Genomic DNA, 68,686 nt, shown 5'->3' with positions numbered 1-68,686 from the left:
CACCTGCCCCGGTATGCCACGCTAGCCTAATTGTTCACCATAAACCAGAATTCTGTACAGGCCATGGAACCCTTGCCTCCATCTCAACCAGAGGAAGGTAACGGCTCTAAGAAACCAATGGAGGACTGGTGTCAGCAACTGCATTTGGGTACTGACTCCACTCCCTCACACCAGAAACAGGGAGTCTATCGGGTGGTTCGAGAGTACGAGAGAGTGTTTAGTAAACACCCGCTAGACTTCGGGCGAGTAAAGGGGGTAGAACACCACATCCCCACGGGAGACCATCCTCCCATAAAGGAGAGATACCGACCCGTACCCCCGGCACACTACCAACACGCCAAGGGGATGCTTAGAGACATGAAGGAGGCTGGGGTAATCAGGGACAGCTGTAGCCCCTGGGCAGCTCCACTAGTCTTAGTGAAAAAGAAAGACAACACCATGAGAATGTGTGTAGACTACAGGAAGGTCAACCGTATCACACACAAAGATGCGTACCCGTTACCAAGGATAGAAGAGTCCTTAGCTGCATTAAAATCTGCTAACTTCTTCTCTACTTTGGATCTCACTAGCGGGTACTGGCAGGTTCCTGTAGCAGAGGTGGACCGGGAGAAGACCGCATTCGCCACCCCGATGGGTCTCAGTGAATTTAACTGTATGCCGTTCAGGCTCTGCAACGCACCAGGAACCTTCCAACGGTTGATGGAATGCTGTCTGGGACACCGGAACTTCGAGACGGTCCTGTTATACCTGGACGATGTCATCGTCTATTCCAAGACCTACGAGGACCACCTGAAACACCTGGCAGAAGTGTTCGAATCTCTGGCAAACTACGGCCTAAAGGTGAAACCCTCCAAGTGTCACCTCCTGAAACCAAAGGTGCAATACCTGGGACACGTGGTGAGTGCTGACGGAGTGGCTCCTGACCCTGATAAGATCACCGTAATTAAGGACTGGCCAAGACCCTCCAGCATAAAGGAAGTGCGGCAGTTCCTCGGGTTGGTAGGCTACTACCGAAGATTCATTCCCGGTTTCACCAAAATGGCAGCCCCTATGCAGGACCTCCTGATAGGTCAATCTCGGAAAGCCAAAAACCAGAAGCCGCCCTTCAGGTGGGAAAAGCTGGAAGAGGAGTCCTTTTGCCAGCTGAAGATGGCCCTCACGGGGGATGAAATCCTGGCATATCCAGACTACAGCCAGCCCTTTATCCTCCACACGGACGCAAGCAACATCGGGCTAGGAGCCGTACTTTCCCAGATCCAGCAAGGGAAAGAACGGGTAATCGCTTACACCAGCCGAAAGCTACGGCCCACGGAGAGGAACCCTGAGAATTATAGCTCATTCAAGCTGGAGTTCCTGGCAGTAGTGTGGGCAGTGACCGAACGTTTCAAGCATTACCTTGCCTCCTCCAAATTCACCGTGTACACGGATAACAACCCGTTGACACACCTGGACACTGCAAGGCTCGGTGCCCTGGAACAGAGATGGATGGCCCGCCTGTCCAACTTTGAATTCACCATCAAATACCGGGCAGGACGCTCAAATGCCAACGCGGATGCCCTGTCTAGAATGCCGAACTTACCGGACGTAGGGGAAGATCCAGAAGATCTGGAAGAAGTTGAGCTCCCTGCGTGCCACCGTCATGGGATTACCCTGTATTCCCACCGTGTGAAGGACAGGCGCTCCGTGACGTTCAATCCCTTGCCCCACTACAACTGGGCGGAGACGCAAGACAGTGATCCCGCAGTCCATTTGGTGAAGGAAATGCTGACCCAGGCTGATGCCCGTTTTGACCCAGATGCTCCGGAGGAGACCAAGCAACTGTGGAAGGAGAAAAGTAAGCTATTCCTCTACAGGGAGAAGCTGTGCCGGAGAATGGTTAACTCTCGAACACATGAGTTGACCTGGCAGGTAGTGGTCCCAAGACGAGACGCGGCTATGGTTCTGGAGGCATACCACAACGGAGCAGGGCATTTCAGATGGAAGAAGCTGGAGTTCTTGTTGCGTGAACGGTTCTACTGGGTAGGCATGAGAGGAGCCATCGAAAGGTGGTGCAGAGACTGTGGCCCGTGCCACCTGAGAAGAAAAGACCGAGCCAGCCAGAAGACTCCCCTGCAGCCCATCATCACCAGACAGCCACTGGAACTGGTAGCCCTGGACCATGTGAAACTGGCTCCAAGCAGATCTGGGTATGTCTACGCCCTCACAATCGTAGATCATTACTCCCTATTCCTAGTGGTGGTCCCGGTCAAGGACTTAACGGCTCAAACAGCAGCTAGAGCCTTCCAGCAGCACTTCTGCCGTCCACACAGGTACCCGGACCAAGTGTTGACAGACCAAGGACCAGCCTTCGAAGCGGAGGTCTTCCAGGAGTTCTGCAACCTGTATGGCTGCAAGAAGATAAAAACAACGCCCTATCACCCTCAAACCAATGGACTCTGCGAGAAGATGAACCAGGTGGTGATAGATCTGCTAAAAACATTGCCCCTGGAAGAACGCAGTCTGTGGCCTGAGAAACTGCCCGATCTGGTGGACCTGTATAACCACATCCCTGTAGGTTCCACCAACTGTACCCCGGCTTACCTAATGAGAGCAAGACCTGGTAAGCTGCCTATTGACCTGGATATGGGAGTCCTGACGCCTGAGGACACCTCGCCAGAGGCAGACTGGGATACAGAACGGCAGCAGCAGTATCGGAAAGTACAGGAGAGCGTCGAGCGAAGTCTGTCTCAAGCTAGGGAAAGGCAAGAGAAGGCTTATAACCAGTATGCTCCCACTGTTCCCCTGGTACCTGGAGAGCAGGTCTTGAAGAGGAAGAGGCGGCTCCACAAGTTGGACGACCAGTGGGAGAAGGACCCGTACACCGTGCTGCCATCAAGCCATGAGAACCCAAAAATCTGCGTAATCAGTAAGGATGGAGGAGAAACCACAGCCATTGTCTCCAGAGACCACCTGAAGAAGTGTCCTGAGCAGCTGCAAAGCCCTGAAGAAGATCAAGGAAACCCTCAACCCACAGAGGAAAGGGAAGAAATGATCAGTACCGTACTCGGAGACTTCCCCCGGTCTTGGACACAAGTAAACGGCGCTGTCGTGGTACCCGTCCTCACCTTTCTCCAGCCAGCCCCGCAAGTGCCTACAGAGGAACCGGTAGAGCTGGAAGAGCAGCCGGCCCAAGAGGTAGAAGAGTCCACACCAGCAGTACAGGAGGATCAACCCTCTGCTAGTAGTGAGTCTGCTGTGCCCCTAGTGAGCCAAAGAGTGCGCAGAAAGCTGCTCAGCTTGCCCATGACACCTCCTACACCCTGTAGTGCAGAACCAGTTAGTGAGCTCCGTAGGTCCACTAGAGTCACTAGAGGTCAGATGCCCGCTCGCTGGAGAATCTAAACCAATGCACTGTAAAGTTGACTGTTCATTGAAAAATGTTTATGGTTTATGTTTGTTGCCTGTTACTAATTATGTTTCTCAGTTACCCTGCAGATTTATTTGGACTAACAGGTTATGGACACTGGATAACCGGAACAGTTTTGTAGATAGTTGCACCTTGGTGCCTCTTGCGAAGACGGCCGCGGAAGAGAAAACCTGTCTGGCGTGGCCTCCTTGCGGCCCAAAGTAGTTAGTCTACCCTTGCAGCCACGCCCAAGGACAACGCAAGGGGTTTGCTTTGGACAGGTCCCCTATTCTGTGCCAAGACTTCGCCTTGTTGGGTGACATGGACACCCCCTTTGTTTTCATAAACTTCACCTTGGGTGATATGGACACCCGGTCACGGAAACGCCGTGACCTCTACAGACTAAAGTTTCTTGTGAATATGTTATTATATTATTGTTATACCTTGTATTTATGTTTCTTTAAAAAATGTGTTTAGTCCCGGAGTACTAAAATTTACTAGGGGGGAATGTGACACCCCAGGGGTCTGGTTGCCACAGTAATAGAGATATTATGTCTGAGAGCAAGTGGGAGGTTTCTCTGGTCAGGAGCCCTAAACATGCAACACGGCCCACCCAGACCTGGGAGGGGAGGAATCTGCCCTTATAAACTGGGTCTGGGGCGGGATTAAGTCAGTCAGAGTCTGGAGAGGGAAAGTGAGATCAGGAGCTCTGGAGGAGCAGTAGCTGAAGTCCAGGGGCTGGAGCTGAGCAGAGCTCGCCCTGGACGAAGACACTAAAACCGGACACAGGAGTCCAAGGCTGTGGGGACTGATATACACCCAGCAGCAGAAACCAGCCGGCAGGGGATTCCAGGTCCTCTGGCCATAGAAGCCCGGAGGCTCAGTCACAAAGAAGGGACCAGCACCGCCATCCAGGAGCGGAGGCTAACAGAAGGCCCCAAGTCACCAGCCATACGGGTGAGCACCACACGGTATACTCAGGGACGTGGGCTACTTGTAACCGCTGACAGCAAGGTAGCCAGGAAGAGTGCAGATAAACAGGGAGGCCTACAACTCCACCTGGCCAGGGGAACTCCTGCTTGCTCGCAGACTGACCAGGCCCCTTATACTAGCCAGTACTCCCGGGAGGGTCTGCCTTGTACCATCAGTAAAGACCCTGAACTGCACCTCACGTCTCTGTGATTCCTTGCCGCTCCTGCACCATTAGCACTGGGACCCTCACACCATCACTCCCATCATCTTCCACATTAGCTGCCCTGAGGCAATACTTCTCCCGTGGGGGGTCATCCCATACTCGGCTGCGCAAACAACATCAGCCTCAGCGGTCTGCAGCGCAGCGGCGGTCCCCACTGACCGCAATCCACGGGTAGCGTAGTCGGACACTTATTACAATACAAATAGACTGCCACTGGTTTGACCACCCTGGGCACGGACCGGGTCACCGCCACACGGAGACTACAACCCCCAGCATTCTACAACAGGCCCGGTTCCGGGTTTCCCTGCACAGCAGCACAGCATAGGCCCAGGGGGCGCGTCAGATGCATGTCAGAAATCTAGAAACCAGGTTGATTTTCAAATAATGCCTCCCTTGGGGTGAAAATAGCCATAAAAAGGAGACAGGTGAAAATGAAACAGCATGCGTGCAAACACACCACTCCTGAAGTCATATATTAACATGGAGAAAAAACAAAGGAGTTTAATTGGAAAAGTAAAAACATTTGTATTAATATATTTAAAATGGATTAAATATTAAAAACATTGATGGACCGGAATGGGTGGTTCATCAAAAATACACCAACAATAAAGACAGAAAAATGCAAATAACCCAGAAAAAAATACCAAAAAAACAAAGAAGAAAACAATTGCTTGGTATATAGAGGGTTAATCTCACTAAACAGGTAAGTAAAGATACACACATTAAAACATCCCCAAAGAGCTTGATTACATAAAGTGCAATCACATATCTGTTGATTCGACAAAATGCAACCTCTCAAAGTCAGCACATATTATCAATGGTCATAGCCAAGTGGCTAGTGTAATCTTACCCTTTTGGCATTGAGATCCTTCCTAAGTAAACAAGCGCAGCCTTCAGTGTATGTTTTGTATTCTTTTTCAAGGGGTAGTGATGAATAGTCACTACGAAAAGAATACGAAACGTATTCTTGACAAAGCTCCTGCAAGTGAAACGCGCGTCGAGGTGTGTGTCACCATCTACCCTCTGCGGCTCCCCTCGATATTTGTGTCCATCTTTGGTAAGCTCCTTTTCTATTTGGCATATCTGTACTTCTTATTTGGTACGCATTTTCTTGGCTCTCTTACATATGCATTAATATGCCTTCAGATGGGTAATCCACGATTTCTGTATGGACCTCAACACATTATACCCAGGTTCAGCATGTTCTTTCTTTGTGGGGCCGCGGTTTCCCCAGCATATTGCACTTTCTGTCACATTTATATACCTTTCATATATTTGTATATGTAAGTTTTTACATTTATGATCTTATAAAATTGATATTTTCTATGCCATTCTTACTCATGGTTCTCTTTGCTTGGTATTTGATACGAGTAGGCCTTTTTGGCTGGCCCCGGTTGTACCGGGGATCCAACCATTTGTTTGTATGGATTATATTGGTCGTTGTTTAAATACTGTAGAAATGCAATTGATAGAATAAGTGATCGAACAATTACAGGTTCAGGTCCCCTAAAGGAACTAAAAAGAAAGCAAAAATAACCCCTCACCGACATTCGCTGTACATGTATGGCGCAAGTCGGTAGCATGTGTATGGCGCGTGCTCTTGGGGTGAGCTCGCCCCATTCCCAGCAGGTAATGGTTGTGTGTTACAGTTAGAAACTATTGTACTTCTAACAGCCGCTGGTAGAGCGGAGCGCCACCAGCGACTGATATCCTATTAACTGTCTCTGTCAAACCCTAACAGCAGCAATAACAGCATGCCGGCATGGGGGTGCATTATTTGATGAACCCATCGGTACTCCCAGCCACCAGTGGGTTGCTATTACAGCCGAGGGTCTGTGGAAGCTTCCGTGCCTGTCATTACAGAGATCCCCCTGTACTGCCCCTCGTTAGTGCAAAGTGTGAGTTCTGCAAATTGAGTTTCTGGTTCTGACTTATATCCTAAGTCATGTGATAAGGCTCTTTAAAGGGTCACTATTGACTTTTAGGATTGCTAGTTCCTGTAGGTGGCACTAGAGTTCTGGTCCTCTTCCTCTCTGAAGAGACAATTTGCATATTTCCCAGAGGAGCATTGCGTCTTTAAAAGTCTCCTCACCGTGACATGCTTAACATGTCACTCTGTCTCCATGTTACCCCTTAGATACCGTAGTTTAAGTAACACAAAGGACATAAAACACTGTACCCCTTTTGGATGAACTATAACTCCCAGCATGTCATAGGAACTGCAGGACATGCTAGGAGTTATAGTTCTCCTCAAAGGCAACTGCTTCACATAAATGCTATCTATGGTCTCTTAAAGAGGACATACTGTACATGGCTGAAGTCATACAGCCAGTACATGATTCACACTGTCTTTGGATCGGGTAGCATGTATCAGGTACTGGCTGTATGACTTCAGCCATGTATGTTTTTGGCATTTCAAGGAAAAGTCAATGCCTGATACATTCTGCCTCATCCATGGGCAGCATGTATCAGCTGTCACATTCCCTTTACATTGTTTGTTCAGCGCTGCTTACTTCCGCATTGGGAGGTGAGCAGTATTGAGGACATCACATCTACAGATACCTGACGGGACAGATGCATGATTGGTAGCTATCATGCAGGTGTCTTGGTAGGCTTGCTGGCAAGATATCAGCACCACTCACTTCCCAATCTGGGAGCAAATGGTGCCAGAAAAAACTTTTAACCTTATCAAAAAATACAAGATTTTACCAATCCATGCACACCATTTTTTTTTGTTCATCCCGCCGCTCCAAAAAATTTCAAAAAAGAGATTTAAAAATCTTAAGTACCGCAACTTGGCACCAATAAAAACACCAGTTTGTTTCATTAAAAAAACTCTCACACAACTCTAAGCAGAAAAATTACAGTTACGATAGTGGTCAATTATTACCATATTTATTTTATTATGCATTGCTTACGGTAAATAGCGCTACCATATTCCACAGCGCTTTAAAGACATTATCACTGTCCCCATTGGGGCTCACAATCTGCGATACATTCCCTATCAGTATGTCTTTGGAGTGTGGGAAGAAACCGGAAAACCCAAAGGAAACCCACACAAATATGGGGAGAACATATAAACTCCTTGCAGATGTTGTCCTTGGTGGGAAATGAACCCAGGACTGCTGTCACCATACAAGAGGGCACAATCTGTGGCCCTCCAGCAGCAGATCTCCCCCATAAGTGTCAGCAGACCACCCCCATAACAGTGCATCAGCAGCAGATCCCCTATAACTATGAAGGACAAATTGCTAATAATTCTGTCATTACTGTGTTTTGTTGCAGAAAGATACGATAGTGTACTGCAGTCTCCTGCTGAATCTACCGTAATTGCGGAAAGATGTCAAAGCATATGAGGATTTCATATAAAATCCCTTTTAAACTGGAGGTAGTGAAGAAGTATGCCAAAGAACATAGGAACGGAGCAGGAGAGAAACTTTGAGCCACCTCCAACCAAAAAATTATACAAGAATGGAGGAAACAGGAGGATTAACTGCAAAACATGGACAAAACAAAACACTGTTTTCGTGGTCATGCTGCAAAATGGCCACAGTTAGAAGCAGAGGTGTACATAGAAATCATGGAGCCCCATAGCATAAGCTCTAATTGGGCCCCCCACAAAAAAGAAATAAATATTTGTCTGTGTCACAGAAGAGCATATCTCACAAATTTCCAGCCTTTACATAGCAATTTTCCTCCTGCTGAAGTCCTACATTCCTCTTTCATTGCCTCATAAAGTATGATGCCAATAAAAGTGCCCCCCAAACACAGTATGATATCCCCATGGTGAATTCCTTTACATTAGCCTCCACATGCACAGTATGATGACCATACTGTACCCCACCTCAACTCCCAAGGCAAAGTATGCTGACCGCAGCACAGTATTATCCCCCAACTATGACTCCCACACAGCCGTCCATACAGTATAATTGACCTACATACATTATAATGGCCCGCACTAGCCCTCCAAACAGTATAATGGCCCCACACAGCCCTCCAAGCAGTATGATGGACCCCACACAAACCTTCACACTTTATAATTGCTTTCATACAGTATAATGGCCTCACATAGCCTTCCATATAGTATAATGCACCCCATAGTCCTCCATATAGTATAATGCACTCCTCATAGTCCTCCATACAGTATAATGCACTTCCCATAGTCCTCCATAGAATATAATGCACTCCCCATAGTCCTGCATAGAATATAATGTACTCCCCATATTCCTCCATACAGTATAATGCATTCCACATAATCCTCCATACAGTATAATGCACTCCCCGTAGTCCTCCATAGAATATAATGCACTCCCCATAGTCCTCCATAGAATATAATGCACTCTCCATAGTCCTCCATAGAATATAATGCACTCCCCACAGTCCTGCATAAAGTATATTGTACACCCCATAGGGTAAAATGCAGCGCCCATATAGTATAATGCACTCCACAGTCTTGCAGTATTATGGGCACCACGTACTCACTGATTTTAAAATACTGTATATTTTAAATAAGCCGACCCAAGTATAAGCCGAGGTACCTAATTTTACCACAGAAAACTGGGAACACTTATGGACTCAAGTATAAGTCTAGGGTGGGAAATGCAGCAGCTACTGGTAAATTTCTCCATCCTGGTACGCATTGCTCCCTCATCCCCCAATCCTGGTATGCATGGCCTCCTCATCCCCCAATCCTGGTATGCATGGCCTCCTCATCCCCCAATCCTGGTATGCATGGCCCCCTCATCCCCAATCCTGGTAGGCATGACCTCCTCATCCCCCAATCTTGGTATGCATGGCCTCCTGATCCCCCAATCCTGGTTGCATGGCCTCCTCATCCCCCAATCCTGGTATGCATGGCCTCCTCATCCCCCATCCTGGTATGCATGGCCTCCTCATCCCCCAATCCTGGTATGCATGGCCTCCTCATCCCCCAATCCTGGTATGCATGGCCTCCTCATCCACCAATCCTGGCATGTATGGCACCCATAACCCCCAATCCTGGTATGCATGGCCTCCTCATCCCCCAATCCTGGTATGCATGGCCTCCTCATCCTCCAATCCTGGTATGCATGGTCTCTTCATCACCCAATCCTGGTATGCATGGCCTCCTCATCCCCTAATTCTGGTATGCATGGCCTCCTCATCCCCCAATCCTGGTATGTATGACACCCCTCATTACCCAATCCTGGCATGCATGGCCCCCTCATCCCCCAATCCTGGAATGCATGCCCCCCTCATCCCCCAAGCCTGGTATGCATGGCCTCCTCATCCTCCAATCCTGATATGTATGGCCTCCTCATCCCCCAAAACTGGTATGTATGGCAACCTCATCCCCCAATCCTGGTATGCATGGCCTCCTCATCTCCCAATCCTGTTATGCATGGCCTCCTCATCCCCCAATCCTGGTATGCATGGCCTCCTCATCCCCCAATCCTGGTATGTATGGCACCCATAACCCCCAATCCTGGTATGCATGGCCTCCTCATCCCCCAATCCTGGTATGTATGGCACCCATAACCCCCAATCCTGGTATGCATGGCCTCCTCATCCCCCAATCCTGGTATGCATGGCCTTCTCATCCCCCAATCCTGGTATGCATGACCTCCTCATCCCCAATCCGGGTATGCATGGCCTCCTCATCCCCCAATCCTGGTATGCATGGCACCCCTCATCCCCCAATCCTGGTATGCTTGGCCTCCTCATCCCCCGATCCTGGTATGCATGGCCCCCTCATCCTCCGATCCTGGTATGCATGGCCTCCTCATCCCCCAATCCTGGTATGCATGGCCTCCTCATCCCCCGATCCTGGTATGCAAGGCCTCCTCATCCCCCAATCCTGGTATGTATGATACCCATAACCCTCAATCCTGGTATGCATGGCCTCCTCATCCCCCAATCCTGGTATGTATGGCACCCATAACCCCCAATCCTGATATGCATTGCCTCCTCATCCCCCAATCCTGGTATGCATGGCCTCCTCATCCACCAATCCTGGTATGTATGGCACCCATAACCCCCAATCCTGGTATGCATGGCCTCCTCATCCCCCAATCCTGGTATGCATGGCACCCCTCATCCCCCAATCCTGGTATGCTTGGCCTCCTCATCCCCCGATCCTGCTATGCATGGCCTCCTCATCCCACGATCCTGGTATGCATAGCCTCCTCATCCCCCAATCCTGGTATGCATGGCCTCCTCATCCCCCAATCCTGGTATGCATGGCCTCCTCATCCCCCAATCCTGGTATGCATTGCCTCCTAATCCCCCAATCCTGATATGTATGGCCCCATCACTGCACACATAAAAATATAAACACTTATACTCACCTTTCTTCCTCCCCTCTGCTCCAGCGCTGCGTCCTGTTCTGCTGCAGCAGCTCATGTCAGCATTTGAGCAGTGCATGGCGTCACATCCATGCGCTCTCAGACGTTGATGTGAGCTGCCGGCATATTCACTCCTCTCCATGCCTGGACTATGAGCGTGGTATGCATGGCCTCCTCATCCCCCGATCCTGGTATGCATGGCCCCCTCATCCTCCGATCCTGGTATGCATGGCCTCCTCATCCCCCAAAACTGGTATGTATGGCAACCTCATCCCCCAATCCTGGTATGCATGGCCTCCTCATCTCCCAATCCTGTTATGCATGGCCTCCTCATCCCCCAATCCTGGTATGCATGGCCTCCTCATCCCCCAATCCTGGTATGTATGGCACCCATAACCCCCAATCCTGGTATGCATGGCCTCCTCATCCCCCAATCCTGGTATGTATGGCACCCATAACCCCCAATCCTGGTATGCATGGCCTCCTCATCCCCCAATCCTGGTATGCATGGCCTTCTCATCCCCCAATCCTGGTATGCATGACCTCCTCATCCCCAATCCGGGTATGCATGGCCTCCTCATCCCCCAATCCTGGTATGCATGGCACCCCTCATCCCCCAATCCTGGTATGCTTGGCCTCCTCATCCCCCGATCCTGGTATGCATGGCCCCCTCATCCTCCGATCCTGGTATGCATGGCCTCCTCATCCCCCAATCCTGGTATGCATGGCCTCCTCATCCCCCGATCCTGGTATGCAAGGCCTCCTCATCCCCCAATCCTGGTATGTATGATACCCATAACCCTCAATCCTGGTATGCATGGCCTCCTCATCCCCCAATCCTGGTATGTATGGCACCCATAACCCCCAATCCTGATATGCATTGCCTCCTCATCCCCCAATCCTGGTATGCATGGCCTCCTCATTCACCAATCCTGGTATGTATGGCACCCATAACCCCCAATCCTGGTATGCATGGCCTCCTCATCCCCCAATCCTGGTATGCATGGCACCCCTCATCCCCCAATCCTGGTATGCTTGGCCTCCTCATCCCCCGATCCTGCTATGCATGGCCTCCTCATCCCACGATCCTGGTATGCATAGCCTCCTCATCCCCCAATCCTGGTATGCATGGCCTCCTCATCCCCCAATCCTGGTATGCATGGCCTCCTCATCCCCCAATCCTGGTATGCATTGCCTCCTAATCCCCCAATCCTGATATGTATGGCCCCATCACTGCACACATAAAAATATAAACACTTATACTCACCTTTCTTCCTCCCCTCTGCTCCAGCGCTGCATCCTGTTCTGCTGCAGCAGCTCATGTCAGCATTTGAGCAGCGCATGGCGTCACATCCATGCGCTCTCAGACGTTGATGTGAGCTGCCGGCATATTCACTCCTCTCCATGCCTGGACTATGAGCGTGGAGAAGAGTGAATATTCATTCTCTTTAGTAGCGGGCGCTGTCAGCTGGAGCCGTGGCTCAGCGCTCCTCCGTGCCCGCTACTAAAGAGAATGAATATTCATTCTTCTCCACGCCCATGGGAGTGGAGAAGAGGGAATATTCATTCTCTTTAGCAGCGGGCACACGTAATCGCTGCAGCAGCCAGCTACTGCGTGTGCTCCGCTCCTCCGCCGCCGCAACCCCCCCTCCACTATCCACCAACGGAATTCCTATATACTCGAGTATATACCCGAGTATAAGCCAAGGGGGGCTTTTTCAGCACAAAAAATGTGCTGAAAAACCCAGCTTATACTCGAGTACATGTATGGTGCCCCAGCGAGGTAGTCATGGACGAGCTGTACCTCCTGCTCGCTCTGGTACCCTACAGACAATACGTGTCCTCCCTCTGATGTGTGGCTGTGTATGTGGTGCTCTCCACTTACTTCAGACCATCCGATCGCGGCTGTCTCCAGGCATTTCTCTTCTGGGACCAGGGCAGCAATAAATTCAGAGACACGACATTCTTAACCATAACTGGGACTTTACTTGGAGAAGAGGAATATATACAGTATTTACAGTCTGATATAATGGATAAGGCCCGACATGTTATCACCTCCCTCACAGGCGCTGGCAACATATTCAGTCTCTGTGACACTGTAATCTCTAGCCCATGAGAATCTTCCTCACAATCGACAGTGTGTCCGGATCCTATATCTCCCTCACGTCTTAGCCTGGAGTCCTATCTTCCTCTGCTGCCTGCAGACTGAAAGTGCCCCGGGTCCTCAATACCTCCGTTGAGTTTCTCCGGCCGGCTAACAGGACTTTTGCATAGGGAGATCTTCACACGGGCAATCCTACTGTATAAGGGTACGGAGTTCCCGTCTACCCTAGCAGCCACGATATAATAAGGCTGCCCGTACGGTTCACTGTCCCAACTCTCACTGACTCATCACTTCCTGCTTCTGGAAACTAAGCAGAGATTTTCCTAATGTGCCCACCCTCTGTGGGGTGTCATCACACACCATTAACCCCTTCACTGTCTGCAATACTGCTGGCAGACTCAACCTGGCATCTGCACCCGGGACAGTGGCATCTTGTGGCTGTTTACCAAAACTATAGCCCACAAGGAATTATATCAGAAACAAGCTTTATTCACACTCTATGCTTGATCATGGCACTAAGTTCCCCCTCTACTCTACGGACTGGACCACTGCAGCTAAACCCTTAGCTTGGCCTAACAACAGTTCAGAGAGGTCTAACTACGGAACATTTTCTTTAACTACTTCAGTGCCAAAGGAAGGTTACATCCTTTCTCACTATTACATACATATGGTAAATACAATACTCACCTATGCTCCTCGTTCCCCCGCTGCTTCGGGGCCACCCGGCTCATGGGCCTCACAGCAGTCGCGTGGCCTGCCGCCATTGGCGGTATGCCCCCAGTGAATATGAAAGAGTGGATCACACGTCACAGGAACAATGGCTTTTCAGTATCAACAAAAATGATTATATATTAAGCCAAACATCTTGCTACAGAAAGAAACATTGAGGACTTCCTGGGTCACCATCTTGGTGTCACAGATTTATGAAGAGATATGGCCTTGCTATGAGCACAAAAATTAACATTGCACAAAAAATGCCTATAGAATATGAATCAAAGATTGTGTCTTTTCACAAATTTGTATTGGATGCAAAAAAGAAAAATGGATTTGAAATAAGCCAGATTGGGAACATGGATGAAGTCCCATTAACCTTTGATGTTCCATCAAACAAGACTTTTGATGTGAAAGGTGCCAAAACCATAACCGTGAAAACCTCAGGGCATGAGAAAACTCATTACTCGGTTGTGTTGTCCTGCGAGAAAAAACATGCCAAAAGAGGCAATCCCAAGAGGAGTTATTGTTCATGTTCATGACAAAGGATGCATGGACGAAAATGGTATGAAAATATGAATAGAAAAAGTGTGGTTCAAACATCCTGGAGGGCTTCTGAAAACACCTACTTTATTAGTGCTTGACCAGCTTAGGGTCCATATCACTGAAGCTACAAAACAGAGATTTAAAGAAGAGTAATTTATCACAAAGGAGATTAGATTAGAAAGACAGCACTCACCAACAGTCGCTGACACAGAGTCCTTAATCCAGACTGGACAATCAGGAATAGCGGATGGCTAGAGGGTGCTGGGGTGACATGAGGACGACGTACGTTTCGCACACCAAACTGCGCTTCTATGGGTTCATTAAGGCGAGTGGCGCTGTACTCTTTTCCTTTATGTGTGAAAGGTAGGTGGTATCCGCCCCAACACACTTGAATGATAACAATAAAAATGTGCACAACATCCGAAATATACACAGACATTAAAATAGTGACATTAAAAACAAAATTACAAAAACACGGACATGTCGAGCTTATCATTTAAGCCTAAAGGGCCCTGGGCATTAGAATTAAGAATTAGTCTAGCTTCTTTTTGTAGTAACAGCCGATTATGATCGTCACCTCTAATAGGACATTTAACCTTTTCAACTGTAAACAAATTTGGATCGCCATTATGCATCTCACGCATATGTTTTATTAAAAGGGGGGCTCCTTTTCCAGTCGCTATTGATCTATGGTGCTCTCTAAAGGTCCCGTCACACTTAGCGACGCTGCAGCGATCCCGACAACGATATGACCTGTCAGGGATCGCTGCTGCGTCGCTATGTGGTCGCTGGTGAGCTGTCAAACAGGCAGGCTCACCAACGATCAGGGGAGCAGCGACATCGTGGAAAGAATCTTTCCACGATATCCTGCTCCTGGTTACCAGCCTGCTGCTGAAGCAGGCTGGTAACAATGGTAAACATCGGGTTACTAGGGGCACACGCGCACCTAGTAACCCGTTGTTTATTATGGTTACCACTCTGCTACAGTGAGCGGGAGGTTACCGCTCACTTTAGCAGGCTGGTAACCATGATAAACATTGGGTTACTAGGGGCACACGCGCACCTAGTAACCCGTTGTTTATCATGGTTACCACTCTGCTACAGTGAGCGGGAGGTTACCGCTCACTTTAGCAGGCTCGTGACCATGATAAACAACGGGTTACTAGGTGCGCGTGTGCCCTAGTAACCCGATGTTTATCATGGTTACCAGCCTGATCGCTGCTCCCGCTGGTCACACACAGTGATGTGTGCTGACCAGCGGGAGGGCAACGACCAAAAAATGGTCCAGGACACTTTGCAGCGATCAGCGACCTCACAGCAGGGGCCTGATCGCTGCAAAGTGTCACACATAGCGACATCGCTGGTGAGGTCGCTGTTGCGTCACCAAAACCGTGACACAGCAGCGATCTCGCTAGCGATCTCGCTATGTGAGACGGGTGCTTTAAGCATACAAACAATGGCCTTATTGTTTTCCCTATGTAAAAAAATCTACAGGGACAGAATAGGGCATACACTATAAATTTGGATTTACATGTGATGAAATCCTTCACCCTACATGTAACTTGACCTAGTTGGAAAAATGTATCAGTCAAATGTAAATGACAAAAAGAACATTGTCTGCATTTGAAATTTCCTAATGGAATGCCTCTTTCCAGCCAATTCTTATTATCTTTTTCTAATCTATTCTTTACCAAATTATCTTTTAAATAATTATTACTTCTTTCGCATGCAAAAAGCGGTTTTCTCATAGCCTTGTCTTGTAAATCCTTGTCTGATTCTATCTAGTGCCAGTTCCTTCTAATGGCTGTTTTTACAATTCAGTCCATGTTTGTGTGTTTAAAAGAAAAAGTGAATCTATCAGATTCACTTCTCTTTTTATTTGTTTTCAAAAGGTTCTTCTGGTGGAATCTGAGATACTCTTTATATTGCACCACCAAGAAGGGATGCAGGATAACATCGGAGCATGAAATTCTCCTTCATATCTACAGCTTGCTTTTGAAAACTAGATTCATTGCTATTAATCTTCCGTAATCTAAGGAATTGGCTATGTGGTAGACTCCTTTTAATATGGAAAGGGTGTGTACTTTCAAAGTTCAACATAGCATTTGACGCTGTGGGTTTCTTGGTTTGTAGTGTGGATTTCACCTTCAACAATAGAAATATTTACATTATGAATTCTAAAGAATTTCCTCCCCAATTAGCTGTGAATATCATATTTTCAACATTTGTCACATTTAAGAAATTTACAAATGCCAAAAACTCCTCCCTTTTCCCCGCCCATACAATAAACACGTCATCCACGTAACGAAAATACGCAGGGACGTGTCTAATGTATGGGTTTGAGGAGGAAGTAATATATTTATTTTCAAAAACGGCGAGGAACAAATTTGCAAAGGTACATGCGACAGGAGTACCCATCGCTGTGCCTGACCATTGACAAAACCATTTATCTTCAAACTTAAAAGCGTTATGGGACTGAATAAATTTTAACCCTTCACTGATGAACTCAACCAGATCCCGACTCTCATTCTGACTCTCTAATAACTCCTTTATAGCTTCCACTCAAACATCTTGCGGGATTCTAGTATAAAGGTTTACCACATCAATGGAAGTCAAATTACATTCCTCCTGCCATTCAATTTCATATAGGAACTTTAGAAAACTATGCGTGTCTTTTAAATATGATGGGATATTCTGTAGCATTGGTCTCAACATTCAATCTAAATATTTCGACAGCGGCTCTGTAAGCACTATTGCTTAAAGAAAACAGTTAAAAAGAATTGTGGAACCTCAAGGTATTTCTACACAGTTTTCTACCACAAGTTCCCATATTATCAGAAACACTAAATGCTCCATCACTGTGATGTTATGTCCTTAGTAAAAACTATTAATCTAATTTCACACCATCATATTGGTTAAAGAGATATTCACACAATCAGATTGGTATTCCAAATCAAAAATTAAGTTTTTGCAAATACTGTACACTTATTTTCTAAAAATGTGCTGTCTCTCACTAATTGCTCTAACCATCCTATTACTCTCTATTTACCTCTTGTTACCGGGGCTATCCTTCATTAGTTCTTTGCTTGTTGGTTGAGTAGGCACAGCTCTTTCTCCCTTTTGTCCAAACAAATTGATACATCACATGAGAGGGTTCCCAGTGTTCAGCCCAGAGTAACACCTCGGTCTCTGTCTATCTTTACTCTCCCTTAAGGGTGTTAAAACATGTTCTGGACTCAGCAGGTGATATATGTCAATACAAAGTAACAATGTATAATATAAAGCTGGATGTGTCCCTCTGTCCAAAGCCTCTGTAGACTGCGCCTGTGACTCGCCCCCAGGGGCCTTACTATTCGGGGTAGTATATCACGGTGGCTGGCCCAGGGCGGTCAGTGCACAAAGGGGTAGCAAATACTAATAACAGTTCAGAGAAATCGTGACGCCACCTGTGGTGTCTGGTGATGGCCACCAGCGCTGCAACAGTCCTCTGAGGCATGTGTCAAGACAGCTAAAGATGGTATAGCTCCCCACAAGTGGAGCGGGCCTCAGGGCAGTGTCGATAGATAGATGGTGGAAGGTGCGCTGGGCGTTGTAGTGCAGGGGAAGAACGATGGTACAGCTGGAGTAACGAACAGATACAGGGGGTTTCGCTACGTTACCTTTGCTGGTACAGCTGTTAGATACAGTCCAGGGTACTCCAGGTGAAGGGCGCACTTTTGGACTTCTCCCCAGGGAGCGGGTATAAGGCCTTCTGATCCGTGTCTAGCTCTGTGTAAGCTCCTGGCCAGCCTGCAACTGGGCCTAGCTTATGTGTCCTGCTTTTACTCCACCTGTTGCTCTGAAGTAGGACCTACGGTTGGTAACCACTTTCCCTGGACGTCGGGGCCTTCGTGGTTCCTAGTCCTGTATGTGTCTAGCTTCAGGTTTGCCAGGGACTTGTAGTCCTCCTGGGATTCCGGTTATCCCTACTGGGTGTAAAGGGTTCCTGTAGGCTCAGACCCGGTGTCTGGTATATATACTGGGGTGAGCCTGGTATGCTCCTCTGCCCCCTTTTTGTCACTCTTTCCTTCCTCTCGCCTTTGGCCATGCTCGGGGGCCCTCACTAGGCTTCAGTGCTGCTGGAGGCCTAGCTTGCTTCACACAGCAGCCTATGTGCTGCTCTCACTCTGTCTGAGCACACTGTCCTCTAGACTCCACTAGACTCAACTGAAAACTCAACTAAAAACACTCAGCTGCCTGGCTCCGCCTTCCCTTTATATATCCCTATCAGAGCTCCCTCTGCTGGTATGAGGTGGAAGGTGGAGGTGTTTGCATGTAGTGAGGGCCTCTTGTGCAGAAGAATATATAGGCCGTTACAGGTGACAGGTAAGAGGAGTGTGGCGCCAGAGATCGCGTTATACGTAGGCACTGAACGCATACCACATAACAGGATGGGGGAGCACAATAACAGGATGGGGGAGCACATAACAGGATGGGGGAGCAGGATAGAGAAGCACATAACAGCATGGGGGAGCAGGATGGGGGAGCACATAACATGTTGGGAAAGCAGGATGGGGAAGCACATAACAGAATGGGTGAGCACAAAATAGGATGGGGAAGGACAAAATGGGATGGGGAAGCACAAACAGGATGTGGGAGCACAAAACAGGATGGGGGAGCACAAAACAGGATGGGGCAAGCGCAAAATAGTATGGGGAAGCACAAAACAGCATGGGGGAGTACAAAACAGGATGGGGGAGCTCAAAACATGATGGGGGAGCACAAAACAGGATGGGGGAGCACAAAACAGGATGGGGGAGCAGTATGAGGCAGCACATAACAGGATGGGGGAGCACATAACAGGATGGGGGAGCACATAACAGGATGAAGGAGCAGGATAGGAAAGCACATAACAGAATGGGGGGAGCAGGATGGGGTAGCACATAGCAGGATGGGGGAGCACATAACAGGATGGGGGAGCACATAACAGGATGGGGGAGCACTATGGGGAAGCACATAACAGGATGGGGAAGCACATAACAGGATGGAGGTGCAGGATGGGGGAACACATAACAGGATGGGGAGCAGGATGGGGGAGCACATAGCAGGATGGGGGAGCACAAAACAGGATGGGGGAGCATATACCAGGATGGGGGAGCAGGATGGAGGAAGCACATAACAGGATGTGGGAGCAGGATGGGGGAGCACATAACAGGATAGGGGAGCACATAACAGGATGGGGGTGCACATAACAGGATGAGGGAGCAGGATGGGGGAGCACATAACAGGTTGGAGGAGCAGGATAGGGAAGCACATAACAGGATAGGGGTGCAGGATGGGGTAGCACATAGCAGGATGGGGGAGCACATAACAGAATAGGGGAGCACATAACAGGATGGGGAGCAGGATGGGGTCGCAGGATGGGGTAGCACATAGCAGGATGGGGGAGCACATAACAGAATGGGGGAGCACATAACAGGATGGGGGAGAACATAACAGGATGGGGGAGCAGGATGGGGGAGCACATAACAGGATGAAGGAGCACATAACAGGATGGAGGAGCAGGATAGGGAAGCACATAACAGGATGGGGGAGCACATAACAGGATGGGGGAGCAGGATGGGGGCGCAGGATGGGGTAGCACATAGCAGGATGAGTGAGCACATAACAGAATGGGGGAGCAGGACGGGGGAGAACTATGGTGAAGCACATAACAGGATGGGGGTGCAGGATGGGGGAGCACAAAACAGGATGGTGGAGCACATAGGATGGGGGAGCAGGATGGGGGAGCACAAAACAGGATGGGGGAGCATATACCAGGATGGGGGAAGCACATAACAGGATGCGAGAGCAGGATGGGGGAGCACATAACAGGATAGGGGAGCACATAACAGGATGGGGGAGCACATAACAGGATGGGGGTGCATATAACAGAATGGGGGAGCACATAACAGGATGGGGGAGCACATAACAGGATGGGGGCGCACATAACAGGATGGGGGAGCATATGCCAGGATGGGGGAGTATATAACAGGATAGGGGCACAGGATGGGGGATCATATGCTAGGATGGGGGAGCACATAACAGGATGGGGGTACAGGATGGGGGAGCATATACCAGGATAGGGGGAGCATGGACCAGGATAGGGGACCATATACCAATAAAAATGCTCGCCACTGGAGCATAGAATGGGTTCAATAGCTAGCAATATAAATAAGTGGAATAGTCCAAAATAATTCATTGACATACATCTGCAACGAACAAAGAATGGCAGACCATTCGGAGAATTTTGTACCCGAAGAAGAAAAGCCGAACTTGTGGTCATAAAATAGGTCAGAAAAAAAGTGATAGATTAAAATACCTTTACTGACAAACAATGGTTATGTGGTGGCACTACACAGAAACAGTGCACACACAGTAGTAAAAACAACAATGTTAGAATATGTATAAATCTCAATATAAAAAATACAAAATAGCCAATAATAATCCAGACCAACTAGAATACGAAAATTTAGAATATGTCACAAAACCACACTATGACAGATGTAGTAGATAGTTACAATGGTAGTAATAATAAATAAAGAAAACATTTTAGAGTTAGACATGAAGACCGGATATGAAATGGCTGTCTTGGCGGGACCATGTGATAAAGTAACCAAGGAAGGAGGAAAGTAAAGGCTCCTATAAATATTAGTATAAGATAATACTGTCACAATCCACTTGATGGAGCAGTGGTCCAAGAAGAGTAAGCAGTCTCAAGCTATAAGGTAAACTAAGTAAAAAATTCTGTGAAAAAACTTCCATAAGATTAGAAAACTATTAATGATCAAGCAGTAAGCGAGACAATGCTCTGGAGTAGGCAGCGTAGTGTCAAAACAGAACCAATGTGCAGAGTAATATATATGATATGGGAATATAGGTAATAATTTGAGGATATTGACAAATCACAAACAATAACCGGACAACACTCATGTACAAGTATATGTTATATAACAGTGAAACAGCCATATAGGAAAAAATACAGAATTCATAGTGAGTGACACAAAATCTGGCCTGCAAGTAAATGGCATCAAAAATAGCCGGTATGGAGGAAAGGTTAAAGGAGGTATAATACCTGGTAGTCCGGAAAACTGAGTGTGGTGCCCACCCCAACGCGCGTTTCAGATTGACCTTGGCCGTACACTCCATACAGGTGGCCTTTATGGAAGACTGGGCACAAAAAAGCCTTTACTTACACACAAAAAATTGTATGACTCATTTTGAGCTTGCCAAAAGACATGTGGGAGACTCCCCAAATGTATGGAGGAAGGTGCTGTGGTCAGATGAGACCAAAATTAAACTTTTTGGCTACGAAGGTAAACATTATGTCTGGCGCCAAACCAACACAGCTCATCAGCCTAAGAACACCATCCCCACAGCGAAACATGGTGGTTGCAGCATCATGCTGTGGGGATGTTTTTCGCAGTAGGGACAGGGAAAATGGTCAGAGTCAAGGGAAGATGGATGGTGTGAAATACAAGAATATTCTTGAGTAAAACCTGTTCCAGTCTGTCAGTAATTTGAGACTAGGCTGTAGGTTCACCTTCCACCAAGACAATGACCCAAAGCATGCTGCTAAAGCAACACTCAAGTGGTTTAAGGTGAAATGTGTAAATGTTTTGGAGTGGCCTAGTCAAAGCCCAGACATTAATCCAATTTGGAATCTGTGGTCAGACTTGAAGATTGTTGTTCACCAGAGGAAACCATCTAACTTGAAGGAGCTGGAGTAGTTTTGCCTTGAGGAATGGGCAAAAATCCCAGTAGCAAGTGTAATGCAGCGGCTTGCGGCATTACTGTAATGGTCCAGGGGGTGTGCTCTAGCTGACCATTTACCTCTCCCTCAGCTGACTGATCACATGACTGTGACATCATCGCAGGTCCTGTGCACTAAAGGATATATAAATCTTGGTGCTTTTGAAAGGCGTGAGGCCTGTTCCCTGTGTGTGGGACACCGTTAGCCTGGAGAGGCTTAATGAGGTCTAGAGAGGCCTGGTGAAGCCTGATGAAGCCTGATGAAGCCTAGTGAAGCCTGAAAGGCGGAGGCTGGATCCTTGTGTGTGTAAGAGATGCCAGTAGCCTTGGAAGGTACGAGGGCTGGAGACCCCATCTGGGAAGCCGTAAAGCCACAGCTGTGGCAGAACAAATCTGATGGAAACTGCTAGACCCGGCAAAAGGTAAAAGCGGTGTGTTATATGGATATTGATATAGTTACTTTGCTGAAGGCTGTAACTGGAGCCAAGTGGGCCTGTCTGCCACTTGAAAGGCTCTTGGATGCTATTTGTGTAAACATGCCGGTGAGCCACTGAGATGGACTATGTTATAAGCAGTTATGAAGTGTAATAAACTGCTGGGTTTCATGGTACTGGAAACGTTGCAGGTGTGCTTTAATTGACCCGGTGAAGCGAGTGTCCCCCAGCATGATGACTAGCGCTGCCTTACACAAGATGTGGAAAGCTCATAGACACTTATCCAAAGCGACTTGCAGCTGTAATTACCGCAAAAAGGAAGCTCTACAAAGTACTGACTTTAGGGGTGTGAATAGTTATGTGCACTGAATTTTTCAGTTATGTTGTACTGTTTGTTGTTTGCTTTGCAATAAAAAGAAAACCAAATGTTCACAGCTGTAGACATTTTCTTTACATGAACTGATGCAAACTCTCAAAAAAAACATTGAATTTCTAGGTTGTGAGGTAGCAAAATCACAAAAAATGCCAAGTGGGTGAATACTTTCGCAAGTCACTGTATGTCCCTGTTAGCTTTATTTAAATAAATGTTGTTGGGGACTTGATTTTGTGTACATTCACTATTATATAAGAAGGTTCCCTTCTAGCACTTATTAGTTACAGCTTTCCTCACAGACTGCATAGAGCTCCAGAAACTGAAAGAACTGACCAGCACTTCCAAAACAAAAAATAGGTGTGTAGAGGTGCTTACTAGGAGCAGCTACCTCCATATATAACTAACAAAGTAGCACACTGCAACACTAAGTATGCGAACATGAAATTAGAATAGCATTACTGCTCTAGAAAATGGAAATAAATGAGAAATCTTAGCGCATAAATTGGCCAATTCATGTGTACCTGGTAGCCACGATAAGGCGTTTCTCGTCATACCAGGAACCTACCAATGTGAACTCCTCTCTAAGAGACATAAGGCAGTGGGGGATCAGCGGGGCACAGGAGGGCTCTCCATGGGCGTGGAGAGCAATGAATATTCATTTTTCTTAATAGCCGACACACTGGAGCCGCAGCGCGGCTCCTGATGCCGCCCTGCGGTCTGTGTGCCTGCTATTAAAGCTCATGAATATTCCCTACAACCCACTGCCATGGGATGTAGTGAATATCCATGGTCTTTAATAGTAGGCACACTGACCACAGAGCAGCAGCAGGAGCCATGCTGCGGTACAGTGTGCCTGCTATTGAACAGATTGAATGGTCACTGCTCCCCACACACACAGAGTCCCGGCGTGGGGAGCAGTGACTATTCCAGCACAGTGTCTCACACTGTGTGAGGGCACATGGCAGGGACGCCATGCGCGCCCTGCCATGCGCGGCTCACACAGTGAGAGTGTCAGCAGCAGAGTGGGACAGCGCTGGAGGAGAGAGGAGGTGAGTATGATTGTTTATTTTTTTTGTAGGCAGCGTGATGGGGGCTCAGAGGGTGCTATGCATACCAGGATGGGGGCTCAAGGGGTGCCATGCATACCAGGATGGGGGCTCAAGGGGTCCCATACATACCAGGATGGGGTATCAAGGGGTGCCATGCATACCAGGATGGGGGCTCAAGGGGTGCCATGCATACCAAGATGGGGGCTCAAGGGGTGCCATGCATACCAGAATGGGGGATCAAGGGGTGCCATGCATACCAGGATGGGGGCTCAGAGCGTGCCATGCATACCAGGATGGGGGCTCAAGGGGTGCCATGCATAGCAGGATGGGGGATAAAGAAGTGTCATGAATGCCAAGATGGGGTATAAAGGGATGCAATGCATACCAGGATGGGGGATAAAGGGGTGCCATGCATACCAGGATGGGAGATCAAGGGGTATCATGCATACCAGGATGGGGGTGAGGGCCAGGTATACCAGGATGGGATGGGGGTCACTTATACCAGGAAGGAGAGGCCATACATACCAGGATGGAGGATATTAGCAGAATTGGGGGACATTACCCCAATACCAGTGTCAGCAGCAGACCCCCTCCCCCATAACAGGGCATCATGACCACATTTTTTGCTTCCATTTTTTTCCCCTATTTTCCTCCTTTAAAACCTAGGTGCGTCTTATGGTCCGGTGCGTCTTATAGTCCAAAAAATACGGTACTTAGCGTTGCAGTGTGCTACTTTGTTAGACGCATAGATCTCCAATTCACGGCTGCCGATAGAGGAGCAGGTGACCAGACCTCCTTCAATTAAAAAGCACCTTACATGGGAAAGCTATTTTTTGCATATTCCTATACAGTCAGTGATTGGACAGTGTCAGACTATGCAGGGAAATACCTCTCTGACAAGAGGAATGGTAGCATTTAGTTGTCAATTTATTCTTTCATTTACAGAAGGCAAGTTTTGTTATTTCATAAAGAATGCAAGTCACGAGAATTGATGGGTCCTTCTTATTTTCTTTGTCTTTTTTCAACCTTTTTTTTTCTTATTTAAAAAAATGTGACCAGCACGTTGGTCAAACTTAATAATGTCCTATGTTCTGGCCGACAATGTGTGAAAATGTCCCTAATCCTGACCTGTTTACAGTCTTGGCCGAAAGTGCCAATTTGACTTTTTTTCCTCTGATTTTTTTGTGTTGTTCCAACACACACAAAGGAAATAAATATGTGTATAAGAAAACATGTGTAATTGCAATGAATTTCTGGGAGAAATTCTTCATTTTCAGAAACAATTTCAAGGGTGCAAAACCTTTTGGCCATAATTGTATTTAATAATGTCCCCCTTCCTGGCCCATATCTTGTAATAATGTTCCCCATCCAGGCCCTCATCATGTAATAATGTACTCTGTCTTAGCCCCCTCTTGTAATAATATCCTCTGTCCCGGCCCCTATCCTTTGTGACAGAGTCACTGGTGTGATATACGAGGGGAGGTATGTGTCACTCAGGTTTCTCTCCTATGTGAACTGAGACCCAAAGAATTTCTGCCAGCATGTTATATGCTGGGGGTTAACTATTTTAAAGGGTGTGGTTTTATGTGAATGACATAGAGACGGGAGGGACGTCATTCACCATACCTCCCCACAGAGTGTGGCTGAGCATGGTTTAAATTTTCAGTCCTGTTTTTTTTTCTGTGTTGTGGTCTGGAGAGGCAAGGTCTCCAGACTGGGAAAGCTTCAGCTCAGAGAGGAGTTGAAGGCTGGGACTACAACCTGTGTGGGCAAATTCCATATACATATGGATTGTGCTATCATTTATCTTTTGTTTTGTTATTTTGTCAGTAAGGCCATGTTTACTCTTGCTGGAGTTGCAGGGCTTTATGCCATATAATAAAGCCTGCAGAGAAAACCCGGTCCCTGGGTCTCCTTCCGGAAGCGGCCAAGTGAGTCGTCTTACCACAGTTGGTGTGAGAGTGCGAGCACGATTCCAGGAACACGTGTACCTGCCACAGAGATCGGTGGATGTCCTGGGTAAAGGCCACCAGCCAGCCAGAGGTGTCCGGCAGCATGGAAGAGCTCCTCAAGCACTTGCTTCAGAGCCAACAACAGCAACATCAACTGCACTTGCAGAGCCAGCAGAGCCTATTACAGCAGCACCGGGAGCTTCTACAGTAGCAACAAGAGCAGCAGTTTAGAGCCAAAAAGCACAGCAAGAGACCAATAAACTCCTGATGCAGCAGATTCAGCAGCAACAAAGGCAGATGGAACTTCTAGCGGGGGAAGTTCGCAGCAGAGGTGCCATCCCTCCCCCAACTCCAGGTGATGTCTCTTATGTCCGAAAGGCGGTAAGGCATGCGTTGCAAAAGATGACCCCAGGGGATGATGTTGAGGTATTTCTGACTGTGTTCGAAAGGGTAGCAGAACAGGAAAAACTGCCACTGGAGCAGTGGGCAGACGTGCTGGCCCCCTGTTTAACGTGTGAACCCCAAAAGGCCTACTATGACCTGACCCTACACGATGCACAAGAGTATGCCAAGTTAAAGACAGAGATACTGGCATTCTCAGGAGTGACTATGTCTGTCAGAGCACAAAGGGTCTACCACTGGGCGTATGATGGCGACAAACCCCCTCGCTCGCAGATGTTTGACTTGTTACAGCTAGTTCAGAAATGGCTGCAGCCAGAGTCTTCCTCTCCTGCCCAGATGGTTGAATGAGTGGTGATGGACAGATTCATCCATTCCCTACCCAGGCCAGTGCAGATTTGGGCTGCCCAGGGCGACTCTCGGAACACGGACGGCCTCGTGGGCCTGGTAGAGAGGTAACAAGTGGTCGAAAAATCTCTTGGGAAACCGGACATAGTAAATTCCCCATACAGGAGTACCCAAAGAGGGACGGGATCACCACATAAGGGGTCTAGAGTCACAAACGGGGGTCATCCCAATCCCACTGAAGGCCCTGCAAAGACTGCTGTGAGGGAAATGTTGACAATGTCATAATCTTGGACACATAGCCGCCCGGTGTCATATGAGGAGAGAACTTTGGGTCTGCTCAAGTTCAGGACTTGATCTTGAAGGGGGCATGGGACAATGTTACAGTCTGTAATGGGGATGCTCAAGAGCCGGGGGCAGACACCAGGTACCCACACTTCGCAGTTCAGGGGGAGTTATTGTATCAGGTGACTAAACCAAGGGGTGATGAGATAGTGTAGCAGTTATTAGTTCCAGGGCCATACCGACAGAGGGTATTAGATATGGCCCATTCACATATTCTGGGGGGACACCTGGGGGTCGAGAAGACTCAGGAGAGGACATTGAGGAGGTTTTATTGGGTGTTAGCGGGAGATCCTGAACTATTGTAGGTCCTGCCCTACCTGCCAGATAACCGCCTCCTCTTCCCACTTTCGTAGTCCTTTAATCCCCCTACCTGTGATAGAAATCCCCTTTGAGAGGATTGCCATGGACCTAGTGGTGCCCTTAGTCAAATCGACCCGGGGTCACCAATACATCCTGGTGGTCATGGACTATGTGACCCGGTACCCGGAAGCAGTACCACTGAGGAACTCGTCGAGTAGGAGCATAGCCCGGGAACTTGTCCATATATTTGCCAGGACCGGACTGCCGAATGAGATATTAACGGACCAAGGAACCCCATTCATGAGCAAGGTAATGAAGGAGCTGTGTAAAGTGCTTCAGATTACCCAGCTGCGAACCTCCATTTTCCATCTGCAGACAGACGGCCTGGTGGAACGCTTTGATAAAACCTTAAAAGCAATACTCAAAAAGGTTGTAGAGAAGGATGTTCGTACCTGCTACCATTCCTGCTCATCTCGGCAAGAGAGGTCCCACAAGCCTCTAAGGGTTTCTCCCCGTTTGAACCATTGTATGGACGACATCCACGAGGGCTCCTGGATATTGCCAAGGAAACCTGGGAAGCCGAGGTTATTCCACACCAGAGCATCATAGAACATGTCACCCAGATGCAGGAGAGAATGGCGAAAGTGAAGCCTATTGTGAAGGTGCATCTCCTCCAGGCACAAGAGGCCCAGGCAAGGGTCTATAACCGGTCAGCGAGGCTGAGACAGTTCCAGCCTGGGGATCGTGTTCTGGTGCTTATTCCCACCATCAAGAGCAAGTTCTTGGCCAAGTGGCAAGGCCCGTATGAGGTGGTGGAGAAACTCAGCGAAGTGAACTACAAAGTCCACCAGCCAGGATGAAGAAAACCGCACCAGATATATCATGTAAACTTGCTCAAGCCATGACGAGATCGGGAAACGTTGGGGGCTCCTTGTTTGGGAGCCAGTCCCAAAGCTGGGGGCACCAGCCACCTTCCAGAGGGCCATGGGTCGGATCCTCGGCCCACATAAGAAGTATGTCGCAGCCTACGTTGATGACATTGTCGTCTTTAGCCCAGACTGGGCTAGTCATCTGCCAAAGGTACAGGCAATTCTGGATGCTCTAAGGAAGGTGGGATTTACGATAAATCTGAAAAAATGTACCATTGGAAAAGAGGAGGCCAAGTACTTAGGATACGTCGTCGGGAGAGGCAAAATTAAGCCACAGGTCTACAAGATCGAGGCAATTCAGAACTGGCCGCAACCACTCTCCAAGAAGCAGGTGAGAGCGTTTCTTGGAATCGTGGGATATTACCGGTGGTTTATCCCAAATTTTGCCATGATTGCCGCACCATTAACGGACCTCCTGAAAGGCATAAAATCAACGATGGTGAAATGGTCGGTTAAAACTGAGATGGCGTTCCAACAGCTGAAGCTAGCACTCTGCACGCAGCCGGTCCTGGTCACCCCAGACTTACTAAAGAGTTTGTGCTCCAGACAGACGTCTCAGAAGTTGGCCTAGGAGCTGTGGTGTCGCAGGAGATAAATGGGGAAGGGCATCCCATCTTGTATGTGAGCCAGAAGCTCTCATCCATAGAGAAAAATTATGCCATTGTGGAGAAAGAATGCTTAGCCATAAAAGACATGCTAAGATATTACCTACTTGGCCGAAAGTTTAAGTTGGGATCAGACCATGCCCCTTTGAGATGGCTGAGGGAAAAGAAGGGTAAGAAATTAAGAATGCCCGAGTAACTAGGTGGTTCTTAGGTCTCCAAGACTTTAATTTTCAAGTGGAGCATAGACCCAAGATGTTACACGCTAATGATGATGCCCTCTCCAGAATTCCCTGCTTGGTGTCTGAAGGTGCCCAAACCCCCAGCTTTGGGCAGGGGGGGGGGATATGTGACAGAATCACTGGTGTGATATACGAGGGGAGGTATGTGTCACTCAGGTTGCTCTCTTGTGTGAACTGAGACCTACTGAATTTCTGCCAGCATGTTATATGCTGGGGGTTAAATCTTTTAAAGGGTGTGGTTTTGTGTGCATGACATAGAGACGAGAGGGATGTCATTCATCATACCTCCCCTCAGGGTGTGGCTGAGCTTGGTTTAAATGTTCAGTCCTGTTTTTTCTGTGTTGTGGTCTGGAGAGGCAAGGTCTCCAGACTGGGAAAGCTTCACCTCAGAGAGGAGTTGAAGGCTGGGACTACAACCTGTGTGGGCGAATTCCACATACATATGGATTGTGCTATAGTTTATCTTTTGTTTTGTTGTTTTGCCAGTAAGGCCGTGTTATTTAAGCTGGAGTTGCAGGGCTTTATGCCATATAATAAAACCTGCAGAGAAAACCCGGTCCCTGAGTCTACTTCCGGAAGCGGCCGAGCGAGTAGTCTTACCACAACGATAATAATGTCCCCGTCATGTAATTATGTTCCCCATTCTATAATAATGTTCCCCGTCCTGGTCCCTATCCTATAACAATAGCTATCTATCTATATACTGGAAATGTAAGGGAACCAGTCATGTCCACAAACACTAAAAACCTACAAATATGGGATTAATCTGCAGGTTAATAGCATTTTAAAGCTGCCCATTGTCTGCACTGAAAGCACATTTACTGAAAGGAAATTATCTATATTCATCCTGGCAGCCTCCGGCTTTCAGTCATAGAGGCATGCTGGCGCAGCTTCAGTCAAGACTCAGTGTACAGTGAGTGGCAGCTGTAAGCATGCCCCAACACTGACTGACAGCCGACTCAGCAGTGCATCGGTGCAGAGGCGGCTGACAGTCAATGTCCCAAAACCTGCTTACAACCCCTGTTCACTGCGTACTGAGCTGTGACTGAAGCCGCACTGGTACGCCTCTATGACTGAAGGCCGGAGGCTGCCTGGAGGAATAAAGATCATATTTTCCTGGTAGCCAAGCTTTCAGTATGGCAGCTATACATCTTTACAACGATATTAACCTGTGGATTAACCTCATATCTGCAGGTTAGTAGCATTTTGGGACATAGAAGGTTCCCTTTAAATGTCGCTTCACACTGTACAACTTCTCACAGGCACAATCATAGAAGGAGAAACAGCAATGGTGGTCTCCTGTTGTAGTGATTGGTACAGTTACAAAACTATTTAAAAGTACATGTCCTCATAACTTTATATATTCTACATCTTCATTCAATAATTCAGAGTTTGTTATTTTGGAGCAGGTGTTGTGTGCTATCCATTCATCTCTTCAGTGTTTACAGATATTACTAGGACATACAGTACCTATAATATCTTAATTGTACTATTATGCTTGTTAACGTAATTGTCCTTTATTGCCATCAACTAGCTATTATTATTATATGTTCTCAAGTCTTGCTGATGTAATCTCCCATCATGCCTCTCTCTCTCTGTGACTCCTCGTATCTTTTTTCCTCACATTCTTTTTTTCTGGTCAGTGCCATCTTGGCAAAAAGTGCATCAGAGCTGGAGAGATGATTATCCTCTTACCTCTATCCTCCAACATCCATCTTCTATCTCATCCTCATCCCTTCATCGTCCCTAGACATCTCAACATCATCATTTTGTCAATGATAAACTACCTAAAAGGTCATCCACTCCAACTTCATTCCTGGATTGGCCATCAGAAGGTGAGTATAATGTATATTTTTTATTTTATTCTTTCTTTACAGGTACTATGGTACCCGGGTCTGGAGGAGAGTCTCCTCTTCTCCAGACCCGGGTACCATCCGCACATTGAACCGCATGTTATCCGCATGTGCACATGTAGTGATGTGGATATTATGCGATTCAATGCAAGTCAATGGCAGCGAAAACGCCGCGATTCCACAAAATAATTGGTAGTGCTGCGGATTTTTCCGCAATGATAATCCGCAGCGGAAATTTCCACAGCATGTGTACAGCACATGCGGATTATCATTGGGGAACATGGCAGACCTACTAACAAGCGTTTTTTAAGCGTTTCTGCAACGGAATTGCCACTGTGGAAATGCTTAAAAAACGTATAGTGGGCACACAGCCTAAAAGACACTTTCTTTTCTCTTTTAATGTGATCAAAAACAAATGTATAAAATTGTAGTATTTTAATGTGAAGTGTATCCCAAAAAATAGTTAAATAAATAAAAGTTTTGTATGAATAAATTGATGTAATAAGATTTAATTTGTCTTCTTAAAGGAAATTGATCACCTATATTTTTTCCTAATTAAAGGAAGTCTGTCACCCATAAAACATGATTTAAACTACTTATACAGTCCTAAAGGGGACTTATCCCATATAAAACTCATACCTGCAGTACAGATTTAATTCTTTAGTTGGATAGAAAACATTTTTTGTCATATTTAAATGAGGGCTCCTCTGTGCTCCCTTGGCATGGCCAATGGCTCAGTGCACCGTTCCGTACCCTGAACCAATATGCCAAGCGTCTAAGGCCTCATTCACACGTCCGTGTTTAAACGCATACGTAAAACATTGTACTGGTGTCCTCAATTATTTGGATCAGTGTGTTATCTGTGTGTCCATTTTTACCATCAGTGTGTCATGAGGTTTTTTTTACGGATGGATAAATAAATTACAAAGCTTTTCCTAAACTTTGCAATGTTAAATGCTGTATGTACAGCACACAGATAGCACAAGGATGCTATCCATGCACTGTACGTGTTTTTCCCAGACCCAAAGGCTTGTATTGACCTTTTTTATCCACGATATTGGAAGAAAATGAACATGTCTCTGTGAGTTGCACAAAGATTATATTGGGTAAATGTAACTGTGAAAAAAACAAATACAACACGGAAGCTTGAATGAAGCCTTGCTTGATTTTCATCGCCCACTTGCTCAAAGCGAGTGCTGCCTTAATTGAGTACCTGGTCCTGCACGTCCAAACAGACACTGCATGATCTGAGCACGCACAAAGAGTGTCAGTGTGTGTGCTCTCATCCCACTCACCCGTCAACAGCGCTCACACACTGCATACAATATCACACAGTAGCGGGTGACCACTGTAGACAGAAGAATGAGAGCGTGCCCACAGTGACACAGTGTATGTGAACTCAGCTCCTGCAGTGACAATGGAGACAATCATGGCCGAGAACTCAAATCAGGCAGCGCTCGCTCTGGGCTAGTGATCACTTTCAATCAACCTGAGGGTTGCTGTGTAGAATGTTGATTGAGTGGGCAGAATGGTGCAGATTATTATGATATTTTTATTGATCTGCTATTAACAGCACTTAGAGATACAGTCATGGCCAAAAGTGTTGGAACCCTTGAAATTGTTCCAGAAAATTAAGTATTTCTCCCAGAAAATTATGGCAATTACACATGTTTTGTTATTGACATGATTATTTCCGTTGTGTGTATTGGAACAACACAAAAAAACAGAGGAAAAAGGCAAATTAGACATAATTTAACACAAAACCCCAGAAATGGGCCGGACAAAATTGTTGGCACCCTCAACTTAATATTTGGTTGCATCCCCTTTGGAATAAATAACTGCAATCAATCGCTTCCTAGAATCATCAGCAAGCTTCTTACACGTCTCAAGTAGAATTTTGGACCACTCTTCTTTTGTAAGCTGCTCCAGGTCTCTCATATGTGAAGCGTGACTTCTCCCAACAGCAATTTAAAGATTCCTCACAGGTGTTCAATGGGATTTACATCCATACTCATTGCTGGCCACTTCAGAACTCTCCAGCGCTTTGTTTCCATCCATTTCTGGGCGCTTCTTCATGTATGTTTGGGGTCATTGTCCTGCTGGAAGACCTATGACCTAAGAGGCAAACCCAGCTTTCTGACACTGGGCACTATATTGCTACCCTAAATCCTTTGGTAATCTTCAGATTTCATGATGCCTTCCAAAGGGGTTTTGTGTGAAAATTGCCTTTGTTCTGTTTTTTTTGTTTTGTTCCAATACACACAAAGGAAATAAACATATGAATAACAAAACATGCGTAATTGCAATAATTTTCTGGGAGAAATACTTCATCTTCTGGAACAATTTCAAGGGTGCCAACACTTTCGCCCCGGACTGTATGTTTTACAGCAGCTACATGGGTTATAGGAAGAAAAACTAGAGATGTACATTGACTTCCATAGGAGAGGTTTTTTAGGAATGCATGTAACATGTGCATAGGTCATTGTGCAGATAAGCTGTAACCATTACTTATCGCAAAGTTTCCGTTTATTGAGAACCTCTTTAAAAAAAGGATCACCCACAATTTTTAGAAATATGTTTAATAGAAAAATGTGATCTAAACAATAGGTCATTCTCTGATGACACATTCTTTTCAAATTTGTTTATTATGCTGATAAATTCAGAACTAGAAAATTAAACTAACTAAAACTAATAAACTAACTGAAAATTCTACAGTAAAAAAGTACAAGTTATATAGAAAAGTTATTCACTCATAGTAGTTTTTAAACAACTAACATACTGTACATAATACTGCAAATAGACAAGGTGTTCTGAGAAAAAATGTATGCTTTGGAAATCTGGTAATGTATGCCTGGACATAATTGTGCTCGTCATTTTCTTACCATTCGTATTCCTGAAAAGTGAGCTCTGTTCCAGTCTTTTGTTGTACCATGTGACCTGCACTCTGAGTGCTCACTCACATAAATGTATAACTCGGTCGAGTGCTATACAATGTTTTATTGGATAGCACTCGGACATATGTTATTCGATGGGGCAGTGCTGATCAGCATTTTTTCCTCATGCCGATTTGACACAAGAAAAAACTCATGCTGCGAGTGGTTCTGCAAATCAGACCCTGCGCATCGGACTTACACAGACACTAGTGATGAGCGAGCATGCTCGTTACTCGAGATTTATGAGCATGCTCAGGTGTTTTCTGAGTATCTTCAGAGTGCTCGGGTGTTATGTTTTAGTCACTCCATGCTCATCATTTGCGACTGTTTGACAGCTTTAATACATGTGAGGAATGCCTGATTCTTAGGCATTCCTCACATGTATTAAAGCTGTCAAACAGTCGCAAATCATGAGCATGGAGTGACTAAAACATAACACCTGAGCACTCTGAAGATACTCGTCGAGCACCCGAGCATGCTCGCCGAAAGGGTTGACAGAACATACTCGCTCATCACTAACAGACACAGACAATGGCGAAGATGGAGAAATTAAGTTCTTCATCTTGCCTGCACCTGTGCTCATGCAAGAGAATTGGATCACAGTAAACTGACGCTCGAATCAAACTCTGATAAGAGTTTGAGCTGAGCATCATTAGCATCATCAAGCTGATTCTCTTGCATGAGAGAATCGTCGCTTGTGTGATCCCGGTCTGACTCTCTAAATCACACAGCATTTTTTCTGTGGAACAGATGTCAGTTTCTCTATGCAATCCTATGAAACTCATGTAAGGGCTCTCATGGGAAAACACAGAGAAAACTGACTTCTGGTCCATACATAAAAGCCTGTATGTTTTGGCAGTCCGAGTGGGGGTCATGTGGTACAACTAAAGGACCAGAATACAGCTGATTACATGGAATACAGTGACCGGTAAGAAAATTAAAGGGAATCTGTCACCAGGATTTTGCCCCTTAATCTGAGAGCAACATGATGTTGAGATAGAATCCCTAATTCTAGCGATGTGTCACTTACAGGGATGTTTGCTGTAGTTTTGATAAAATCACTGTTTTGTCAACAGGAAATTAGCACTAGAGGACTTGTAAAACTGGTGCAATGTCCTCCATTTTCATGAGATCTGTATAACCTTGCCCCGACCACTAATTGGCAGCTTTCTGTCTATCCACAGTGCATCAGTGGTGTGAGCAGGGGTATACAGAGCTCAGCATTCAGAGAACTGGTAAATCTGCAGCAGATAAAATTGGTGATTTTATTAAAACTCCAGAAACCAGTAAAGGAAGTGATACATCGCTGAAATTAAGGTTTCTGCCTCTACATCATGCTGCTCTCAGATGAGAACCCAAAAGAAGAACACCGAACATATGGTCTAAATAAGGTCAGGAATGTAAATCATGAAGTATTAAAATACCTTTATTAGAAAAGTCCTTTGTCGGGGGGTGAAGAAGGACTCTATTCAAAATGCGCATCAGGGTGTGCGCCGCACTTAACTTGTGGAGCACACAGGTAATGCATTGTTCATACCAGTTTAATTCTTTTCTTTTCAATCCATTCAGCACATTCTACCATCTATCATGCATTTCTCCCACATTTCTTTTGGATTTGACGATTCCCTGTGTACTTTGCACCTCTAAGGTTAATTTATATACATTGGCAACAATTTATCATTCTGAGCATAGGCATGTGGTAATGACTTGAGCTCCTTATTGTTTATTTTTCTTTGGTGTGACTACTAGATATACCATTATATTTTCATCAAGAGGAATTCACATTGGAGGCATATTTTTCCAATGCAGCCTGTGCATTCATTTCTAGGCAATTTTGTATGTTATGATATTTTATAGGGATTTTTTCTGTGCATGGTCCCAGACGCATTATCCACTATATTTGTACGATCAATCATGTTTGTATGATCATTGTTTTCAATCTGTTTTGTATGTATGGGCGGGCACTCTTTTCTTTAGAGCCACCATATACCATTGCTTTTTTAATAAAGGTATTTTAACCCTCATGATTTACAGTCCTGACCTTATTTAGACCATGTATTCTGTGTTCTTCTTTTGGGTTCTCAGTTCTATTCCGAATGGTCTGCCATTCATCCTTCCAAGCAAATATATATCACCACTTTTCCACACGGGTTCATATATCCCTTTAAGCTGATGTATAAGATTTGCAACATTAAGTATGTGTTCATTCTGCTCTCAGATGGGGTAACAAAAACCTGGTGACAGATTCCCTTTAACAGCACAAAAGTGTTTATTACCAACAGATGAAAATATACATTATTTTCTGGGAGTGCATCTTCAAAAATAAACATTACCACCCATAACATAAAAATAACTGTGTAAGAGTAAATCAGAAGTTAGAGCAGAAGTGATTATACATATTTTACGTACAGAGCCATTTTGCAAAAGTGACAATAGGAAGTCCAGTCATATTGGTTATTAACTTTCTTTTAACTAGTGGTATAATTGCTATTATATTATTAAAGGGATTGTCCACTACTAGGACAACTCCTTCTCATTCGCCATGTTTGGCACTGTTAAAATAAAAAAGCTTATTCTCACCTCCTGTGCCGGCATTATTCAAGCAGTGTCGGTACTCGCATTCCGGGGGTTGACGTGAGGTTGTTATGACCTGCCAACCCCGCACCCAGTCAGAGTTGTCTTCACTGTTCCCGCCTTCAGACGTACTAGAGTAATCAAAGGGAATCGAGAGCTGCGACTGTCGCTCAACTCCTGTTACTTATACGTCTGAAGACAGGAACAGTGACGCCAGCGGTGATTGGGCGCAGCGCTCATGTGTCATAACAACCTCATGTGAGCCCCAGAAACGCAAGTGCCGACACTGCAGGAACGGCGCCAACACCGGAGGTGAGTATAACCTTATTTATTTTAACAGGACCATACATGGGGAATGAGAAGGGGTTATCCAAGAACTTGACAATTCCTTTAATTCAACATTCTGGGCTAGTTACAATTATATGTAGTCATTAGCTTCTGAGATGCTGACGTAGATCACAAGAAGAATGGCTTTTCTTTCTGTTGTTGTTTTTGCAAAGATGGCTAAACACAACAAAGCATTATCTCAAGGTCTCTATAAGTAGAAAAACAAATTTTCCCGAGATTGTGCCATTCTGGAAAACGTATTTACATTTATTTACTAAAGTATTTCCATATATATTATTTACTTTAAAATGAATGGCTCCGTCCATCAAAAACTGCAGAAAATCTGTATTTTGGGGATAATTTTTATTGCCCACTTTTTTGAGCCTTAGTTAACATGTAATAATGCCAAATAGCCTGCAGCATGAAAATACAAAAATACAGTAGTGTCAGACTACAATTCTTATGCTTTTATACCATTCTCAGTTGTAATAAATATAAACAAGTATATGTCATGTTTGTAGACAACTAACTGTAATTTTACGCTTATGTTGTTGGTACACAATATCCTGCTAATTGGTATATTAGATTTTTGGGTATTTTTTGGGCAGGGTTCACATATATCAATCACATCAGGATCAGATTTTTTTCGCCTCTTGTAAAAAGGTATAAATTTTTATTTGGCTTTTTCCCCATTTATCTACACATGGTCTAGGGCACCTGCGTGACACAACTATGGATGCAACTGGATAGGAACCATTGCAAATAATGTGATAAGTTCCTCCATCAGTTTTCATCCTGCGTTTTTGTAATACGCCAGATGGAAACAGCGACATGGTGCCGGCCCCATGCAAACCCAGCCTTAGTAATAGGTAGATTATGACTCAAAAATGTTTAAATACTGAAATATTCACAAGATTGACCTTCTATAGTTTATGTTTTTTACATGGAAATGAAATAAAATCACCCCAAGTCTTAAGAATATTAAAATCCACCCAAAAAATATTTCTTCATTATTTTGTATGAGAGCATATACGATGCTCACAATGAACCTGCAGTAGTACCAACTGTGAGAAGAATGTGTTGAGTCTTTTTCCTTTGCAAACATCTTTGTAGTTGAACATATTGGAAACTTTATGCAACTCCTATTATACATAGAGTGGAATTTACTTTGACCACCTTTGTGCATACTAAGTCATGTGAAAAAATAGGAAATGTTGGCTGAGTTAAGATCCATTGGACAAGGATCCATTAACTTCCAATGAAGTCAAATATACTGAAGCAATCTTAAAACAGTGCTTCTATTGAAAATGTCCCAGTGATTAAATGTGAAGGACTAACGCCTTCATGCTTGATTCTGCTGCTTCATTCTCATCAGTACCACATGGTTCTTCTTTTTCCTGTGATATAGTACACAGGCAATAACTGTACAAACAACTGCTATGCAACACAAAACAATTATTGCAATAACTACTCCGACCATCTTGCTTCCACCGTGTTCTTTTTCATCAGTAATTATGTCTTCGTCTGTGGCATCCACAATATCATAGTCATTTTTGTTATCAATTGCGTCATCAGATTGTGTTGTCATGGAAGTGGTTGTGCTGCTAATTTGTTTGAGGTCTTCAGAAGTTTGGATTGGTACTTTAGTACTAATTTCTTCATAAATAGATGTTGTTTCATCCATTTCTGGTGCTACTGTGGATGTCAAAGATAATAGTTGCTCTTCATTAAGCTCAGCTATGGGTGTTCCTATGAAGGGAGAGTTGGCACACACAAGTTGGCTTTGGTTTCCAAGTTTTACCAAATTGTTAGCAATCCAATTCTTGAAAGGAAGAATGTGATGGTCGCATTTCCATGGATTACTGAAAAGTCTGACTTCATTTACATGTTCTAGAGTTTCAAAAATTTCCTGTGGCAGATACTCTAGAGAATTGTTTTGCAGTTGTATGGTCACTAAAGAATCCATGTTTCTAAAGACTCCTTCAGGAAGATGTTTAATCTTGTTACTATGAAAAGAGATGTTTTGCAGCTTGGACAGGCCCTGGAAGACATCTTCATTTATAGTGGACAGTGCATTGGTATGAAGGGAAAGTTCCAGGAGTTCATCTAATCCATTGAAGGCATTTCTAGAGATAGATTGGATTTGATTTCTGGATAAAATCAACAGTTGTGTTTGTGTTAGATTGGAGAAGGCATTATCCACAAGTTCTTGAAGATCATTATCATATAACCAGAGTTCTGTTAATTTTGGCATCTGCCCAAACACTCCTGGGGAAATGTGTTTTATGGAATTTTCAAATAAAGTTAGTTTGGACAGTTCTGGTAAATTCACAAATAATCCTTGGGGCAACGATGTGATCATGTTATTTGATAAGTATATTTTCTGTAAATTTGGGTTGTTGGAGAACATGTCAGCAGATATCTGACTTATCTGATTACTTTGCAATGCAACTTCTTGTAGACTTGTAAGTGTTTTCAGTAATCCCTCAGGGACGTCCTTTAACTGATTTTCATATGCTCGAAAGATTTCAAGTTTAGTGACTTTATCTAAAGTTCTTGAGTGTAGACGTGTAATATAATTTTTAGCTAAATTCAGCTTTAAAAGTCCATTCACCTGATCAAATGCTCCCCGTGGTATGGACCGGAGCCTGTTTCCTAATAAGCTGAGATCCCGCATACTAACTAGTGGAGTAAATAGTGATAGGGGAATCTGACCAATCTGGTTGTTTGCCAGAACAAGTGTTTCCAGCTTGGATAGGTCTTTAAATAAACTTTCAGGCAATTCTTGTAGTTTATTGTTGGCCAAACTTAAATAACGGAGGGAAATAAGGTTGTTGAATGCATTAGGACCAATCACAGATAGTTCACTTTTTTCAATTCTCAGAATTAACAGAGATGTCATGTTTTCCAAGACACCATCTTCGATTTCAGAGACTTCAGTGTTTATGATCTGAAGGTTTCTGGTGTTCTGAGAGATAGAACGTGGAACTTCAACAATATCTGCTCCAAAACAGTCTACCTGGCCAGCTCGAAGGCATCTGCATTCTTTAGGGCACTGGCTGTAGGTTTGATGAATCATAAGGAAAAGCACAATCCCAATGAGATGACTGGTCCACATTGTGACACCTAGAATAAAAGGGAAAGTGTTACATTTTGTTTATTATTTGATCTTATCCCAAAATAAGGAAACGTTCTGATACGATGCTTAAAAATGCAGGCATTGCCTAAAACTAATGTAACAAATCAGCACAACACACTTTGTCTATTACACAAAAGAAAAAAAGTCACACTGGTTGTTGCTAAATTTTGCAATTCTGAAATGAAAAGAGATTCAGATATCTGCCATTGATGCAGTCAGGACTAGGTAATTAGCCTTGCGGACTGTGCTGATTCTTGCCCCCATTATACCGGTAAGTTGGTGTTACATAAACAGCATGGCAGTGTCTATGCTGCTTCTGTAACTTGCTTGTCAAATTAGCCTTACTATTTATGAATTGCAAATTTACATCATATATATTGCACTTATTGTGAGAGCTTCATTAATATCTCCGCAGAGCAGCTCTTCAGCATTTATAGCTGACTCAATGTCTGTGCAATATCTGTACAAAGTGTCTTCCGATTACTTTAATTTTTAGAAGTGTAGTTATTATACAAGGCAAGGAGAAATGACCCATCCCACTTCATTATAGAACCTCACTAACTATTAAGGCTTGTTGTGATGGCAAATTTGTCAATTGTTTCCAAGTATGACTAACATAATGGCAAATAAAGATTGGACAAAAGTAGGGGATAAACTCTATGATAAGTGCAAGATGTGTAATGATATTCCAGGAATATACAATAATATGAGCTACAGAATAAAAAAAATAAAATGGCAGCCTACCACTTTTCATATGCCTTATTAATTCTGATGTATTTTTCCTTCCAAAAACAGCACCACTTTTGCTTATAGGCTGTATCTAGTATCGTGACTCCTCTCCCTTCACTTGATTTTGGCTTAGCTGCAATAAGCTCATAAGTACGGAGTACATGTGGCACTGTACCCTGAAAAGAAGTCCTGTTTTCTTATTAAATAACCTTTTTGGACCCCCAAGACATCACATGAGAGGAAAACACACAAAGTTGGTTTTGTTTTGTTCTGCAGGTGGTGTATGTTATTGAAGGTCAGCCCCATGTACTTCACTGACGCCAAGCTGCAATACCAAGCACAACCTATGGATCAATGTTGCCCTGTTTCTGCAAGAAAGCAGCTCTGTTTTTCTAATCCTAGACAAACCCTTTCATGTGGGCATCATAGTGAGAGGTCCCCTTGGTCAGAACCCTTACTATAAGCACATAGTGGAACCTCTGCAACAAGACACTCCCGTTCCCATTATGCATTACACGATTGTTCAATCATTTTCAGTAGCGGATACAGACATAAGACGGCCTCTGTGCTAGAACAATATATGGTCCCTTTGCAGTCCAATACCTCATCATAATGGACATTTCCCTCTTCTTTTAAGGTGTAATTGGGCCCCCTAACATTTTGGGCCCCTGTGTAGCTGCATAGGTTGCACCAATGATATGTCCGCCGCTGTGCATGTATCACGGGTGTGTCAGGTTTGACAGACAGTCATTCTGGATCCGGCTGTAGAAGGTCGCTGCCCTTGGCTTGTAGACACCTTCTTGATTCTTTCATCATCCCTCCCTCTCTAGGACCCAGCAGTGATCTCCACCTTCTCCTGCTAATTAACACACCCTTGCTGGATCTTTAAATACAGTCTTTCTCCAGAGAGTTGCTGGTAATACAGTTAATTCCTCTGTTCAGGTCTGGAATTCTAGCAGTCGGCTAGATTCTCCTTGCAGTTCCCTTGTGGATTGTAGTCATGATCTCTCTGGTGTCTTCTCAAAGCTAAGTGTATCCTTTCGTCTGTTTTCCCTTTATGTTTAGTTGTAGTGGGGCTGACTAGTGCTCACCCCTCCCCCTCCCTACCTGGGGCCTAGCTCTAGGGACAACCAGGGCTAAGGTATCCTGCTCGGCGATAGATGCGGAACCTATTTAGGGATGATAGGGGACTCAAGGAGTTAAGGCGTTATTAGATCTGCTTAGGGGTCTTCACTCCCCCTTTCCCTAGTTGCTGGGCTTCCACCCTGTTCCTGTCGTCGTATGCTGAGTTCTTCCCATACCTAGCATGACAGTATGGGTGTAATACAAGTAATATATGCAATAGAAATGAGCAGCAGGAAAAGCTTTCCCTGTAATAAAATCCAATCACTGGGTTAAGAGAAGTCAACTCCATGGCAAATGTTAATTAGATGCTTACAACAACCAATTACATTCAAACTTATATGATCTAATTGGTTACTATAGCTAACGCTGCCATTTTCATATGGTCAAGTTTTCCTGTAAATGGCCAATGGTACTTCAACTATCTGAATTATGTAAAGGGAATTAATAAACCAGCTCATATACTGGACTCAATAGGAACTAAAGGAAAATATACAGGCAGATTTACTAATCCTTTTTAATATATTGACAGCGTAAATGTAGACTGGGGACGGTTTCACACATCCATAAAACATGGATCGGTCTCACATCAGAAAACCCAGCCCAACCTGATCTGAGCTGTTTCATAGACATAAATGAAGTTGGTTGTTTAGGGTGGGACACGCAGAGGTCCGTTTCAAGGACGTGTGATGTTTCAAGGACTAAATAATCTGAAAATTCACCACAGTGGCTCACACTGGATCATAAATATGGTGCATATTTAGACACTTTTTTCTAATTTTACACCATCTATTTGTTAGCTTACTTTTAGACTACTAGTGGACACAGACAGAAGAAAGCCTCCATGCTAGAACGGTATAGGGGTCCTTTGCAGTCCAATAGCTCCTCTTAATATGCAATTCCACATGCTATGGAGATGGAAATGGGTCCCCTACCTCTTGGGCCCCTGTTTGGCTGCACAGGTTGTACCCTTGATATGTCCGCCCCTGTTTTAGACCAGTTTTGTGTGCCACATATTGGAGCATCAAAAGTCACTTTCCTCGAAAGCCACACGCACTTCAATAAGCCATATCCCCTTTTCAGATGTGCGGCAACCATTGTTTTAAACATGTAATAAATACTGTAGGGGGTGAAGTATTTTTTGCGCGAAATTGTCCAGAGTTTAGGGTGTGCACACTTCTGCTCCATTCTTTTTTTCTTTTTTGAGAGAGTAATACACAAATAATGTAATATGGTATCAATCTCATACAAATTGCAGCCAGTATGTGCCTTATCTGTGGGCTCAAAATATTCGCTATCTCCAGGAAACTAAGTTATGTTGTCTCAGTCATGTCAGACAAGCTCTGGGAAGAGAGAGGAAATAAAAACAAGACTAATGCCGGCCACATGTGTCTGAGGCTTCAACTTCCAGCTGCGTTCAATACAGACATCTTTATTCTTTCAAGATATAAATAGAGCGGGATCAGCCAACGTGTAGCACGTGATAAGGATTAGATGTCCTTAATGTGCTGCTCCGTGCATATATCATTGATGGAAGTCTCTTGTTTTACATTGTTTTGGTGTTACTTCAGATCCTGATCCAATACTCACCACAGGTTCATCCAAGGACTAACAATGCTATGAAATACGGTACATATCTAATAGAGATATTACTTATGATGTGTTAGATATTATCGACTATGGACAGCAATACATTTCTGTTTTATAGTAATAACTGATTTAGGCTAGTATTAAACAGTCAAGAGATTGTATTTCTCGAGCCATGAAAATGTTGAGGTTCTAAAATCTCAGTTTCCGGATACGAGGCAGGTATATCCATGTGTCACAGTTGTAAAAGTGGACTAAGGGCACGGTCACACGTGACTTGCACTATTTTTATCAAACTGCTGATACAATTTTCCATTGTAATTATTGTTCTTTTAAACTCTTTAATAAATATTTTTTTACCCTGGGTTCAAACAATGATCTGCATACCATAATGGGCTATCATCTGAATACTCGAAAATCAGTATTCAGATATTGCTGATGTCATGAATTTCAATAAAACAAAAAGAGTCCAAAATTGAATTGCTGTACTCTATTTGACCTCCTTTCTGGAAATAAGTCCAAAGTTTTTACACCAAAGGTTATTCAGATGGAAGTAGTCAACGGAGTGCTAAGCAAGGATGAGGACATGGTGTGAATTCCGATAGACCCCATGCACATTAAATAAATGTCAGCCAAAACCACCAATTTATGTAGGATTGGCCTGCTATCAAAAGTGCATTGGGAGCCTCCCCACTGTGCCCAACAGACTATGTTAGGGAACATAAGGTTCATGGTGTTGGAACTTAATTGATAATTCTGGCTGCAGCACTATCACAGAGAACATAGGAATCCTTGGCCAAGGGTAGTATTCCTGTGTATGGGGGAGTCAGGAGAGATACTTGTCAGCCAAACAATAGTTCAGTCAACAGTTACCTAATGTGTACGACTATCTTTAGGCTGTTGTCACACACTATACAGCAAATCATTTGTTGGCCCATATTGATACACCCCACAAGAGGACAATGGTGATCAGACTCAACAATAAAATATGGATCATGTTTTTTGGGGGGTAATTTATATGGGCACACATTTCCTAACATCATGTAAATATAATCAATTTACTCACTGTACTGATTTATTTCCATCACGTCATAAGCAAATAATTGACCACAATCACATATGCCTTCTCTATGGCCAACACCCCTATGACAAAGGGAGTGACAATTTACGTATACATTTCTAGGAGGAATGACAAAGGATTACAGAATAATAGAGAAATGTCACAATACAGAGTTCCAAGTAAAGATGCTCCTAAATTTTTATATTACAAGGTATATTTCTTCTGCCTCAGATGGAATGTGACGGCTGCAACAATTTACCACCCATCGGATGTCGATGCCAATAAACCAATGGGGGATGCAGTACGGAGTGAGGTAGAGAAGCACCAGGCTGGGAGATGACTATAGGTTATTTTTTTCTTTTATTGCACTGGGGACAACCCCATGTCACATTAGGAATAGAATCCGAACTACTCAGTAGAGATATGAGAAACTTTAAAGGGTAACCGCTAGTGTTGAGCGAGTATGTTTCATTAACTCTTTCGGCGAGCAAGCTCGGTTGCTCGCTGAGTATTTTGGCGTGCTCTGCTTTTTTTTTTTTTAACTGTCACTGCATTTGTTAGACAGCTGTAACACATGCAGAGATTGACTGTTCGACAGTCAATCTCTGCATGTGTCACAGCTGTCTAACAGCCATGACTCTTGCAGCTGCTGCGATAGTAAAAGAAATGCCGAGCACGCCTAAATACTCGGCGAACATCCGAACGTGCTCGCTGAAAGAGTTAATGAAACATACTCGCTCAACACTAGTAACAGCACTTTCAAGTACTTTTTCAGAGTAAATTGTCCTGTGTGTGTATATGAGGTAAAATCACTATATCTCTATAGCTAGTCATTATAAGACTTCTGCATTTTCACTACTTTTCCACCTCAGAAGGTTCTATCTCTAATTGCATTTGACTGAGATGGTGGTAGGAGACTAGCTGCTATGATATCTCTCATACACAGCACATACACAAATGGATTCTCGCTCTTCATTCCTTAGTTATCACAAGCTGTAGAGGCATGGAAGCCGTAGAGGCATGGAAGAAATTATACAGCAGTACTCAGTAGTGTAAATTTGAATCCAGCTCTGGGCGGTGAGGTAAAAGACTTGTTGGAAAGCTCTGCACAACCTTTCTGTTTTGCCCTGTGTCTTTTCTCACTATGCTCCTTACTTCTTTCCCCCTCCTCCAAAGAGTATAGTGGGCTGTGTCACATGACACCACGTTGTTCTGGCAGCCCATCTTGTGTGAGCAAGTTGGATCTGAGCTGTTTTACCAAAGTGGATGGTGAATTCTGGAGGCAGGAGGAGAGAGGAAGAAATGGCTCAGATGTTGGGAAGGAAGCAGATTTCTCTGATAAGATATACTACAAAGTTTCTCTTAAGTGGGAGACCCTGTTTATAATTCATTTTCAAAGCAATAACTGTATTCTGGCAGATGGACTTGTCGTTCCCTAGAATGTTCTGTATCTGGAAAGTGTCGATGGTTGTGTTTGTCTTAGATGACTTGGTTCTCAGTTACTGCAAAGTGAAAGATAAAGAGCTTTAACAGAACAGGTTAAAACAGCCATGTCTCCATTCCAAATAAAAAAAACGGAAAGACTTTCCACTACAGTGGAACATTTCCATTCAAACAGTGTTTCCGCATTACCCATTTCAGTGGTTAGACTGCATTTCTTAGCTGCCAAGTTTATGATTTTAATTCGGTTACCGTGTTCAGCAGAAAGTTAAGGCAGCCCATTTCAAAATAAAATCTTGAAGAGGGTTGGAAACTTTACCTCCACATTCTTAGGAACAGTATGTTCTTAGTGATTTCATAGGGAAATGGATTTATTTCAAGTACTCAAGTACAATATATACTTTTCATTGCTTATAAAAGGTTGAAATATTCCAAAGCAAACTAAATGGGTATATGTGTCAAGCAAGGTGTGGGAAAGACTAAGTGCAACACGAAGGGAAAAGGTGAAGGGAGCCCAGACACTAGGGAAAGGGGGGAGTGGAGACCCCTAGGCAGATCTAATAACACCATGTCTCGCCTATCATCAGTATATTGGTTCCTCACCAATTGACACACAGGAACCTAAGCCCTGTATCTCCCTAGCGCTTGGCCCTGGATAGGGAAGGGGGGATGAACACTAGTCAGTCCCCACTAACAACTAAAGGCAACAAGGGAGACAAACACAGGGGAAAGTAACCTAGCTTGAGCCGATTTCAGAGAGATTACACCAAACATCCTCCTAGCACCAGAGAGGAAGTAAGCAGACTGCAATAGCTCCAAGCCTTCTCAAGGAAACATGTGAATATCACTGGCACCTCCCTGTAGCAAAAAAAAAGTATTTAAACACCCAGGCCTGGGTTTCAATTAGCAGGAGGGAGGTAGCCGCTGGGTCCTAAAGTGAGACAGATTTAAGAAGGTGTTTGCAATGTCAAACGAAGAGATCTTCTGCAACCAACTGCAGGATGACTGTCTGTCACATCTGACACACTCGTGACAATATATATATATATATATATATATATATATATATATATATATATATATACACACACACACATATGTATGATATATATAGATATAATTTGCAATCTTTAAGAGAATGCTTGGTGCACCACTATGGATCACATCAGACTTGTTAAGCATTTGACCACTACACTTTTAAGTGAAAAAGCTATGCTACAGAATTTGCTGAGCTGCAGCACAATTCTGCTGTAGCGCACTACTGTAGTTTCATTGGATATATCTGTATGTGCATGTGTGTTTAGAATTAAATACAGGAATGTTTCAACAATCTCTTTTAGTAAATAATTATTTCCCATAAAACCTCTGATGTTTCTTTGTGTTCTGATATTCCTTTATTATTCCTCCTGGAAATGCATAAATAAATGGACACCTGGATGTTACCAATTTTCTTGTCCTTAAAGCACAGCCCTACTTACAATAGAAATAGCACAATGTATGAATAAAAATAAAAGTCGCACCAAAATTGGCATTTTACAGGGAATACAGATTTTTACTAAATCCGATATGTCAGAACTAGAGCCGACAGATCCATATTATATGCAGATTAAAAGGGATCTTTTTAGGGTAGATCATCAATATTAGATCAGTGGGGGTCTTATACACAATACCCCCACTGATCAGCTGTTATCATGTCATGCTGTGGCTGGATGTACACAGTGTATGGAGTCACATCATCACAGCTCAGTACACTGTGTAGTGATCATTCTTGATACTACTGAAGTGAATAGGAGTTGAGTTGCAGTACTCTAAAATGGTGTTCCAACTCCGTACAATGTTTACAAGCAGCTGCCGCGAGACCTGCTAACAGCAGATCAGTGGTGCCAGTTCTGGATGCTCAAAAAATCCATTAAAAAACTCTGTCTCCCATTACATTACTGTTTTGGGCGATAACTCCCTGTTGCGTGAGTATCAACACATCAAATGTGTGTAATTATTTCAGTGGGCAGAAATGTAGAATTCACCTTGTTTTTGGAGACATTATTTTACTTGCAAGGCAATGGATATGGGGAGATTCTTTCACACACATTTTGACACATCCAAGGGTCCGCCACACCCAGATCATGCTGCATTTGGATAAAAGAGACAGGACCCCAAAATGTATCTGACGCGCCCCCTGGGCCTCTGTTGTGTAGCGTTGCGCACGCGGGGACTACCCGGAGCCGGATCTGATAGGGGTAGTAGTCCTCGTGGCGACGATCCGGTCCGTGCCCAGGGTGTCAAACCAAGTGGCAGAATTTAGTAGAAGATGTTATAGTGTTTGACTACGCCACCCGTTGAATGCGGTTATGAAGCCGCCGCTGCAGGGCAGACCGCTGAGACCGGTGGTACAGTTGTGCAGCGTGGATAGTATAACCCCCAACGGGAGGGGTATGGCCTCAGGGCAGCGGACGCGGATGATGGGGATAGCAGAATTGCACGCGGGCACCAGGAACCACTCAGAGACGGTGCGGTGTAGTTCAGGGTCTTTACTGGTGGCAAAGGTAGACCCTCCCGGGAGTACTGGCTAGCGATCGGGGTCTGGTCAGTCTGTGAGCAGATAGGATCTCCCCCGGCCAGGCGGAGTTGTAAGCCTCCCCAACTTATTGTACTCTCCCTGGCTACCTTGCTAGAAGCGGGTAAAAGTAGCCCACGTCCCTGAGTGTACCGTGTGGTGCTCACCCGTATGGCCGGTGACTCGGGGCCTTCTGGTAGCCTCCGCTCCACAACGGCGGTGCTGGTCCCTTGCGTGTGACCGTGCCTTCGGGTTTCTTGGCCAGAGGACCTGAAATCCCCTGCCGGTTGGTTTCTGCTGCTGGGTATGGATCAGTCCCCACAGCCTCGGACTCCGTGTCCGGTGAGATCTCTTCAGTCAGGACGAGCTCTACAGCTTCCAGTCTCTGACCCCTTTTATCACTGCTCCCACAGAGCTCCTGATTTTGCTCTCCCTGTATCTGCTCCACTCCAGACCAGACTGTGTCTCTGTCTGGGACTCCTCTTCTTCCTCTAACCCCGCCTCAGCCCCAGTTTATATAGGGGAAGTTCTTCCCCTCCCAGGACTGGGCAGGAAGTGTTGCATGCTTAGGGTTCCTGACCAGGAGACCTCCCACCTGCTCTCAGACGTAATATTGCTATTACTGTGGTAACCAGACCCCTGGGGTGCCACATTCCCCCCTAGTAAAATTTAGTACTCCGGGACTAAACATATTTTTGAAAACATAACAGGGTATAAACAGGAACAATACAATAAGGAAAAACACGTTAGGGTGGTCACGGCGTGTCCGCAACCGGGTGCAGTTTTTGAAGCAATAAGGGTGTCCATTTCACCAAAGAACAGGGAGCCGTAACCAGGTGGGGGTCTGTCCTACCCCGAGTCTTTAGCAGTCTTAGTCCATTCCTGGGTTACGCTCCAAACATATATACAAAGAATTCCGGTTAATCCACAAAAGACACCTATAAAATAACTGGAAAAACATAATTATTTACAAGCAACAGTAAACAGGTAAATACCAATAAAACAGTCTGAACACTTTAGATCCTCCAACGTACTGGCAACTGGCCTCTAGTGGCCCTAGTAGACCTACGGAGCTTACTGACCGGTCCTAAGCTACAGGGTGTAGGAGCTGTCAAAGGTAAGCTGGGCAGCTGTCTACGGGTTCTTTGGCTCACTAGGGGCACGGCAGGCTCACTATAAGCAGAGGGTCGATTCTCCTGGTCTGCTTGTGTGGGGTCTTCTGCCTCCTGGACCGGCTGCTCTTCCAGCTCTACCTGTTTTTCCGTAGGCACTTGGGATGCTGGCTGGAGGAAGGTGAGGACGGGTACCACAATAGCGCCATTTACTTGTGTCCAAGACCGAGGGAAGTCTCCGAGTACAGTACTGACCATTTCTTCCCTTCCCTCTGCGGGTCGAGGGTTTTCTTGATCTTCTTCAGGGTTTCGTAGCTGCTCGGGACACTTCTTCAGGTGATCTCGGGAGACAATGGCTGTGGTTTCTCCTCCATCCTTACTGATTGTGCAGATTTTTGGGTTTTCATGGCTTGATGGCAGTACTAGCTGCTGTTTGAGCCGTTAAGTCCTTGACGGGGACTACAACCAAGAACCGGGAGTAGTGATCCACGATGGTTAACGCATAGACGTAGCCACTTCTGCTGGGGGTCAGTTTTACATGATCCAAGGCTACCAGTTCCAACGGCTGCCTGGTGACGATGGACTGCAGGAGTCTTCTGACTGGCACGGTCCTTCCTTCTTAGGTTGCATGGGCCACAGTCTCTGCACCACCTCTCGATGGTTCCTCTCATGCCTACCCAGTGGAACCGCCCACGCAGCAGGAACTCCAGCTTCTTCCATCCGAAGTGCCCAGCTCCGTCGTGGTATGCCTCCAGTACCATGGCCGCGTCTCTTCTTGGCACCACTACTTGCCAGATCAGTTCATGCGTCCGGGAGTTAACCATTCTACGGCACAACTTCCCCTTGTAAAGGAACAGTCGACTCTTCTCAGCCCACAGTTGCTTGGTTTCCTCCGGAGCGTCTGGGTCAAGACGAGCATCTGGCTGAGTCAGCATCTCCTTCACCAGTCGGACGGCGGGGTCACTGTCTTGCGTTTCCGCCCAGTTGTAATGAGGTAAGGGGTTGAACGTAGCGGATTGCTTACCCCTTACACGGTGGGAATACTGGGTAGTCCCATGACGGTGGAACGCGGGGAGTTCAACTTCTTCCAGTTCCTCTGGATCTTCCCCTACGTCCGGTAGGTTTGGCATTCTGGACAAGGCATCCGCGTTGGTATTGGAGCGTCCTGCCCGGTATTTGATCGTGAATTCATAGTTGGACAGGCGGGCCATCCATCTCTGCTCCAGGGCACCGAGTCTTGCAGTGTCCAGGTGTGTCAACGGGTTGTTATCCGTGTACACGGTGAACCGGGAAGAGGCGAGGTAGTGCTTAAAGCGTTCAGTGACTGCCCACACCACTGCCAGGAACTCTAGCTTGAATGAGCTGTAATTCTCAGGGTTTCTTTCGGTGGGTCGCAGTTTTCGGCTGGCGTAAGCAATTACCCGTTCTCTCCCCTGCTGGATCTGGGACAGTACGGCTCCTAGCCCGATGTTACTTGCGTCGGTGTAGAGGATAAAGGGCTGGCTGTAATCAGGGTATGCCAGGATTTCATTCCCCGTGAGGGCCATCTTCAGCTGGCGGAAGGACTCTTCTTCCAGCTTCTCCCATCTGAAGGGCGGCTTCTGGTTCTTGGCCTTCCTGGACTGGCCTATCAGGAGGTCCTGCATAGGGGCTGCCTTTTTGGTGAAACCGGGAATGAATCTTCGGTAGTAGCCTACCAACCCGAGGAACTGCCGTACTTCCCTTACGCTAGAGGGTCTTGGCCATTCCTTAATCGCGGTGATCTTATCAGGGTCGGGAGCCACTCCGTCAGCACTCACCACGTATCCCAGGTACTGCACTTTTGGTTTTAGCAGGTGACACTTTGACGGTTTCACCTTCAGACCGTAGTTTTCCAGGGCTTCAAACACTTCCGCCAGGTGTTTCAGGTGGTCCTCGTAGGTTTTGGAATAAACTATAACATCGTCCAGGTACAGCAGGACCGTCTCAAAGTTCCGGTGTCCCAGACAGCATTCCATCAATCGTTGGAAGGTTCCTGGTGCGTTGCAGAGTCCGAACGGCATGCAGGTAAACTCGCTAAGTCCCATCCGGGTGGTGAATGCGGTCTTCTCCCGGTCCGCCTCTGCTACAGGAACCTGCCAGTACCCGCTAGTGAGATCCAAAGTGGAGAAGAAGTTAGCAGATTTTAAAGCAGCCAAAGACTCCTCTATCCTTGGTAAGGGGTACGCATCTTTGTGTGTGATAAGGTTGATTTTCCGGTAGTCTACACACATTCTCATGGTGTTGTCTTTTTTTTTAACCAAGACTAGTGGAGCTGCCCAGGGGCTACAGCTATCCCTGATTACCCCAGCCTCCTTCATGTCTCTAAGCATCCCCTTGGCGTGTTGGTAGTGTGCAGGGGGTACGGGTCGGTATCTCTCCTTTATGGGAGGATGGTCTCCCGTGGGGATGTGGTGTTCTACCCCCTTTACTCGCCCGAAGTCTAACGGGTGTTTACTAAACACTCTCTCGTACTCTTGAACCACCCGATAGACTCCCTGTTTCTGGTGTGAGGGAGTGGAGTCAGTACCCAAATGTAGTTGCTGACACCAGTCCTCCATTTGTTGCTTAGAGCCGTTACCTTCCTCTGGTTGAGATGGAGGCAAGGGTTCCACGGCCTGTACAGAATTCTGGTTTATGGTGAACAATTTGGCTAGCGTGGCATACCGGGGCAGGTGTACTTCTCTCTCCCCGATATTTATGATGCGAACGGGCACCCTCCCATGGCGTACATCGACCACCCCCCGTGCTGTCAAAATGGTGGGCCTACTGTCTGAGTAGACTGGTTCCACCATTGCCTGGTAATCTCTACCTCTCGGACCAATAGCTGCCCGGCACCAAATCATCATTTCACTTTTCGGGGGCATGGCAATAGGGAAAGGGTCACACATTCTCACGCTACCAATCTCCCCACCGGAGAGTTCCACCTGTTGCCGTCGCATCAGTGCCCGGATCTCTTTTTGGAGCACTCGCTGCTGGCCGGAACTGGCGTTCTTGGCAACCTGCTGTAAAATGAGAATCACCTCTGCAAGACAATTTTCAATCACATTAGTTCCTAGAGTTATCTTTGGGTGACTCTCGCGCTTGTCAATGTCCACAATGATCAGTCCCTGTGCTGCCAGTTCGACTTTACCGATTTTAATGGTCACCTCTTTAAATCCGATCTGTGGCACGGGCTGACCATTGCTGGCGATGATACTCAAGTCGTCGTCAGGGTAGCGGGTTATATCCGAGTTATTCCAGTACTGCTTGAAGAGCACGTACGGGATGGTGGTGACCTGTGACCCGGTGTCCAGTAGGGCACTCATAGGAATGCCATCCAGTACCACAGGCAAGACTGGACGTCCTCCCACGTATTTGTCACGCCAGTTCGATGGGCCTGGTGATCTTATTCCTAGGGGTTGGCCCTCTACCCCAGGTTGTGCCAGTTTAAAGGACAGTACCTTGCCATATGTCCGGGTTGATTGCAGCGGCGGCAGATGGGTTGTCCGTCCTCGTTGTATCGGCCGCTGGGTTTTCCTCTGGCCGTTGGGGTCCTCCTTGGTCGGCGCCACGGGATGTCCTCCGGTCCGGATGCCAGCTGGATCTTCCCTGGAGTAGAAACCTGTAAAGACTGCACAGTTCGGGTTAGCGCAGCAACGCTTTTAGTTAGCTCTTGGACCTGATGGTGCAGGTCTGTAGCCGGGTCATTGTTTAAAGCCTGCGCATCAGCTCCCACAGGCCCTGCCGACAAGGGCGCCGTCTCCTGGTGGTAAGTGGTAGTAGGGCGTCTGTGGGTCACAGCGCCACCTGGTGCCGGTTCTCGGAGCACCCGGATGGCTCTGTCCTTGAACTGTGCAAAGTCCAGATGAGGGTCCTGTAAGGCCATTGCCCGCAACTGGGTTCGGTGGGCATTGCAATGTAGACCCTCTATAAATTGTTCAGTCAACAGCTTGTCTTCGTTTCCCACGCCGTCAGGGTCGGCCTGCTTAATGGCTCTCAGGGCCTCTTGTAGGTTTAGTGCATAGTCCCTTATATTCTCATGTGCTCGCTGCTTGCACCCGTAGAATCTAAGCTTGATCTCGGCTGAGGTACGGGTATCAAAGGTGTCCTTCAGCCGGGCTAGTATCTCTGCGACAGTCCTCCTCCTCCCGAGTGGCCAGGACTTTACCTCCCTTTGGGCTGCCCCTGTTAATTGAGCCACCAGGATGCTCACTTTTTGCTCTTCTGTGAGGGGGTACACCTGGAAGAGGCTATCCAGCTTTTCTCTGAAGTCAGTTAGGGTATGTGACTCCCCTGAGTACTGGGGTAGCCAGGCTGCCCCCGGGATATAGGGCATAGTGAAAGGCATGACCGCAGCAGCGGTGGCGCTGGCAGTGGCTGTGGCAGCGAAGCTCTCCTCTGTATCCGACATCCTCCTCCCCCCTAGTGGACCGTGGCCTACCTTGCGATGATCCTCTTCCGTAGGCCGCGGCTCCGCAGTGGATCGTCAGGGTTGAGGACCTTCCGTCGCGCTCCTGTGACGTCGGCGTCTGCTGGGCTCCTTCCAGGACCTTACGCAACGTCCGGACGTGAGGCGGAGCTTCAGTTCTCGCGCGCTTTCGGAGTCCACGCCCCTCTTCTTCCCGCGCGGCGTCCTCAAGATGGCGTCCAATGGCGGGAAAACTCCACGGATGGCGGGAAGAAGGCAGAAGATGGCGTCGGATGGCGGGAAAACTCCACGGATGGCGGGAAGAAGGCAGAAGATGGCGTCGGATGGCGGGAATCCTCACCACAGGTAAGTTTAACAGTCCCTTTTTTTTTTTTTTTTTTTTTTCAGGCACGCAGTACCCGGTGGTTGCGGGCACGGGATCCTGCCGACTACGCCAAAGTTGACGCGCCCCCTGGGCCTCTGTTGTGTAGCGTTGCGCACGCGGGGACTACCCGGAGCCGGATCTGATAGGGGTAGTAGTCCTCGTGGCGACGATCCGGTCCGTGCCCAGGGTGTCAAACCAAGTGGCAGAATTTAGTAGAAGATGTTATAGTGTTCGACTACGCCACCCGTTGAATGCGGTTATGAAGCCGCCGCTGCAGGGCAGACCGCTGAGGCCGGTGGTACAGTTGTGCAGCGTGGATAGTATAACCCCCAACGGGAGGGGTATGGCCTCAGGGCAGCGGACGCGGATGATGGGGATAGCAGAATTGCACGCGGGCACCAGGAACCACTCAGAAACGGTGCGGTGTAGTTCAGGGTCTTTACTGGTGGCAAAGGTAGACCCTCCCGGGAGTACTGGCTAGCGATCGGGGCCTGGTCAGTCTGTGAGCAGATAGGATCTCCCCCGGCCAGGCGGAGGTGTAAGCCTCCCCAACTTATTGTACTCTCCCTGGCTACCTTGCTAGAAGCGGGTAAAAGTAGCCCACGTCCCTGAGTGTACCGTGTGGTGCTCACCCATATGGCCGGTGACTTGGGGCCTTCTGGTAGCCTCCGCTCCACAACGGCGGTGCTGGTCCCTTGCGTGTGACCGTGCCTTCGGGTTTCTTGGCCAGAGGACCTGAAATCCCCTGCCGGTCGGTTTCTGCTGCTGGGTATGGATCAGTCCCCACAGCCTCGGACTCCGTGTCCGGTGAGATCTCTTCAGTCAGGACGAGCTCTACAGCTTCCAGTCTCTGACCCCTTTTATCACTGCTCCCACAGAGCTCCTGATCTTGCTCTCCCTGTATCTGCTCCACTCCAGACCAGACTGTGTCTCTGTCTGGGACTCCTCTTCTTCCTCTAACCCCGCCTCAGCCCCAGTTTATATAGGGGAAGTTCTTCCCCTCCCAGGACTGGGCAGGAAGTGTTGCATGCTTAGGGTTCCTGACCAGGAGACCTCCCACCTGCTCTCAGACGTAATATTGCTATTACTGTGGTAACCAGACCCCTGGGGTGCCACATATCAAAAGTGTGAAAAGAAGCCACAAAAAAGCACTGTTTGTAGAGAGTATATATTTTTCTATTGACTAGCACAAACCATTCTCACCCCTACCTCGTGGGCTAGCTTACCTACCAAACGGTTTGTCTGATCTATTCTGCAAGCAGTAACCCTCGGGGTATGTGCCCACAATCAGGAGACACTGCGGGTTTAAAGCTGTGTATTTATGCAGCATCAAACCCGCAGCGTCCAGATGTTACAGGATAGTGGATGGGATTTCTAGAAATCCCACGTCCATTATGCGTTCATCTGAGGCTGCGTATCACCTCTGGAAACTGACATGTGGCGCGTCTTTCAGGACCGCAGCATGCCAATTTCTCTTGCGGGTCCGCATGTGGACTTTCGCCATAGACTAGCATCAAAGAGGAAAGTCCGCATGTGAAAAAATAAATAAATCGCGGCTGCTCATTTGCATAATGAGGGCGGAAGGCGCGCGGCTGCCCTGCAGCGTCGTGGCCGCAGCGGCTCCTGCTAGTGGGCACATACCCTCATACTAGCACTTCTGATGATTTCTCCAATCCCAGCAGAAAGCAGAACATGAGAGCCGTGCTCCTGTCCTGACATCACATTGAGCTTCTACAATTACAAGATTACTTGGTAATTTTTTTTTTGTACCCTGAGCGACTGTTCAGAGCAGCACAGAATCCAAGAATCCAGGCAGCAGCCTCTTATCCTCGCCTGCCCTCCCATCCTGACGGTCCAGTACAATTTACAGTCTACTGCTTTAGGAAGACTTCCAAACACTCGTCGCCTGCTCAGTCTTCTGTGCTGTGCATCAGAAATGAAAACCAAACCTGCAATAGTGGATATATATGATACCGTGTATGCCAGGATCTGCCCATCCAGTTCACCCACAGATGTTTATTACATTTAATAGTCAGCAGAAGTTCGGATTAAGTAAAGAATTCAGGTTATTTTATAAGCAACCAAGATAAGTTCAAGACATTCCACGTAACTGAATGCAGCACACAATGACGAGGTGATTGATGGATACAGACAGGAGTTTATTATTATATTCCCCTTCATTATAACCCCATATAATGGTGAAATACACATTGTGATCTGGTGAGCTAAGACACAACGCATAAAATACATGAAATGACAAACTTCTAAATGACAAGCTGAACTCCGCTATATCGCCGTAATAATGCAATATATCATCATCCTGCCGCATTGTATTGAAAAAAAAGACTTATCTGATACACTTATTATTATTTCTTATTATTATTATTATTATGTTTTGCTTATATATTAGCACCACCATATTCCACAGCTCTTTACATTCATTATCACTACTGTCCCCATTGTGGCTCACAATCTAAAACAAAACTATCCAAGCAATATCATCCACCTGGATCAGTGATAAGGTGATAAATATAGGATCACTGAGGCTCAGACTTCTGGCGCCCCCACTGCTCCCTAAATTCTGTGTGAATGGAGCAGTGGAACACACGTGTGACCGCCTCCCCATTTACTTCTTTGGGTTTATGAGAATGGTAGTGCGCATACGTGACCATTGCTCCCACATGCAGTGACTGAAGTAGTGGTAACCCATGAGCTTCACTCACACTGGGGCATAAGAGACCTCTGTTCTTATCATCTGTAGGAGTCTCAGAGGTTGACCCCCCAATGATCATACAGTATATTGAATACCTATTCTGGGGATAGGTGATAAATAATATTCACAGGATAACTAGGCTAAGCAAGGGATGGGATCTATTCACAAAACAAAGATGTCTGATTATCTTCAAAGTCACTTAATACACAAAAACAGACCTGTCACCTGTCCTAAATCTCTTTTTTTTTTAACTGGTGTAAATGCCGCTGTTCCCCTGATTCTGGCATTGTTCTTCTTTGTTCTTATGCCTCTGAGCTCCTGACATATGGCCACTCTTTCAGTATATGAATGTGGACTTTTTATCCAGCTGGTCGTGGTCCTCAAGAAGAATCACAGAGAGAAGAGTATAGGACCACTGAGCTAAAAATACTAAATTTGCGTGTAGGTAATAGGGGGCTATATCTCAGGAATGGAGAGGTGCAGGAACAAAATAACACCAGAATCAGGAGAACAGCGGCATTTACACCATGCAAAAATACACATTTATTGCAGGTAATTTGTCCTCTTCATTAGGCGACCTGTCACCTGTCATATAGAAACAGTTGCTTAGATTCGTTTCCTGCTCTTGCAGTTGCTTAGCTTGTGATTAAGCCATATTTCCTGAGTACAAGTTCAGTGGGCAGATGGTTATCCAATAAAAGATAATATCTATAAATCTTGATGTTAAGATATATGTTGGTTTTGAGCTGTTTTAAACCAAAATAAACATGACTATCCAAGCAAATATATTTATAGAGCAGTCAGCAACGATAATCTTCTTATGCATGTAGATATCTAGATATCAGCCATCAATAACTCTTTTTAGAAAGTTAGAAAAAAAACTTTTAGTGACTCCTCTGTATAGTGTTGGGAGGATACATCAAAGCTTTTACACCAGAAAAATAGCTTAAACCGTCTCAATATGTTTGCGCAACGTAGAGCTGCGAAAAGATTTTGTAAGTTTTGGTATTTTCATGTTAATTTGAAAATGCGCTGAGTTGGGGAGCAGGAGGGGTGAGACGGGGTTGTGGCTACGCCTGCCCATCAAATTCATTAAAAAGTGGCGGCATTTCTTACAAGAGGAATATGAGTGGAGTAGCATTTGTGGCTATATTCACACAGGCGCTCTCCACAGAGAAGATGCACCAAATTCATTAAGTGGCATGCGTATCTTAATTAATTCGGGCCCGGGTACTCCAGCGAGCTCTTAATTAAGACTACTGTGGGCAATGCCAGTCTTAATAAATCGACCCCAATTTTTGTACATGAATGGACCATACTGAAAATGAGAGTGCGCTTTTTATAAATGTATTATGCATTTGTTTTAACTGTAATGTAATTGTTGTGTATATGAACTTTTCAAAAGCTTTTAATACGGTTCCACACAAGAGGTTGATACATAAAATGAGAACAATGGGGATAGGGGAAAATATATGTATGTGGGTTAAGAACTGGCTCAATGATAGGAAACAAAGGGTGGTTATTAATGGAACACACTCAGACTGGGTCTCAGTTAACAGTGGGGTACCACAGGGGTCAGTATTGGGCCCCCTTCTTTTTAACATATATTATTCATGACACTAAACACTGCAGGGTAATCAATACAGAGTAGGACAATCTTATATTACAGGAGGATCTATGTAAACTAGAAGCTTGGGCTGATAAATGGCAAATGAGCTTTAATGGGGATAAATGTAAGGTAATGCACTTGGGCAGAGGAAATAAAATGTATAATTATATGCTTAATTGTAAAACACTGGGCAAAACTGTTACTGAAAAAGACCTGGGTGTATTGGTGGACAACAAGCTTACGTTTGGTGGCCAGTGTCAGGCAGCTGCTGCAAAGGCAAATAAAATAATGGAATGCTTTAAAAGAGGCATAGATGTTCATGAGGAGAACATAATTTTACCTCTATACAAGTCACTAGTGCGACCACACTTAGAATACTGTGTACAGTTCTGGTCTCCGGTGTATAAGAAAGACATAGCTGAACTAGAGAGGGTGCAGGGAAGAGCGACCAAGGTTATTAGAGGACTTGGGGGTCTGCAATACTAAGACAGGTTATTACACTTGGGGTTATTTAGTTTGGAAAAACGAAGGCTTAGGGGTGATCTTATTACTATGTACAAGTATATGAGGGGACAGTACAAAGACCTTTCTACTGATCTTTTTACTCTGAGGCCTGAGACGGGTACAAGGGGACATCTTCTGCGTCTGGAGGAAAGAAGGTTTAATCATAATCACAGACGGGGATTCTTTACTGTAAGAGCAGTGAGACTATGGAACTCTCTGCCACATGATGTTGTAATGAGTGATTCACTACTAAAATTTAAGAAGGGCATGGATGCCTTTCTTGAAAAGTATAATATTACAGGTTATATATACTAGATTCCTTGATAGGGCGTTGATCCAGGGAACTAGTCTGATTGTTGTATGGAGTCAGGAAGGAATTTTTTTCCCCAATGTGGAGCTTAGTGTTTGCCACGTGGTTTTTTTTTGCCTTCCTCTGGATCAACATGTTAGGCTATGGGTTGAACTAGATGGACTTAGTCTTCCTTCAACCTTAAAAACTATGTTACTATGTAATGTGTAAGTTAGCACTGGGCACATTCATATATCCGTGCTTATAGACCCTAATATACACATGAGAGTTCTGTACATGGAAGAAGCAGCCTGTGTCTGGCAGTGATTAGCGTAAACAAGGGATGTCAGGAAGCTTGTAAGTAATGCTCGCATAAACTCGAAAGTGTTAGCAAAAGAAGTAATGGCGCCCACACATGCTGAGAGCTGCTGGGTGGTTCTCCAGAACAATCTTTACTGTCTATATTATTTGCTTCGAAATATACCTTTAACCAAAAATGAGACCTTTTAAGGTATAAACACATGGAACATTTCCGCTATAGACCTTCTGCTTGCAATGGTAAAAATGACTGCAGATTTTGAGGTGGAATTATTGAGGCTCAGCTGCACATTTCACCCTTTGCAAATCTGCAGTGACATCCAGAGCATAAAGTGACATCCTACAGACTTCATATCCTCCGCACCAGTCAATTTACATTAAAGATGGCACTTGCCACGTGATTTTTTTTTAAAAATGTTACATACAGCATTGATAGTAATATGCACAAATATGATCTGGTGTCTGATTGGAATCATTTGCCAAATTCGGAATCATCTTCAAAACTGAATTTACAAGTTCAGGCTTTTGTTGCAGTTTTTAGATCCAAAAACGTATTAGAGAGGAAAATTCGCAGGCATTTTAGGAACCTTTTTATGATCCATTTCTGACTTTGACTTTGAAAACGACATAAAACACATGAACATGGAAATATACTTTAAAGTGTAAATGTCGTTTTAATTTTTATTTCATAAGTCAATAGTATACATGAAAATAGGAAACTTGTAATTTATGGGAAAGTCTGTCTTCACGGATTTTACCTAGAATTTTGATAATAACTGATCAATTTTGGCAGAGACAGAATCAGATTTCTCTGATAAGATATATTACAAAGTTCCTTATTTTCATGTGTACTATTGATTTATGGAATAAAACTTAAAACGACTTTTACACTTATAATATTATTCTTTTTAGCATCATAACCATTTTTTGTAACATTTTATCTGAATTCTGCTGAAAATGTAGGTAACAAATAGACATACAGATTTCCAATAGTAACATCTATTCATGTATGTAGCCTTATTGTATCAAGTTTTCTTTATGTTGCATAAAAATCATTTTGAGGGTACCTATACACTTAGGATATTTGCACATGACGTCTTTTTCCAAAGACGTCAAATGGTTAAAAAAAAATGAGCTGACCATTTTTCAGGTGTTTCCCACTCTGAAAACACGCTATACTTTATACTAGAAGTCAATGGGCAGGCTCTAAAGATGCCTGGCAGACACACAGGCCGTTTTTCTTTTAGTGTCTTACTAGCATTTTTGCTTGAAAAACCACTAGCTGTTTCTTCATTATTTATGAGGTTAAAAATGACCTAAAACTCCAGCACAAAAGACACCACAAAAGCACTATAAGAACACTAAAAAACCCCATTGGGGGTCAAAAATGTCCAAAAAGCATCTAATTTCCTTTAGCATCTTCCTCTCTAGTTCCCCTCCTCCCCTTGAAAAAGACGTTGTGTGCACCGACCCTGAGAAGTTTTTGTTTTTGCGGAGGGATTGAGAATAGTGCTTCAAAAACTGCATTCAGCCTTACAGTGAACTGTTGCGCTTTTCACCCATAAGTCAAGTACAGGCGCACATGTAGGAGATGGAAAATGATACACTTGCAGTCTACAATTTATGACCATTGGGATATAAGAAGATTTACATTCCCAGAATTCTGCAGTGGTAAGAGAAGATAAGAGAAGCACGGAAAGAAGGATTAATCCTTCCAGAATGAAAACAGCTACAGGACTGACTATGGGAGATATGGGGCTCCATGGCCAGTCTGCAGGACTGTCTGATTAGGATTGCTATGCAGAGACCTGACTGTGGGGAACGTGGCGGCATGTAGGACTGCAGCACTCAGATCTGCAGATTAACATGCACATTGCCATACACTTTAGCAATGTAAGTAAATGCCACAACTCTTCACTAGATCCATTTTTACTGAAGGAAAAGTAGTAGTGTGAGGTTTTATGGTGGGCCAATCCCTTTGGTGAATTATGTAGGAATTCCTAGGCTGTGCTTTAATAATAATAATAATAATAATAGTTTTTATTTTTATAATAATAGTTTTTATTTTTATAGCGACAACATATTCCGCAGCACTTTACAAATTTTAGGGGGGACATATACAGACAATACAGAATAAGCATATCACATATCGAAAGGAGTGAGGGCCCTGCTCGTAAGCTTACAGTCTATGAGGAAATGGGGGAGACACAAAAGGTAGAATGTACATATATAGTATAATGCAGCCTTGATATACTGAATAGGATAAATAATAATACATGGACTGATGTCCTGCCAGTATGTGTACTGTCCTGACAGAGGCTATTAAGTGCATGGTTGGTGTGAACCTGAAGTTGAAGTAGATTTTAATATGGGGGAAAACTGGGACGGACAGAGTGTGTTTAGGCGATACGCCAGTCTAAAGAAATGTGTTTTTAGGGTCCGCTTGAAACTGTGGGTATTGGGAATTAATCGAACTGTCCTGGGTAGTGCATTCCAAAGAATTGGCGCAGCACGCGAGAAATCTTGGAGACGGGAGTGGGAAGTTCGGATTATGGAGGATTTTAGTTTTAAGTCATTGGCAGAACGGAGGGCACGTGTAGGGTGGTAGACTGAGACAAGAGAGGAGATGTAGGGGGGTACTGAAGCATGGAGCGCTTTGTGGGTAAGAGTGATAAGTTTAAAATGAACTCTATATTGGATGGGCAACCAATGCAATGACTGGCACAGGGAAGAGGCATCGGTGTAGCGGTTGGCGATGAATATGATCCTGGCTGCTGCGTTAAGGACGGATTGGAGAGGGGAGAGTTTAGTAAGAGGGAGACCGATTAGTAGAGCGTTGCAATAATCAAGACGAGAATGAATAAGAGCTACAGTAAGAGTTTTTGCCGAGTCAAAGGTGAGAAAAGTCCTGATTCTTGAGATGTTTTTGAGGTGTAGATGACATGAACGAGCGAGTGATTTGATGTGAGGAGTGAAAGAAAGATCTGAATCAAAAATGACCCCAAGACAGCGGGCTTGTTGCTGGGGAGTAATGGTTGAGCCACAAACGGAAATGGCAATATCGGGCACAGGTAGGTTAGTGGAGGGAGGAAAGACGAGTAGTTCAGTTTTTGACAGATTCAGTTTTAGGTAGAGGGAGGACATAATGTTAGACACAGCAGAAAGACAATCACTGGTCTTTTGTAGTAATGCAGGGGTGATGTCCGGAGCAGAGGTGTATAATTGGGTGTCATCAGCATACAGACGGTACTGAAAACCGAATCTACTGATCGTTTGTCCAATAGGAGCAGTGTATAAGGAGAAAAGAAGGGGGCCTAGGACTGATCCTTGAGGAACCCCGACAGTAAGGGGAAGTAGGGAGGAGGAGGAGCCGGCAAAAGACACAGAGAAGGAGCGGTCAGAGAGATAGGAGGAGAACCAGGAGAGAACAGTGTCCTTGAGGCCGATAGAGCGGAGCATAGTGAGGAGGAGCTGGTGATCCACAGTGTCGAATGCTGCAGAGAGATCCAGGAGAATCAGCAGGGAGTAGTGACCATTAGATTTAGCTGTTAGTAGATCATTAGAGACTTTAGTGAGGGCAGTTTCAGTAGAATGTAAAGAGCGGAAACCAGATTGTAATGGGTCAAGAAGAGAGTTGTCTGAGAGATAGCGGATGAGACGGGAGTGGACCAGGCGTTCCAGGAGTTTAGAGATAAAGGGAAGATTGGAAACAGGTCTGTAGTTGGCCGTGCAGTTCTGGTCAAGGGATGTTTTTTTAAGCAATGGTTGTATGCTGGCGTGTTTAAAAGAGGAGGGAAAGATATCAGATGAGAGGGAAAGGTTGAAAATTTTAGTTAGGTGAGTGGTGACAGCTGGAGCAAGGGACTGAAGGAGATGTGAGGGAATAGGGTCACTGGTGCAGGTGGTAGGGCAAGAAGATGCAAGGAGCCTGATCACTTCATCTTCCGTGACTGGTTCGAAGTCAGAAAATGAGCAAGATACAATGTGGCGGGGGAGAGCATGCATAACATTTGGGGATTGGGAGAAAATTTCCTGTCGGATATGGTCAATTTTTCCTTTGAAATAATTGGCCAGAACGTTAGCGCTGAGGTCGGTAGTCGGGGCCTGTGTTGTTTGATTGAGGAGAGAATGAAACTTGTCAAAGAGTCGTTTAGGATTATTGGAAAGTGAGATTATGAGGTTGTTAAAGTAGGTTTGTTTGAAGAGGTGAAGGGCAGAGTTATACGTTTTCAGCATAAATTTATAATGGAGGAAATCTTCGGGCAGATTTGATTTTCTCCACAGCCGTTCAGCGCACCTGGAGTACCTCTGGAGAAGACGTGTTTGAAGCGTGTGCCATGGTTGTCGCCGTCTATGCCAAATTTTCCTTTGTGTTGGAGGTGCGGCTTCATCCAGGGCGCATAGCATTATTTTGTTATAATGCTTCAATGCAGAGTCGGGACATGAGAGGGAGGAGATTGGGGACAATGATGATTGCAACCTTTTTATAAATTTCTAGGTGTTAATGGCACGTAAATTTCTATAAGTGTGGACGGTGGGAGTGTCTTGAGTAGAGTCACAGTTCTTGACAGAGAATGAAAGAAGATTATGGTCAGAGAGTGGAAGGGGAGAGTTAGTAAAGTCATGTACTGAGCAAAGCCTGGAGAAGATCAGGTCCAATGTGTTCCCGTCCTCATGTGTAGGAGAATTAGCAAGCTGTGAAAGGCCAAAGGAGGAGGTTAGTGATAAAAGATGTGTGGCAGATGGGGCAGATGTGCTTTGAGACAACGTAGGAAAAAATCATAATATGCTCAATTTCATGTATAGTGAGTAGTGTTGAGCGAATTTGTTTGGCATTTCAAATTCGTGTTCGGGGTTCCGGCTTGTTCACGCCAAAAAATCGGCTTCGCCCACGAACATCCCTGATTTCCCACACTGTCACGCAGATGTTTCTTGGGCTTGAGAAGGCTTCCTTTCTTATTTCTGTTAGGCTAAGTTCCCATGAAACATATTTTCTGAATTCTGCAGTGATACTCGAAGCAGAAAAAACCACAGCAGATATCTTTGCGAAAAAGGTACGAGGAAGCCACACGTGTCACCCTTTGCATGTCAATACAAGAAACTCATATCTATATCCGCTACAAAAAATGACATGCTGCAGATCTCAGTTTACTCCGCAGATATATTTCATAGCATGTGCATGAGATTTCTTAAAATGAGATTTCATGTAAATGCAGCAGACTTTCCACTAATTATGCGGCCTTAAGGTTCTTCTGCTTTGGATGGCAAGTATAGCTCTGCAGACAACACTTTTATTGCCATCAAAAACACAGGAATCCCAAATGGCTGGAAGAAAACAGAATGCCAGGAATACATTGGCTTAAGGAATAAAGGATGAGAAAATGTCCACAGAGTTGTTTCCTATTGTAGCATCACATATGGAAACCACAGGGACAATTGTAATTATGCAACAGCTGTTTTCCAATTAAAATCAATAGGATATAAAATATCACAAGAGTGCTATAAAAAGAGCACACCTATATGATAATAAGTAGCAGAGGGTCAACAAGCACAAACCACTAGGATATAAGCAGAGAGATAACATGTGCAACCTGTGCAGTATATTGAGAACCAAGAGATAACAGAGCCCTCTGTCAACTAAGCGTAAGCCTATACAGAGCCAACAAATATCAAAGCTTATACGGACCTTGCACAATGGTCCCTTTCAGGGTGTTTCCATCCCTGTACCCTGGCACTTACTTAATCATTGTTAATTGATAGACTTCAAATCTATAATGTGAAATATCTGGTTAGGATGACATTACATATTTAAAGGTGTTATCCAGGACTTTTTTTTTTTTTACTATGGGCCTAAATAACCATGAGCCGGCACCTGTTCTACCTGGTGCCGCCTCAGGCGATTCAGTTGCTCCACGTCAATAGAGCAGCTCTTCCTCTTCCGGGCTGCTCTGTTGATGGGGCGTGACTGCCAACGTTAGGCAGCGGGGAGCCGGCTATCAATCAGCATGACGTCGGAAGTCACAACCTGCCATCAGACCAGAGCGGAAGACAAGGTGTTGCTCTGTCGATGTGAACTCAGCAGGAGCCACGGAATCACCGGCAGGAGCGGTCTGTGACTACTTTCTGCTGGCAGAGGTTGACGCCAGGCACAACAGGCAGGTAGTTGCTAAAAAAAAAAAATGAGTAGTGCCTGATAACCCCTTTAAAATACAAGATGAGGCTGATTCTTCACCCAATCATACAAAAATTAGAGGGAACATGACAGCTGATACATGTTGCCCAATCAACTGGCAGCATGTATCACAGACAGTGGCTGTTTGATATCAGCCGTGTATACCTGACTCTGAAATGGTGCAGTCTTTCAGAGAAAAACATACTTTAAATGCTGCCAGGGACCAAGTCTCACAGGAGACAAGTCGGAAAGGCGGGTCCCCGGTGGCTTCTCCCGGCCGTTGTCAATTACGGACAGGTCTCTCCTGATGCACACACACAGATACCCATCACTCAAAGGGGAGCCGGTGAGGAGAAGCCACCAGAGACCTGCCTATTCGACTAGTCACCTGTAGGAGTCAGTCCCCGGCAGCCTTTAAAGTGTGTTTTCCTCCAAAATGCTGCAGCGTTTCAGTCTTAAATATACATGGCTGAAATTGTAAAGCATGTGATCCATGTTTCCCATAGATCGGGCACCACGTATCAGCTGCCAGGTTCCCTTTTAGCTACGTGTCTAACATAGTTATAGGATCATGGAGCTAAACCGCATGCTCTCTTTCGAAATGATGTGAAAGCTAACTCTTACTGCATCATCCCACTAATCCAAGATCCCCATCCTTTTTGCTACAGGTGTCACAGTCCTAGACGACCACATACATTTATAGCCTATCCTAAGTAAAAATTATAAACGTTTTTCATGGTCCATCCCTTTAAGCCTTGTCTATAAGTGTGTAAAATGAGTCTTTTTCCCAATCAACGGGTCTCAGTAAAAGAAACAAGGTAGGAAAAACTTTGGAAATGAAAGAAGAAATCATGCATGAATCCATAAACATAAAATGAAATTGTAAAAATCTAAATGCAGCGATGGAGCAGAAAGCCTCCATTGAGTTCATTTCTGTCATGTGCTTTTTCTAAGAGCTGCATCTAACGTGATCACTTTCATGTAGTTCCTTACTGGGACTAGTGTTCTGCACAAATTCCTTCTCCTTTCCGCAATGACGGTATTTCAGTAAATCCCTAAATACAAGTACACAGGCTGCATTTTGTCTTGGAAACACATTGAGCTCAGCCAAAAGTTTGTCTTATGCTTGTAGAAGGATTTCCTGACAAACATATTCATGTGGTCCCAATATTCTACTTTACCTGCACTGAATCATTGTATTTGTATCCAAAAGGCAACGTCATTTGAATTGGAAAGTTTCCAGGTCAACTCTTCTAGGTCTGAAATCTGTGCACTTCACCAATACATGCGGATTACTGAGAATTGGCTTGTGTATACATTGCATTGGAAATGTTTCATTAGAATCTGTGCCGAGCTGGATTCGTTGGAAGCACATTAATCTATTGGTGGACATGAGAAATGACTGTCCATATTTTCAGGCTTCAAAATACATCCTAAGCGAATCCAAGTAAACTGAACTGAGCAGTCTCCCACTAAAAAGTTAGAGAGGGACATGCAAAATCTGTTTTATTAGCAGCTTCCTGAGACAAAAGGCTTTGTAGAAATTTTAGGGAAAAAAACATAATCTATACTGTCTGGCTGAAGCTTTCCTTATTATTAAGCTGAGATTTAGACCACCCAAATGGAATTTAAATGTCTGTAAAGGTCAGTAAAGGTAGCATTAAGAGATCGGTTCATAAAATATTACAAAATTCCAATATTTGCTTAAAGCTTTCACACAAATATCTTGGATAATCCAGAAGATTTCAGTAGAAAGAAATTCTTTTCAGGAAAGAAAGAAAATTAGACAAATATTGTGAGAATATGAGCAACATAATAGAATCCAGATGTCACCTACCCCGGTTGCTGGCTATCCTGTAGCTCTCCCAGTTGCAGCTGTATAGACTGAGGAAGGGTTTTGGTTCCCTCCTATATAGAGCTTGTAGATCAATGAATCAGCAGAGGGGGATGTGTCAATAGGTTAAAACATGTCTTCAGTTTTTCCAGGAGTCATAAGCAGTTTTGCTGGTTGGTGGGCACTGCCCTCCTCCTCACCGCTTGCCTGTCTGTGGAATGGGATTTCCCAGTGATTAAGCTATTAATACATGGGACAAATAGTGTTTGTTTGGAGATCAGTCCTGTGCTTGAGCAAAAGTTCATTTTATCACACTCTGGGAAGAAAGTTTCATTCTGGCTCTGTCACTCCTCCTAGAAATGATGAGTATTTAAACAAATGCATACTTCTGTCCATAGAAGGAGCAGGGCAGGTGGAGTTTCTTGGAAAGCTACACTAAACTGAGATCCAAGATAAAACTATGATTTTTTTTTACTTTTATTCAATTTGTTAGAACACTAAGCATTGAGTTTACTTATTTTATCCACTGATATACCTAAATCTACTTCTGTATTCACTTATATTCGTAAAACAGATCAGTTCACTTTGGGGGCTATTTCTCTTCAATAAACTATGTTATTTCACATCAGATTTTGATATTACCACAAAAGATTTATTAAACAACTGTACATACAGTATGTTACAATGCAACACCTACAAAACAATCAAAGTTGTCGAGTGCAAGCACTAAATCTGAATCATAATGTGTACAGGGGGCTGTGAATACAATAATTAAAGGAAATTTGTCAGCAGGTTTTTGCTATGTAATCTGAGGATAGCATGAGGTAGGGGTTAAAACACTGAATTTAGTGATGTGTTACATATCAAGCTGTGTGCTGTTGTTTACTTAAAATGAAGGTTTTATCACTAGATTATCATTCCAGGTCTATGTGCATGCACTTGCTAGTCCGACTCACCCCCCTCCTCTGATAAGCAGCTCACTATCAATATACAATGTACATAGAGAGCCTGGTGTGGGCG

General features: G+C 45.1%; 1 protein-coding gene across 1 annotated transcript; it reads right to left on the bottom strand.

The window, feature by feature from the left end:
- Window positions 1-37,270: 37,270 nt before the first annotated feature.
- Window positions 37,271-68,010, bottom strand: LOC141259310 (uncharacterized). The gene is made up of 2 exons (XM_073675055.1): window positions 67,670-68,010; window positions 37,271-39,817 (listed from the first exon to the last, which is right to left on the bottom strand). Exon 2 carries the CDS (start codon window positions 39,807-39,809, stop codon window positions 38,034-38,036), a length of 1,776 nt encoding a protein of 591 aa, XP_073531156.1. The 5' UTR covers window positions 39,810-39,817; window positions 67,670-68,010; the 3' UTR covers window positions 37,271-38,033.
- Window positions 68,011-68,686: the final 676 nt, after the last annotated feature.

Source organism: Phyllobates terribilis, unplaced genomic scaffold (genome assembly GCF_046119375.1).
Source record: "Phyllobates terribilis strain yellow unplaced genomic scaffold, ASM4611937v1 Scaffold_3__8_contigs__length_932513732, whole genome shotgun sequence".
Classification (NCBI taxonomy): Eukaryota; Metazoa; Chordata; class Amphibia; order Anura; family Dendrobatidae; genus Phyllobates; species Phyllobates terribilis.
This window is presented reverse-complemented; position numbering and strand designations above follow the sequence as displayed.

Excerpts from the sequence above, each read along its gene's own strand:
- LOC141259310 (XM_073675055.1), bottom strand. The coding sequence starts at position 39,809 with ATGTGGACCAGTCATCTCATTGGGATTGTGCTTTTCCTTATGATTCAT.